Raw genomic sequence first — 72,089 nt, 5'->3', positions numbered from 1 at the left:
ACAAGATTATTGCAAAACTTATTGTCCAAAGATTGAGTGTGGTTTTGGATAAAATCATTAGCCCATGCCAAGCAGCGTTTGTTCCTGGGAGAAGTATCAAGGATAATATTATGTTAGCCCAGGAACTCTTCTCGGGATACAATCAGACACACCTCCCTCCCAGATGTGCGTTGAAAGTGGATATCCAGAAGGTGTATGACACATTTGAATGGGACTTTGTCATGGCGGTATTGGAGTTAAATGGGTTCCAACCCATTTTCATCAGGTGGATTGTGGAATGTGTCTCTACACCATCTTTTTCAATGGGAATGAATGGTAAGCCGCATGGTTTCTTCTCTGGTGCCAGAGGACTTAGACAGGGGGACCCTCTTTTGCCGTATTTATTTGTCCTCATCATGGAAGTGTTGCATTTGCATTTTCTCCAGATGATTGAGCAGGACAGACAATTTGCTTATAATTGGAAATGTGAGGCATCGAGGGTATTCCAGCTTGGGTTCGCCGATAATCTATTTCTACTCTACCGGGCAGATAATGGCTCTTTAGAGGTTTTCAAAAGGGGGCTGGAGCAATTTGCTGAATGGTTGGGATTGAGAATTAACCTGCAGAAAAGTCACTTGATTATCTCTTGGTCAGCACAGGGATTTCGGGAGGATTTGCTGGTCTTGCTGGGATTTCAGGAGGGGCACCTTCCCATGAGGCACCTTGGTCTTCCCTTTTTTTCGTCCCGATTATCCATTACTGATTGCCAGCCACTTTTATTAAAAATTGATCAACGTATAGCTGGTTGGGAGGGGCTTGCAATTTCATATGCGGGTAGGGTCCAGATTATTAAATTTGTGCTTACATCACTTAGTGTCTATTGGGCATCTGCTTTCATTCTGCCTAAGAAGATCATCAAGGAAATCGAGAAAAGATTAAGAACATTCTTCTGGAGAACGGGGACCAGTGGTTACGCAAAGGTGAGCTGGAAGGAGGTGTGTTAGCCGGTTGAGGAGGGGGGGCCAAGGAATCAGAAACATTGCTTTATTAAATCGAGCATTAATGAGTAAGAAACTTTGTGATGTGATCTGTTACAATAGGACATCAATTTGGGTGGATTGGCTGTACTGTGGTCGTTTACATGATACCTCTGTGTGGAAGATTAAAGAGGATAGGGGTTTGTGGAGTTGGAAGAAATTGATACGTTTACGGAATTTCCTTCGACCGGTGGTGGATTACCGTATTGGTGATGGAAGGGGTTTCTATATTTGGCAGGATCTGTAGCACCATCTCGGACCACTTATTGATAGATTCCCACATGCTCCGAACTTGTTGGGACTTGAGTTGCAGACCAAGCTTTGCTCGGTCATATATGGAGGGGAATGGAGATGGCTCTCGAGTGCTTGGAGATCACATATGGATTACCTCTAATCCATGGAGGCGAGGATCGTATTTTTTGGGGACTTGATGGTGGCCGACCTACGACCAAGGCCCTTATTAGGATCTTTGATTCACCAGGGAAGAAAGTAGGATGGACTTCACTACTTTTGGGCTCTTGCAAGATCCCCCGCCATCTTTTCATCCTTTCGATGGCAATACTGGGGAATCTCCCAACGACAGATAAACCATGGCTCTCTCATCTTGGTGCATGTGTCTTGTGTGATGGGACGATGGAGACACATTCCCACCATTTCTTCCAATGTAGATACAGCAGAAGGTGTCATTCTTAGATTCGACGTTTGGTCCGATTCCTTTGGCCCAACCGTGATTGGGCAACTGACATTGACTGGGTAGCACAGAAATGGAGGGGTAAGCATATTATCAATATTGCTTATCGAGCACTGCTTGCTTCATTTGTTTACCATATTTGTCGAGAAAGGAATTTGCGACGATTTGAACATGAAGAGCGATCAACGACTACCTTAGCTTTCTTGATTATTAATGATTTTAAGCAAAGGATAATTAGCATTAATTTGGCATTTTCAATTAGTACATGTGCCTTATATAGACTTTTGCGTATCCCATGGCCTGACAGGGGAGAAACGAACTGATGTAAACTTTGTTGTACTATTTTTTTTTCCTTTATGAAAATTACATTTACTTTAAAAAAAAAATATCCCCCCCCCCCAGCTAGGAAGGAATATGGAAGTCTACATGGACGATATGTTTGTAAAGAGCAAGGAAGCACAAAACCATGTGACTGACCTGGAAGAGATATTCACGGTCTTAAGAAAACACCGACTGAAACTTAAACCTAGCGAATGTGCATTTGGGGTTAAAAGGAAGACGTTTCCTAGGATTTATGGTCACCAAGAGAGGAATCGAAGCTAACCCCCTCAAAATTAAAGCCATCCTAGATATGAAGTACAAAGGTTGGCAGGAAGGATAGCAACACTAAGCCAATTCATCTCTAAATCAGCAGAAAAGAGCTTACCTTTCTTCAAAATGTTCCAGAAGGTGAAAGATTTCAAGTGGTATGATTCCTGCCAATAAGCGTTCGAAAGCCGCAAACAATATCTAGCTAGGCTCCCCCATTCTCCAGGGGATACCCTTTATGTCTACCTATCAACCACCCCTCAAGTAATGAGCTCCGTGCTGCTCCACAAAGAAGGAGGAAAACAAATGTCAATTTATTACGTTAGCAAGGTCCTTAATGGGGTAGAAGGACGATATTCATCCATAGAAAAATTGGCCCTCGCATTGGTCACCACTGCTAGGAGGCTGCGCCCCTATTTTCTTTCATATCCTACCAGTGTGAAAACCAACTTACCTTTAAAGCAAACACTAGCAAACCAGATACTTCAGGGCAATTAGTGAAATGGGCGGTGGAACATAGTGAGTATGACACCTCATACATAACAAGGACCACCATCAATGCACAAGCTATGGCGCATTTTGTCTCTAGGACTAAAAGAGTAATTGAAGAGGATATCTTCCAAGTGGGGAAATGGCTATTGCACGTAGACGGGTCCTCAACCTTCCAGGGTAGTGGCGCAGGCACAGTTCTCACCTCGCCTCAAGGGGAAGACTTGGAGTTTGCTGTCAAATTTGGGTTCAAACCCTCCAACAACGAGGCTGAATATGAAGCACTTGTGACGGGATTCAGGATGGTACGAGACATATGAGCCAAACATGTGATAGCATACTTAGACTCCCAATTGATCTTCAACCAAAAACAAGGCTCTTATGAAGCTAAAGAGGAGAGCATGATCCAGTACCTCCAACAGATAACAGAGCTCAAGAAAGAATTCGACAATTTTCAAATTATTCAAATTCCAAGAGAAGAGAACGTGAAGGCTAACTGCCTCTCCAAGTTAGCCAGTGTTTTAAAGGACTGCCGAACGAGGTGAATCTCCATACAATACCTCCCTAAACCATGAACACGACTTCGCATCCAAACTGTATCCTCCTCGAACAATTGGAGGACCCCCGTCATCTGATGGTTAGAGGAGGGACTCCTTTCTAGCGACAGATGGGAGGCGGCCAGACTCAAAACCCGAGCCTCCTTGTTTCCTCTTGCAAGGAGGGTTCCTTTACAAAAGTCCTTCACACATCCTTTTCTTAGGTGTCTATCTCAACCTGAAGGGATCCATGTCCTGAAAGAAATACATAGTGTCTGCTGCGGAGCACACATGGGCACCTGAATGCTTGTCAACAAAGCACTGCGGGTAGGGTACTTCTGGCCCTCCATAAAGAATGATGCAAAGCAATTGGTGATCAAATGCGAGAAGTGTCAAAAGCATTCTACGCTTATACATCACCCTGCAGAACCCCTTACGACCATGCTGTCACCCTATCCCTTTGCACAATGGGGAATAGAGATTGTGGGACCATTCTTCCTATCACCTGGTCAAATGAAATTCCTGCTAGTTGCCATTGACTACTTCACCAAGTGGGTGGAAGCTGAGCTACTCGTCCGCATCACAAAAAAAGAAGTTATGAAATTCATATGGAGGAACATCATTTGCCGCTTTGGACTCCCCCGGGAGATAATCTTCGATAACGGCCAACAATTCCAAGGTCATAAAATATAGGACTGGTGCAAAGGTCTGCATATCAAGTAGAGATTTACATCAGTAACATATTCCGAAGCCAATGGACAAGTAGGGGTCACCTACCGAATACTTGTTCAAGGGATTAAAAGACGTTTAGAAAGAGTTGGAGGAAAATGGACAAAAGAACTAACCAGTGTCTTCTGGGCATATCGTAGAATCCCTAAAGGATCTACAGGAGAAAACCCCTTCACCATGATGTATAGGACGGAAGCAATCATCCCAGCAGAGTTGGAGATACCCTCCTTCAAAATTCTGCATTTCTCAGAAGAAGACAACACAGCGCTACGGAAAGAAAATTTAGACCTTATTAAAGAGCTGAGGGAAAAAACTTTCTTTCGAACTCAAAGATATAAAAGCACAATGATCAATGCTCATAATAGGAGGGTGAAGATACAAAGTCTTCAAGTAGGAGAGCTTGTGTTACGCAGGGTTGATGCATCAAAACCAGTAGAAAAACTAGATCCCACCTGGGAAGGCCCCTTCAAGATCACAACAGCAATAGGACGAGGGCCTATGAACTCGAAGACCCTAAAGGACGTCCGATATCATGACCATTGAATATTTTCAACCTTAAAAAGTACTACTCATGAAGAAATTATCCCAACCCACACTAGCTATCTCACAACAGATCTTCCTGAAGGACCCCTCTTAAAAAAATCCTCCTGCAGGGCATCCTCTCCTAGGTCCTCCTAAAGGACCCCTCCTAAAAATGTCCTCCTACAGGGCATCATCTCCTAGGTCCTCCTAAAGGATCCCTCTTAAAAATGTTCTCCTGATGGACATCTTCCCATAGGTCCTCTAGAAGGGCCCTTCCGAAATCTGTTCTCCTAATGGATATATCCCTACAAGCCTTCTTGTAAGGGCTCCCTTCTTGAAAAATGTATGAGAAATTTTATTTGTCAAAATGAGGCATAAAGATTACCAAGGAATATGCCCTGCCAAGACTCACTCAGGCTTCCATCACTAAAAGGACCTCCTGAAGCTCTCATCTATATTATACTTCATTATTTCTTATAAATATACGTTTTTCATTATATTGATCAACTACTCACTTATGAAAAAGTTTAAGGGAACATACTGCAAGGAAGGAACATATCCACCGAGAAATTTCAGTGGGGCCCCTTCCACTTTTCTCAAGAAAGCTAGAAGGACCTCCCTACTTGGAGTCCTAAGAAGGCACCCGTCAATAGTAAGAATTAAGAACCATCTAGACCGTGGCATCATGAAGGCCCTGTCCACTAAGAAAGAAGTCACAAGGGGCGCCCTAGACCAAAAGGTTTTAGAGAGCCTCCTCTAGATAACATAAAGGAAGGGCCCGTCATCATGTGAATACCAACATATCGATAACCTCATCCATGGAGATGAACAACTAGTATGAAAAATAGGAACCAAGGAAAATGCATTACTAAACCCCAGGCCTAAAACATGGCTAGGGGTGAATTGAGAATATCCTAAGAAATAGAAAAATAAAATTATTTCATCCCCATTTCAGGTGGGGGTAGCAAACCAAGCAAAGATACAAATTGTTTCCAACCAACATGCATCAATGTTTCTCCCCACATGTGGGGTCTTCCAATTCCTTTTCCGGAGGGTTGTCAGCAGCAGCAGGAGTTTCATCTCTGGCTAGAGGGGGTCCTTCACCATTATCTTCAGGAGCACCCTCTCCTTGGGGATCCCCCGCTGTGGTGTCAACTGCGGCTTCGTAGGGGGTCTCCTTATCTCTGCCTCGGCCTCCCCCAAAATAATATCCAGGTCTCCTTCTGCAAAATATTTACCAAGACCATTGCTAAAATTGAAGGTAATAAGAAAAGAAGACGAAGAAGGATGTTAACCTGAGTCCGGGGGAAGAGCTATATATCCCTGGATCGAACGCCCGACAGAGGGATCGGGTGCATTATCCAAAGCTGTGGCAAGATCAAGAAAGGATGGCTCTTCTCCTATAGGGGGGGTATCTTGAGCCTGGAACTGCTGTTTGCAAGTTGAACAGCCGTATTCAAAGAAAGGCCCTGCTATCTTTGCCACATCCTACTAATTTTAGATGGAGCCCTTGAACTCCTTCAGGCACTCTCCCAGTAAGCCTCCAAGAGGTTTTTTCATTCCTTAGAGTGGGGGAAGTCCATCACTACTTTCTTCAGAGCACTCTCCTGGCTGGCTGCCTCATTCTTCAATTGCCTCACCTCCCTCTCCAATTGCTGACATCATCCTGCCACCTCCTTCTTGGCATCCCTCAGTTTGACATTCTAGTTCCCTAAGCACTCCAACCTGTCCTCTAGCTTACATATCTGGGCATCATTGGAAGGAGAGGTTCCCTGGAACCCGGAAGAAAGTTCTCATAAATTGAGGCAACAAAGAAATAAAACTTGTTAGAAGGTGTATGATTAAAAGTAGTAAATTTTAATTCAAGGGTACCTTAAAAATGATATAGAGGCCCCATCCCTTCTAACTCCTCCTTAGCAAGAGGATAAAGCAGCTGCCTGTCCCTAGGGGAGAGAATCCCCCTCCTCCAATCAACCACTAGGGAGGCCTTCCCTTTGTCTTGATCGAGCAAATGGCGGCTCTAAAGACACACTGAAGGTGTACGGGTAGGCCTCGAAGGAGTATTCGTCTCTTCTCTAGAGGGAGGAGCAGGGGGAGACATGGAAGAGGTGTGAGAAGAAGCTGCCTCCATGCGAGGCTTCTTTGAGGAACTCCCAGCTACAAAGCCCGGAGAGAAGGAGGAGGCAGGGCGCTTACATTTGGAATCACTGGAGGTAGGGGCTCCTTTGGAAGATTTGGGAGAAGGGGTCCCCCACAGAACAACCCCCAAACACCTGGTCTCGCATTAGTTTATTGAATATTATATTCTCTACATAAGAACAGACAAGAAAAACTCAACATCCCGTAAAGACATCAAGAGAAGAAATCGATGAAAAACTAAAGACTTGAAATGAATATCCAGAGAATCCCCAAAGGCTCTATCAAGGGAGCTAGCCTAAAATGCCCCAACAACCTCTCATCTACTAAGGACCGGCAATCATAGGGGGAAACATTCAGTTTTTCTAACAAAGAACATAGGGTTGCAGTCCTCTTCTCTACTTCCATAGAGGGAGGGGCCTCAAAAATCCATTGTCGGGGGAAGGACCAAGCATGGGGAGGAAGGACGAAGAAATAACTAACTTTCTAATGTTTCGGGGCATGACGAAGATGTAAGAAAGAGACTCCGGGATGAGGGGAAAAGTAGAAGAATCCTTTCTTAGCCTTTTTAAGGCGATAACACTTGGCAAAGGCATGGACAGTTACAGGATAACCATGAAAATGAAGAACTATAAAAAAATTGGCTAAAATCTTGAAGGAATTTGGAACCAACTGATTCAGAGGGACTCGAAAAAGAAGGGCAACTTCAGAATAAACAAGGGGGAAAGCGAAGCCTGACCTTAGTTGGGCGGCGAAAAAACATAAATAGTTAGGGAGAAGAAGAAAAGGACGACTCACAGGCGATGGCATATACACTACAAACTCAGAGAGGACATGGCATTCTTGAGTAGCCGATCTATGGTTGAAGTTCGTAAGATGGAGGACCCTAAGTCAGAAGGAAACTCAGGGACCTTCTCCTCCTCTTCCTCCTCCTCCACCGAGGGCATCTCTTTGGAAGGGGATCCAGAAGGCCTCCCCATAGAAGAGGATTCAGGTGACTCTACCCCTTCTGGGAAAGGCCTCACCCTCTTCTGTTCCGGGGAAGAATCTTTCTCTTCGTTTTCTCCCCGCTCTTCTTCTTTGTTAGTATCTTCACCAGTCAGGTGACGAGCGGCAGCGGTGGCCTGCCTCAGGCTCCTCTTCAGGCCTCTTCCAAAACGAAGCAGCGTAGGGCCCGTCCTCTTGGAAGTTGCCTCTGAGGGATCATTGCCCCCATGGATTTCCTGGAAATGTATGTAGTCACTAGAGGAAGACATTTTTCTAAAACAAAAGAACTTTGAGAGAGAATGAGGAAATACTTAAAGAGAAGGATGGAGGCTGTAATGGATGCCCTACAGCTTTGAAAAAGAATGGTGAGAGGAGGGAAGAAGATTACTGAAGAAGGCATTTTTAACCCACGTTCTCAGTAACCTCCCCACTAAGAGGCAGTTACCCAACTCGTGTAGAAGAAGCCTCTAGACGTGCGTGCTGCAGTTACCTCGAGATGCGCTTTTTTCGCCATCAATATAGATGTCAGACCACCTTGCCAAAAGGTGCTGCTCTGTTTTTCAATGAGGATGAGATTGCAGCAACTGAAAAAAAGCGTACATAGGGGGATGCTCCTTTCCTTAAGTACCAGGGTCTTCCATTTGAGAAAGGAGAAGATATCTCCCTCCTTTGCCAGTAAAAATAGGCCCCCCTCCTCAAGAAGCAAGGTTTCCTACTCTAAGGATGAAAGGAGCACCTATCATCCTTAGAGTGGGGGGGATTGAATGATGGGTATGACCAAAAAATAAATTGGCCCAAAATGAAGTACCAAGACCAAGATAAGGCCGTTATCACTTCTAGTCTCATACTTTTCTTGGTCGACACTTATGGTCCCCTAATTTCCAGATTTTAACAGTATTGGTCGTTTAATCAAATTCTTTTGCAATTATTAGATAATCTACCCCTTATGCTCAGAAATAGGCCCAACATGCTTTCGAAATAAATTAAGACTCCATAAATTCATACCTTTCTTTAACCTCTTTGTTTTTGGGTATTCCAAGTCCTCGATTTTATGGACTTCCTCCAATCATATTACCGCAGCAATTGGTTCGCAGGCACTTAGCTTCTTCAGCAACAAACACAACCCTATTTCATTTCCTAACTTAGGGCGTAAATGGGACTCCAATACAGGGACTTAATAGAATTTTGGACAAACAGGTTGAACAGAAACCTTACTTTTATTGACGAAATATAGAGAATATTATATAGATATTATTTCTCCGTTGGAGGAGACAACTATTTAGCCTCTCATATTATAGAGGACTTGACTCGTTGCGAAAAATCCCATAAACTGAAAGAAGATTGAAAAGACTCAGAATTCTAATGCTTTGAAGAGTATGAGAAGATTTTCTAATGATACCTACATGCTTCATTGCATCTTTATTTATAGGCGTCCACAGACTTCAAATTCGGACTCTAATCTTGTTTTCTGATGACGTCATTGCATTCATCATCATCTTGTCTCTTTCGAATGATGCCATTGCGTTCGTCATTGCCACGTCCTTTTCAGTTGTTGGTCATAATGGCTCATCAGCCATGTGATTTCCAATTGGCTTTCCTGCTTTGCCGACTGTCGGCCTTTGTCGTTTTCTACCGCCAGTTTTATCCTTGATCTTTTACATTCTTTAGTTTTTACTTATTTTTGTAAAAGTTTTTCTTTTTCCTTTGTCCTGGTCTGGTTCGGGTTTATTTTGTATGACCCGAATTTTTCTTCTAAACAGGGGCTTCTCTTATTTTTCATAGCAAGGGCATAAATGGTTGTGCCATTGCCCCACATGCAACATGTTGCACGTCTTCATTCTTATTACTTTGGTCGCAGGCAACTTATACTCCCATATTAACATCCTCTTCTTTTCAAATAAGCTCTCTGCGAACTGAGTGCTTTTTCCTGTCATGGAATTTAACAGGAGCGATCCATTCAATTTGTTGGAGAAGATTTTGAATAGATATTTGACTTTGTCCATCTCCATGAGATAGACTCATAATCCCCAAACTCTTCTGGCAGAGATACTGTCTTCACTAATGACTGATACTAGGGGAGCTTCTCCTGACGCAGGCTTGATTTTGTTTAAAGCCACCATATCTGGCCTCTGCAGCTCCATAAAATGGAATGCTAGATGAGACCCCTTTCCTGCAGTTTTTGGAGCAATTGATACAAATTTTATCTCCAGAACATCGCCCCTTCTTCTGAGAAAGTACTAAACTTTCTTTATGGCATGCATCAAAAAATATTTCAAGATATTTAAGATGATCCTTTATATTTTTAGATACAATGTCGTCAATGTAGACAAACATGAATTCAAAGTAATCTTTAAAAAGATTATCAATTTTTTCTTGAAGTACATTCCAGATATATATTGTCCTAGTAGTGTGGAAAATGTAGTAAATTTCTTTGATTCATTCTCCATTTTAATATGATAAAAATTAGATTTGCAATCGAATTTGGGAAACACTTTTGCTCCTTTAATGCAGTCAATTAAGTGTTCTCTACGAGGAATGTAATAACCATGAAACTCTATAATCTTATTAATACCCTGATAGTTAATTACCAACTTGGGTTTACCTGTCTTAATCTCACAATGGTTTCTTACCAAAAATCCAGAGCTACTGTCGGTAGAGACTCAAGGTTCGATGAGCACAAGATTGATATACTCTTTGATAATCATCTGGATATCCTTCTAATCCTCCATGTTCATCTGGATGGATTTGTATCGAACATACTCGTACTTGCATTCTTCTTTGACTTTTAGAGTAGCCTTGATCTTGTTCCTAGGCTAGAGGGTTTTCACTAAAGTTCTTTTTCATAAGTCTCTTGATGTTTTCAAGAGAAAGCTTGCTTTCCTCGCTAATTTTCATTACTTCAAATACGAAATCAGATTGACTTGTGAGTTTTTCAATGTTGAAGATATAAAAAGTATCTTAATTTTATAATAATTTTATTCCCATTCATGTTTAGCTCTTAAACTTGATTATTATCCTTATAATTAAATTAATTAGCAGTTGTGCTCAATGGCCATTACAAGGCTGGCTAATTAACAGTAGTCATGGAAGTTAAATTACTGCTAATAAATCAAAGAAATTGTAACACTAAACTAATTTGCATATTTCTCCTTTTTTGATTCATCGTTTGCTTACTAATTATTTTATTTATGATGATTAGCTATAACTCCACTAATGAATAATGGAAATTTACTTAACGATTTATCACACCTAATGCATAATTTCTTTAGGAAATTTTCCTTTTCAGAATACACATATAAATTTATTGTGCATATTGACAAACAAATACTGTGCACAACTTGAGAAAAAAAAAAAAACTCTTGCTACAAAGAGTATTACATGATAACAGAGTCATAGATCATTACATAGTATTTAAATACTATTATCATAATTTATTGAGTCAACAGGTCATTATGTATTTTTCATGCCTAGCTTTTAGAAAATTTAATTCATTTAAAGCAAACATTAGACGTAACATCCATGCAATTATAATTTTGATTATACAATCAACTCTTGAATTTCATGTGAGGCAAAATTTGCACACCAAACACTTGACTTCAGAGATGAACAACTAGAATTTTAAGGCAATAAATAAAATAGTATATTAAAACAATAGTGCATGCAAATTTGTTAAGGCTCCATAGGATTGATGTACTCTCTTGCAATTCAAACAACCAATCCAAAAAGAGATCATAACAGAACCAATTAAATTTCACTTTCTTATGAAAACATTAAGAAAAAAGACATACCTCTTGCAGCATGATCGAATCATATGGACCTTATTAAATTCTCATACCATTTTGTTGATGAGAGCTCTTTGAAGTATCAAATATGTTCGACTTTCGGAGTAGCTAATGCAACATATATACCTCAATTTTCATTTGAAAATCAAATGCCTCGCATAAGAACAAAACTCCGAATTAGAATTGTAATCATGCACTTTTTTCATCACAAATCATATTCATGGCTTTAGATTGTTGTAAAAATAGTGTGATTTGTGTTTATAATCATATATCCATATAACTTTATATATATATAAATATCATTATATATATTATCACATTTACATATCGTATGGAAATGAATGAAATAAATTTAAAAATTAAAAAAGCTGCACCGATGGAGAGTCCTGACACTTGTCGCTTACCTAAAGCCATGATTGCCTTCCTACTTGCAAGTTTTAACGGTTGACCATGACTCCAGGATAAAACGCCAATAGCTCTCAGTAGTGTCTCATCCCGTGTGCACGACCATGAGGAAACTAGGAACCAGTCCACAATCACGTTGCAAAAGCTCTACAAATACTTATCGGAGTATAAAATATTTCTCAATTCATAAGCTATACAAAATCTTTATCTCTCTCAATGTGCCAAATGAAGAAAGCCCGCATACATCTCCATAACCCGCATGCGTCACATCAGATACCAGATAAGTTCGCACCACAGTGAAATACGGGCGCCCTCTGATCACCATCAGATCCGCCACTAATTTCATTTACTACTCTATTATGTCGGCTTTCGTCTTCCTCACCAGGTCCAACGTATAAGCTAGGGGTTTTCTGGATAACTTTTCGGCACTGGAAATAGCTGCGGGAAACGCAAAGGCATTGTCGTAGTATCCAGCGGGGAGTGGCGGATTGAATCTCTTGCGAGAGTTCACGATGCATAGGAATTTGACCTCTTCATTAGGGTCTGGAGAGATCGTGATAGTGCGGCAGCGCCAGACGCAAGCTGTCAAAAGTTCAAAGCTGGTGCAAGAGCGGATGTGTGATGGGAGGAGTCGTCGGAGGGCAGAGATCTCGGCTGCGCCGAAGAAGAAGGAGCAATGGACCATGTCGTCTAGTGGTATGAGGGTTCCCTTGTTGTCATGTATGTCATCATACTCATGGTGTGTGCCGCACAAGTGAGGCAAATCACGTGCGTTTAGGAGGTCTCTGATGCAGGTCGCACAATTTTGGGATCGGGTCGTTGGACCTGGTACCCCAGATCGGGTTGCTGAATCCCTTCTCAAGCTCCCTACAAGTAGATCTTGAGAACAGAACAAACATGAGACTTGCCAGGTAGACCCCAGTTATGTCCCTCCGATGCTTAAGTTAGAAATGTGAGGTCGAAAGCGATCAAGTAAGGACCAATGAGATCAAGAAAAAGTAATAAATGCACTTGTTGAAATATTCACATGCCATTATATATAATAGTGTGGTACCGCATGGTTGAGTGCCACGTGGCATCATCTGGATGATCTGACGTCAGGTGATACAACGGATAGTAAAGTGGATGGGCCTGACCCGACCCGCATCTTCATACACGGATCCTGCCATAAGTTGTAAATTGCTTTAAAAAATAAGGGCATTTTGGTCCTTTATAAATTACCCTCATCATTGCTCCCCTACTTCTATTAGTGTCATTAATGACACTAAGAGAAGTTGATCAGTCGCCTGTCAGATCGCATGATCTCGATTGTTGTTACTGATGATGTGGCATCATCTTGTTATGCATGAAAAGGCTCGCTGGTTCATTTCTTCCACTATATATAGTCCCTCATTTGAACTTCTTGACCGCCCCTCCTACTTTAGTCGCTTTCGATCTACTCTAGCGATCTTTTCCTCCTCGAGCTTCCTTCTTCCGGTATCATTACTTTAAGTTCTTGTTTTTCACTATGTCTGCTAGTATTAGGTCACATTCGGAGTGTGTTTCCGAGTTAGAGTCCGACTCTAGTTCGAGTTTGATGTCAGGGTCGTCCGTGACCTCCCCAAGGGAGGTCGTAGGAACATCTAATGACCCTGTTTCTCCCATGCCTACATCCTCATCACATCATCGTGCCCCAAATGCCGCGGAAACGGTAGCTTCGGCCGATTCTGATGATGTCCCTATCCAACAGAAATACTTAGAAATGATATGTCAAAAACCTGGGCTAGGGATTTTAAGCACTGTTAAGACTCCTATAGTACAATTATGACGCAAGTATTACATCCCTGATAATTATGAGATAGTTCTTCCTCGTTCCTTTGATCAGATGCATCAACCTCCAGAAGATTTTTGCTCTCTTTCTGTCATACATTTAGAAGCAGGTTTGCGTTTCCCAATACCTCGTGAAGTGAACAATATCCTCACTAGGTTAGATCTCTGTCCAATGCAACATTCTCCCAATTCTATAAGCCACATTCTTTTGTTCATTATAGTTATGAAACATCTAGACCTTCCCCCCTCCTTTGATAATTTCTGGTCCCTTTATTCATTTACGGCCTCGAATAGGTCGGGCGAGAATGGTGGGCTCTATATAACCACCCGTAAAGATTGTCGATATTTGGACGACTTAAAGTCCAATGTTGGCCCTTGGCGTGAGAGGTATTTCTTCATTCGACCTCCTCCCGGATAATCTTGGGATTTTCGCCTCGACTGGCGCGAGTCAAAGCCATTATTTTGGTACATTCCAAAAGCCCTATTGCAAGAAAAAGTGCTGAAGCTCGTGGGCCTCTCCCCTGCTCCTCTGCCTGTTAGAGGTACTTTGGGTGATTATCAACTGTCTTTTTTTTCTTTGTGCTTTTTTATGCGACCTCTTGATCTTTTTACTTTGTGTTTGCAGAATCTGAAATCATGCTCACACGGATCGCCGACAAAGTTAGGGCCCAGAAGAGTACCCTACCCCCTTTTGTGAATCGCGAGTTATCTCGTGCTGCAGCCGCACAAGAAAGTTCCCTAGATGCTTCTGGGTCCGCTACTCCGGCCTCGGATACTCAAGCTGCTCCTGCTTCTCCTCCACCTACCTCTTCCCCCATTCAAATCGACGATCAATCTCCAGAAATCCAAGTGGAGATCGTTGAAGTTCCTGCAAGGACTGGTTTAAAGAGAAAAAGAGGCAAAGGCAAAGAGAAGGTCTCCGAGGCAAGGAAGAGCAAAAGTAAAAGTAGGAGTGATAGTCCTCAATCCTGAAAATCCGATTGCCAAAAGAGGCTTGAGGCATGACTTGCGGCTGATAAAGCGAGCGAACCAGAAAACCGCAAGAAATTGGAAGCCAAGAAGGAAATATGACAATAAACCAGGGAGGCCCAACGATCCCCCAAAAGTAGGGTTGCTGAAATGTCTGGCGAAAAGCTGATCCCCAATTGGGCCATCTCCAAGAACAGCAGCGTATTCCGAACCCGGGCCGACCAAGATTCTTGGGAGGTATACAGGGCCTCTTGCCTTGAGCGCAACCAAGTTATCCTATCCCAGACCTCCCATACGACTGTTGAGTAACATTTTACCGACAGCATCACACAGGTAAGGCACGACATCTTGTACTCCATTGTTTATTTTTTTCCATTAAACCGTTTTCCACTAAGTCCTTTGTTTTGTGATAGTCTATGGCCTTCGCCCACAACCTCTCCTTGTAATGCTCTATGTGGCAACATGACGAAATTGAAGCTGCCAAAATTCTAGAGCTGGAGAAGAAGATAATAGAGCTGAAGGAAATGAATGACTCTTTGCTATCCGACTCGTAGAAGAAATCAGCAGAGCTTACTCCCCAGCTTGAGGAATCCGAGAAGAAACTTGCTGAAGTCATGTCATCAGCTCAGAGGGATCACAGGACTGCTTTTGAATCAGGCAAGGAACAAGGGTTAGAAGAGGGTCGTTCTCTTTTTCTTAAGAGTCCTGAATATCAGGATGCCATTTCCCAGGCTCGCTTGAATGGGCTCGCGACTGCATGAAGACCCGAACCTTCCACGAAGCCATTGAGAACCAAGCTGCAGACTATATGATTGAGGGCTTTGACAAATGTCATGGCCAGATTCGAAAGCTTGGTGGGTTTGCCGAAGGTTTCGACCTGAACTTACTGGATGCTTCCCTTGACAAAAATCTCGAGCTTTATCCTCCTAGCAAGAAGTTCACGGTGACGACCCAGAGTTTGCGTGCTTGATGGAAGAAATAAGCCAAAGATTAAGGTTTCGACTTGAACTTACTGGATGTACTGAATGATCTGACCTCATCAATGTAAATACCTTTCTGTACATGTATTTTAATTCATACATGGACAGTCTTCTTAGTCCATATTTAAATACCAATCGACCTTTTGTGGATCAATCACATTTAACATATCACATAAACCTGAACCTCAAGTTAAAAATCCATCTGCAATCTTATCCAAAGCGCAAGAACTGGAACTTTTCTTAGGTTAGAAAACCTTCTGCAATTTTTTTAGATCGCAAGAACTTGAACCTTTTCTAGGTTAGAAAACCATCTGCAATCTTTTTCAGATTGCAAATACTTGAACCTTTTTCAGGTTAGAAAACCATCTGCAATCTTTTTCAGATAGAAAAAACATGAACCTTTTTCAGGTTAGAAAACCATCTGCAATCCTTTTCAGGTCGCAAAATCCGAACCTTTCTCGGGTTAGAAAACCATCTGAATCTTTTTCAAATTGCAAAATCTGAACCTTTCTCAAGTTAGAAAACTATCTGCAATCTTTTTTAAATCACAAAATCTGAACCTTTCTTAGCTTAAAAATCCAACAACAATCTTTTTTCAGATCTCAAGATCTTGAACATTTCTCAAGTTCGAAATCCAACAGCAATCTCTTTTAGATCGCAAGATCTTGAACTTTTTTCAAGTTAGAAATAAAAAACATTTGAATAATGCATGGAGAGATAGAGAATGACCTTTTCCAGGTTAAACCTTTTTCAGGTTTATATATTCAGTGTCTTTTTTAGACGATTTCAAAATATGCCTTTTTTAGGCTAGACCTTTGTGGGTCCTGTACAACAAAAGATGCATTGACCTTTTTGAGGCCGCTATCTTACATTTAAGTGTAGAACTTCTTTAAGTTGTGCACATTCCAAGGCGTAGGTAAGTCTGTGCCATCCATATCTTGTAATGCATATGTTCCCTTCTTCTTGACTTCTGTAACTTTGTAAGGACCTTCTCATATGGGGTCGAGTTTTCTACATGCTTTGACACCTCCACTTTCTTCAAAACGAGATCTCCCACCTGGAAATTTCTTGGTTTTACTCTTGGATTATAACTCTTTGTCATCATACTTTTATACCGCAGAATCTTGGCGTAAGCACGATCTCTTCCTTCTTCGATCACACTAAGGTTGAATGATCTCCCTTGTGCATTCTTCTGTTGATTATATTGACTCACTCGCGTTGTTTCTTCTTCGATCTCTGCTAGTATGATCGCCTCATTCCCATATACCAAGCAAAAAGGAGTCTCACCTATAGCCATCCTTGGTGTAGTTTTGTATGATCACAGTACTCCAGGAAGTTCTTCGACCTACGATCCCTTTGCTTCTTCAAACCTTATCTTCAAATGCTGCAATAGGGTCCTATTTGTAACCTCGACCTGATAGTGGGCTTGAGGATATCCCACTGCTGTGAAATTCTATTGGATCTTGAGTTCTTTGCACCAAGCTGTGATCTTCTTACCTTGAAATTGTGTCCCATTATCCGACACCAAGATCCTCGGGATCCCAAACCTGCAAATGATATTTTTCCAAATGAAATTAATTACCTCCTTTTCAGAGATCTTTGACAAGGCTTCTGCTTCAACCCACTTGAAAAAATACTCTACTACCACGAGCAGAAACTTCTTTTGTGCGGCAGCTTCAGGGAAGGGGCCAACGATATCAATTCCCCACTGATCGAACGGATAAGCGACCTTGAGGGCTTCCAAAGGGGTCGCTGGTGAATACAGCAAACCTGCAAACTTTTGACAGCTTTCACATTTCTTCACAAATTCCATCATGTCCTCGACTAGTATAATCCAGAAATACCCTTGCCTAAAAATTTTCTGAGCGAGCAATCTCCCCCCCCCCCCCCCCGGAACGATTTACATAACTCCCTTCATGTACCTCTCTCATCACATATTCCGCTCTTTCATCATCCAAACACTTCAGTAATATTCCCTTGGGAGTTCTCTTATACAACTCCTCTCGCAACATCCTAGCTGCAACCGGGTCGCTAGGAAGTTTTCCTTCTTTCAAGTACTGAATAAAGGGAATATTCCAAGAGTTCGCTTCTTCTATTATGTGAATGGTTTTTTCATCGATCACTTGAACCTCTTTAATCATTACAGTGATCTTTCTCTCTTTTATTTCTTCCACCATGGATCTAAACATAGATAAAATATCTACCCTTGCATTCTCGTCTCTCGGAACCTGGTGTATCGCGCATCTACCAAATTTGCCCATCCACTCTTTCACCTCAGCCAAGTACTGTGTCATGGTCCAGTCACGTGTCTCATAAGATCCCTGTACTTGCATCGCCACCAGCTGCGAATCTGTATAGACATGTAATTGTTTTACTGCCCCATCAAATGCCCTTGTATAAGTGCCTCGTACTCTGCTCCATTATTGGTCACAGGAAAGGATAACCTTACTGCGATCTCGATCTCAACACCACTAGGTCCTTGTAAAAATATTCCTGCACCTCCACTTTTATAATTTGATGATCCATCAACATGTAATAGCCACCTTTCTTCCTCTTTCTGTGATTCCCCCGCATACTCGATCAAGAAATCAGTGAATACTTGTGATTTTATGGCGTTTCTTATTTGAAACTCGATGTCAAATTCTCTGAGTTTCACTGCCAATTTGACCATCTTTCCTGAAGTATCTGGTTTCAATATGACCTGCTTCAACGGATGGTAGTCAATACTACAATCGGGTGACACTGAAAATACGGTCGCAATTTTCTGGGCCGTTGTCACCAAGGCTAAGGCCAACATCTCGATCTGGATGTATTTCTTTTCCGCCCATTGCAGCGTCTTGCTGGCATAATATACAGGACTTTGTCTTCTTTCTTCCTCTCGAACTAGAACCGAGCTCACTGCTTCATCTGACACTACTAGATAAACATACAATTTTTTCCCTACCTAAGGATTAGCCAGAAGGGAATGGGTCGCTAAATACTTTTTTTAACCTCTTGAAGAGCTTTTTCACATTCCTCGGTCCACTCAAAATCTTTGACTTTACGTAAAACTTTAAAGAAAGGTAGGTTACAATAAGCTGACCTAGCAATGAACCAGTTCAACGACACGACCTTTCCCTTCATCTTCTGGACATCTTTAATTGAACTCGGCGACCCCAACTGCATGATCGCTTGTATTTTTTATGGGTTTGCCTCGATCCCCCTTTCACTGACCATATACCTAAGAAACTTGCCACCCCAAACTCCAAAAGTGCACTTGGCTAGATTTAACTTCATTCCGTAGGATCGCATAATATTTAAAGCTATATCTAGGTGTGCTAGGTGATTGCTTTCCTTCTTACTTTTCACAAACATGTCATCAATATAAACCTCCATTGTGTTCCCAATTTGGTCCTTAAACATTTTATTGACTAACCTTTGATAGGTCGCTTAAACATTTTATTGACTAACCTTTGATAGGTCGCTTCGGCACTCTTCAAATCAAATGGCATAACGTTATAAGAATACACCCCCTTCTCCATTACAAAAGCTATTTTCTCTGCATCCTTCTGCGCCATGAAGATTTGATGATAGCCTTGATAGGCATCCATCATACTAAATAGAATGCAACCTGTCGTTGAATCGACTAGTAAATCTATTCTAGGCAACAGGTAAGGATCCTTTGGACATGCCTTGTTAAGATCGGTGAAATCTGTGCACATGCACCATTTTCCTACAGCTTTAGGGACGATAACCACATTTGAGAGCCAGGTCAAGCCAGGTCGTGTACTGGGTCTCCCTCACGAACCTGACCTGTAGCAACTTATTCACCTTCTCTTCAATGATCCTGCTTCGTTCCACCCCGAACATTCTTTTCTTCTGCTTCACTGGCTTAATCTGAGGATTTATGTTGAGGTGATGCACTATAACTTCATGATCAATTCCCTTAACATCGGATGGGCTCCTTGTGAACATGTTCTTATTCCTCCTCAAAAAATCTATATTCAGCATCTCCATTTCCTTTGTCTTTTCGACCCTATCCGGGTCGTTTTGTTGAAATCACCTTTGTCTTTGCATTGCACTTCTCCGACCCCATACTTAGTGGGGAATTTCATCTTAAATGATAGGTGGATACCACTACTCTAAACTTGTTAAGCCCGGGTTGCCCTAAAACAACATTGTATGCGAACGGGTTGTTCACCACCAAAAGCTGCACCATGCAAGTCTTCCTTCGAGGCTCTTCTCAAATTGACACAGGTAAATCAATCAACCCTTCCGGCATGACCTCGCTTCCCCCGAACCCGACCAGGGGAGTTTGTACAGGTTTCAATTTTAGTTCCCAGCTCCATCTTCCTGAGCACGCTAGTAAAAATGATATCCACAGAACTACTGTTATCAATTAGTACCTTATGCACCTGGTAATTGGCGATGTCCATTCGAATGACCATCGGGTCGTTCTGGTCCATTGCGCTCGAACTCAAATTCTTGTTACCAAAAATAATATCCTCTTTGGGCTCCACATGTCACACCTGTTCACCGTATCGGTATCTACTCTACCTTGCGTATCTCTTTCTTGCCCTTGAAGAATCCCCACCTGTGGGGCCACCTGAGATTGTGTGGATGACCCCTTTCATGGGTGTGTTGTCCCGAACTCCGCCTTTTCCAGCATCATCCTTGTGACTTCTTTCTCGGCTTTGCGACCTGCTTCGGTTGCCTGTTTCACTTCTCTTTTCGATTAAATGCTTGAAGTAGCCCTGTGCTATCAACCTTTCGCTCTCATCTCTAAGTTGGATGCTTTCCTCTGTATCGTGACCCTTATCCTTATGAAACCTGCAGTACTTATTAGAATTTTTCTTGGCAGGAGTATCACACATCTTACCTGGCCACTGGAGAAGTCCTTCCTTTTCCACTATAAGCATGGCCCTTTCTCTGGTCGTATTCAGAGGGGTATACCTGTGATATCGAGGTTGATAAGGCCCCTTTCTTTCGTGATTTTTTCAGACCAGTGCTTTCCTTCCTTGGATCACTCTCCCTTCGCGCGACCTGGATCTCGAGTCTCGTTATCCTTCATGGTGTTCATTTCTTCTTCGACTATATACTTCTGGGCCAACTCCATCAACTATTCTGTTCCTGTAGGGGGACCGCGAGCCAAGGCTGATGCAAATGGTCCCTTCTTCAACCCATGACTTAATATGCTTACCATCATATCAATTCTCAAGTCCTACACCTCCAACATCTCGTTATTAAATCATCCCATGAAGCTCTTCAACGTTTCAGCATCCCTCTGCCAAATAGTAAAGAGGTATGTAGCTGACCTCTTTGCTTTTCTCTTGCTCGCAAAATGAAAAGAGAATTTATGCACCAACTGCTCATAACAATCAATGGTTCCACTTCCTAAAGCAAGAGGGAGTACCTATTGATTTCTATCCATGGTAGCAACAATCAACATTTTGTGCTTGTACTTTGTGTATAAATGGGTCCCATCTACACTAATAAGTTTGCGATACTGTTGGAACCCTTCAATACACGGCTTGAATGCCAAGAAGACGCATCCTAGCACATATGCACTGGATGATGATTGGAAGGCTTTGTGTTGCCATTCAACAACAGTTCCTCGATTATATTTTTGGAGAGCTCCCATGTATTTAGGTAGCTTTCGAACTGAGCTCTCCCATGTACTGTAAATAATTCCACGTGTCATCTTCAAACTGTACCATGTCTTTTGGTATGGTATATCGTACCCTGTATGGTCTTTCATAGTTTGGATGACATGCTTTATTCCGCATGCGGAGTTGCATTTCACTTATTCTAAAAGTAAAGAAGCAACATAAACCCTATCTAAATTACCATGTTCGAGGGACATATCATTCAATATACATGTATGGTCCTTCCCCTATTTGGTTATTGTTCACCTATCAATTTTTTATTTCAAAATTCCTCCCAGCTCCTATTTACACCATATATCTGAAAATAAAATAAATATGAATCAGTCGACTAATCATGTATGCTTTTATTTATAAATATATATATATATATATTACCTAGGTTGCGCTGCTTACAGACCACTTTCCACTTGACCTTCGAACTCTCAGTTACAAAATACTTGTAACGTGCATGTCATATCGAGTGATCTTTCACCGCCTCGATTAAAGCTTCTTTATTTTTGCAAAGCATTCCCACATCAAGTCTGCCTTCATTCATGTCATACAATTTTGCATACTTTGTGGTTGGTACATCAATGGAATCCACAGGTACCTCCGGGAATGTTTGTTCAAAAAATAGTATAGAGCGGTAAAATATTTGCTGAGTAGTTCGGTGTGCATAGCTGGTTCAGAGGATGATGACATACCTTGTGCAAATGTTTCAGCCACAACATTTATGTCAACATCGTTTGATCTATCCTCGGGTGCAATTTGACATTCCACTTCATCCAATTCAGAAGCACCCTCTGAATTATAAGCAAAAGTGTCTGCAAAAGGATCTTCTGGCTCAGCCTCATCTTGTGAAAAATTTTCGGCAGAGTCGTCTGCCTCAACATCATTTGGTATAAAATTGGAGGTGGCGGGAGTATGTGAGTGGGTGGGCTCTGTGTAATTGATTTCAATATTTATGAGCCCTTGCGTAACAGACAACATATTGGGAGTATAATACTCTGTGTCATAATTAGAGGTGCCTGCGCCAAGATCGGTGTTAGAAGTACCTGTTCCAAAATTAGTGTTATACGTACCTGTCAAATTTTTTATGTTGGAACATGAAGGGAATCCTTGGGTTGAAAAAAGCGCCATCTATTCTTCCCATTGTTGACTCATCTGTGGGTTAGCTTCTCCTTACTGTTGACTCATATTTTGATCAAAAACTCCACACTGTCGGCTCATTTGTGGAGTATCCTCGTGGTCGATTTGTATAGATTCAACGTAAACTTCCATGAGTGGAAATCCACCCGCAGGATCCATAAAAATTGACGTCTCATCATCTTTTATTTGTATGATTGTTTCTTTGATTCGACCGAGGTATTGGCATAAATATTTTGTATGAGTGTTTCTTTGATTTATCAAGGACAATTTTTTGATAAATCTTTGATAGAAATTGAGCGTAGGTGGATGAACGAGGGATCCTCATCGCCGCAATGGGCGTCTGATCATATATAACAGACCATCCATCGCTAGATAATTCACCACCAAAATAACAAAAACTTCAATGCAAGAAGATGAAGTAGACATAGTTAGCAAGAAACAGAAAAATAATGCAATGTTGTATTTGAGATGGCAAATACTAAATGAGTTGCTGCTTCTTTGATTGTTTGAAGCACATATGGGAAACTATTTATACACGACCAACAAATTAACGTTTAAAATCAAACCTATCTGTGTTTAAAATCAAACCTACCCGTCTTTGACCAGCTTCTCTATTTAAAAAAAGACTGATGATGTGTCAGCCTTGTTTAATTAAATAGCTGACACATGAGAAAAAAAGATTGACGATGTGTTAGCCTTGCTCAATTACATGAGAAAAAAATTGATGAAAAAATTATGGATTTTCCACCAAGAAAAAGTTATTTGCCATCGATAATATTTAGCCACACTCAAGATACTACAACCATGCAACAGTCAATAACTATTTGTTATGCCTACTTTATTTTGAACTATGACAATTAGCCATGGTTAAATTTTGTATTTTTGTACTGTAAAAAAATATTATTAGGATATTTTTCTTAATAAATCATACATAATGCTTTATTAATGAGAGCTAAAATTAAAAGTTTTTGTAAATTTTTTGTTGATATTAACTGTTTAGGTCGAACCCTAACAAAAGGGGTACGATTGTAAACAGAAAAATTCTTGGGAGGAGGTGTAATAGTAATTTAAAAAGTTTTTGTTTTCAAAAAATTGTAATTTCTTTTATGAGAGTGTCTGAGTGTAAATAAACTTAAAAGATAATATAATTTGAGATCACTAACAATATAAAATACAATCTTATCATCTAATTCAAATTATCATATTCTCACTGTCACTCAAAACTACAAAATTAAAAATACACAGTTTTTTATTGAAAGTTGAAAATTGAAAATGAGAACACATTAAACGTGGGTTTAAGTAGTACAAATGGATATCTTCCTTATTTTTGGTTTGCTTTTTTTTTTTCTCACCTACTAATTATTACATTTTTCTTATTATCTATAAGTGGTAAAAATTATATTTTTAAATAATTATTTAATTTTAGTAATATTTTTTTTCTATTTCTCCCATTTTCTTTTTTAAAATTATTTATTTTTTTCTGTAATTATTTTTACAGTTAGATCAACAAAATTATTAAATAATACTCAATTAATTTAAATTTTTCATTTACTTACATCGTTTTTCAATGTGTCACATATAATTATTAATTAAAAAACAAAAGTATGAGAAGAGAGATGGGAAGTTTCCTAGGGGTATTGTCAAAAAAAAGAATGAGTTAGAGACAATAATTCAGCATCTCAAAAAGTTTCTGTAGATTTAGACGAATCAAAGGCCGAACTTATCACCTGCAACAAAAAATAGAGAATGTAAAGAAATGTAGATTGCCGTCAAGTTAACTCAAAAGTTTGACATGCCAAAAAATTTCTGTCACATCATCAGTTAGCAATGAATATATCTAAACTTGAAGCCTTCAGATCGCAGGGGTACCTACAACAAAAAATCAAACAAGCCAGTCGGTTAGAAAAGGAGGGCCCTTCCAGTTCATGGTTCGACAATACTGTTGTAAGGGAGTACTACTCCTGATCTATGTTTTATTGTTCATCTATTGTAAGGGAGTAGTACTCCTTATTTTTTATTTTTCAGGTGATAATTAGGAGTTAGTACTTCATGTTATAAATTTGACTATTTTCTATTTTTTAATAATTAGGAGTTAGTACGCCTTGCAGTGGTTTAACTTTAGGAAAAAAAAAAAGAAAAAAAACAGTATTGTCTTACAACATTATGTACTATTTGAAATGCGACGTCAAAATCAACAATAAATGGATGATGCCATCTGTGTTTCCTTCTTAGAACTCTAATTTTGTATTATAACGGCCGTTTGCTGAATTTGCGCAATTTTTTGTACTATTTGATTTAAATTGCTTGATACGAATTAAAAAGAACTGATCTCAAATACTTCTCTTATTTAGTAGAAAAAAAAATAAAAAATGAGAAAAAATAGTTAATTTTTTAAATTTTACTTCTTAAACATTTCTCTTAATTTTATATGAAAAAACAAACAAGCTGACATTATACTAAAATAATTTTAAATTACTAAAAAATTAAAATTAAATACAAGAATTTTATAATAAAAATACTTATTAAATAAGTACAAGAATTTTTTTTAGATAAGTATCTTTTCTTAAAGACTATGTAGGAGTGTTATTGATGATAAAAAGAAAAAAAAAAGGAGGAAAATTTTATGTACGGATAATAGAGTAAATAAAAAAAATTATTTAATTTTTTTGTTTTTTTGGCTTAATATTTGTAGTCTTTCATCTAATTTTGGACCGAAATGAAATGGGGCTCTAGTTAGAAGGAACTTTATACCCAGTTTTACTTTCGTCTATGCAATCTTAGTGAGTTGATTGACTAGGTGTCAAGTGAACTGAACTGACTCACGGGGATCATTATATGGAAGTCTTAGAGGCTTGATCAATATGACTAGAATCCCCGACTTGGATAGTACGGCAGTAGTCCTTAGACTTGACGAATCATGGCAATCATGTGCATATGATAATGTATCTTGGATCTGCGAGAGAGGCCATTGTGTCGCAGAGATGATCATCATAAGCCTTGTCCAGTGCAGTCGGAGTATGTAGCGAGGACGGTAAGTTCCAAAAAGAGGATCTATCCCCTTTCAGTATGTGATAGAGGTATCTCCTATGCAGTTGGAGATGCGTCACGCTCTATAAACCTATGGCCACAGTCATTGATAAAATAGAAAGAAGAGCTTTCTATGTCGAGAAACTTGACGTAACGCGATATCAAGTATTAAGCATAGATGCCTAGTCCAGGATGAGAACTGACACCAAATTTCATGCCCTAGACTAAGGTCTAGAGACAGATAGAAGGACCGTACCCGTAAGAACTCGAGAGTCTAAATGTTCACATGAAATTTCACCTAGTCTCTAGTGCCATGGACTGTTGCTAGACGATCACCCATGGTGACAGGCTTTCTTGATTAAGATTAATCAAGAATTATTAATTAAATTAGATTTAATTAATAATAGTGTTAGACACTAGTCCAAGTCTAGCTGAAAGGTGAATGTAAAGTGTCACACACAAACTACGGGAAAGGAACAAGAAATTAATTTTGAATTAATTCTACAAGTAATTAAATTACTTACAAAAGAGGGATCCATTAGATGGAAAAGACCCAAGAATAAATTAATGGTATTAATTTATATTGGGTTTCTTTATAATTTTATAAGTTGGATCTTATTAATTAATAAAAATAATTTGGGTTTATGTATTTAACTAGATTAAATACAAGTTGCTCTCAATTAAATGGAGTTATATTAAAATTTAATTTTAAAAAAAATTCATTGGGCTTGTATTTTTTTTTGTAAAAATCGACTAAGCCCCTTAATTTTGAGCTCATGGAAAATTTCATAAAAGAAAATAAATGGCTAGCAAATTGCAATTTTAGAAAGTGAAATTTTAGCCTTTGACGGGGATCTCTTTATTTGAAATTGATGGGCATGGCCCAAAAAGAAATTAGCCCAAAACAAAATACCAAGCCCAGGAGATGGTCCATCAACCCATGAAGAAGACAGCCCATGAAGAATCACTATGCCCAGCCCAACAAAGGGACTTCCTACGATCACACCAAGCTTACCGACAAGATCCATCAAGCTCAGCCCAAAGGGCCCCCTCCCTGCACCAAAGCTCAGTCGAAGAAGGAAGCCAACTTTGTCATATTTGGCCTAAGAAGAGCTCAAGTCGGAGGCCCTCAAAGTTAACCATTAAGGAGGAAAGTTCCCTCAAGGGCAGGGACTCTTACTCCTGAAAGACTCCTCACCAGAAAGTAGATTGCACGAAGAAAGAGACGCCCTGCATTTGGAGACTTGATGCCCAAGCTATGGATAAGGAGGATCCTTATCTATAGGTACCAACCTTTCTCACTAAAGCTAACGGATTCCCCTCGACAGGGCTCCTATTGCTAACTCCTCCTCTATAAATAGAGTGGGTACCCTCCAACAAACCACCACCGGCTGAAATATTTAAGAACTTTGTCTCTTACTGCTATTACATCATTCTAAACTCGTGCTCTTGCCTATTAAATTCTCATCTTTATTATAATTTTCTATTGTCATTCATTTTTATTTTTATCTGCTCTTAAATCTGGAGCTGACTTAAGCATCGGAATGCTAACCCTTTGTTTTGCAGGTCCTTCTTCTTAGGAATCTGTATTCTAGTGGCCCAGATCCATCTGAAAGATCCAATGACTCTGAAATCGTGCTAAAATTGCACGCATCAATTGGTTCCGTCTGTGGGAAAACTTGAGTTAAAGGCGTGAATATCATGGAAACTCTCAGCAATCACAGTAACAAGTAGAAGACCAAGAAGGTACCTGGTAATAATCAGCCTCTGCAGGTTGTTGTAGGGGCCTCCCTAGCACCAGTAGGAGGGTTTGGCCCAACTTTCCCGGCTTACTGTTGTCCCCTAAAGTGATCGAGCCATTAGCTGATCGTCCAAGAAGGAGTACCTCCTCTAACACCACATCAAGTGAACTTTCCCCAACCTTGCTGGATGCGATTCATCAAGTTGTTGCATTTGCTTTATGAGAACAGATGGCGATCTTAGCTCCTACCCATTTAGCTCCCGTGCTAGAAGCAGGTACCTTTCAAGATGGAGTAGAAGGAACTCCCTCAAGAGAAGGCGTTGCTATGATAGGAGCCCCCCACTACGGGGTTACAGGGGCTCCCTCCAGCGAATCCACCAGAGGTCCCCCAACAATAATTGGCCGGTTTGGAGTGTCTTCAAAAAGACCTCCAAGATGTGCAGCACGAGATAGCGGGAATTTCAGGAGAAGAGTTGTAGGGTGTCCCCTTCACAGATGTTGTGACGGCGGAAAGGATCCCAGTCAATTGTCGTACCCCTGCTATCGTTTGAATATGATGGGTCGATTGACCCTCACGAACATCTTGCAAGTTTTGAGAACGCAACCTTGTTTGATAGATATATGGACAGAATTAAGTGTCGTCGCTAGGGTCGCGTAACAATTGTTTAACCAACTGCCCCTTGGAGTGATAGGAAGTTTTCAGGAGTTTAGATCCTTGTTCTTACACCAGTTCGCTAGTTGTCGAAAGCTATGGAGGATGGAGCTTAATCCCTTTGCTATGCGACAAAGGAACAACGAGACTTTGAGAGAGTACCTACAGAGATTCAATATTGCAGCCTTGGAGGTACCCTCCGCCACACAAGAAGTAAAGGTCAATACTTTCTCCCAGGGCCTCTTGGATGGGGACTTCTTTCAATCCCTGGCCAAGAACCCTGTTCCCAAGTTCGACTCTCTCTCAGCTTGAGTTGCTAAATACATCAACATGGAAGAGGCTCAGGCGGCCAAAAGAGAGAGTTGAGGGGAAAAGAGGATGGAAGTTAGGGAGGACGCCCCCTTTAAGAAACAATGCACTGATTTCAAAGATAAGAAAACATCCTTCCATAGGCTTCAAGCTGTTTATACCCCTCTCCCAGTTCCTATCACCCAGGCCCTCATGGCGGTTGAAGGAAAAGGCCTGCTCACTTGCTCTCGATCATGGAGGGAAACCTCAGCGTCCAAAATCTGACAAGTTCTATCATTTTCATAATGATTACGGCCACACTACTGAAAAATACCGACATCTAAAGAACGAGATAGAAAGGCTCATCCAAAATGGGTACCTCCTAGAGTACGTCTGCTGGAAAAAAGCCCGGGGAGCCGGACCTTACGTCAAGCAGGAACCAAACAAAGGAAAAGAAGTTAAAGCCTACCTTCCAGAACCTTCGCTCAACGAAGAACGCAAAAACATCCTTGAAGGGAGACATGAAGCCAATGATCCTCCTTGGAAGGGGGTTATAAGGATGATCATACGCGGACCGCTGGGAGGTGACTCAAATCATGCCAGAAAGGTTCAAATAAGAGAGGCGCATAGCATAATTATAAAAAAATTCTGGGATGTTGGCGTCATGGAGGAACACCCTTATCCAGTTTGGGAGGATCAAACGTTTGGGTCCTAAGAGCTTCCATAACGACGTTTCAGTACGAAGTGGGCCGCATCTTCATAGATTCGGGGAGTTCCGTGGATATACTGTTTGGGGAAGTATACGGTCAAATGCAATTAGGGGATACCCCCCTGGAGACAGTGAATACCTCTCTTTATGGGTTTACAGGAGAGGTAGTGCACCCTAGAGGTATGGTCTCCCTCCCTCTGACTTTGGGCAACGGAGATACTCGAAAAACATGCCTATTAAAATTTCTGGTGGTGGATAATCTTTCCGCCTATAATGTCATTCTAGGAAGCCCACCCTCAGTGCCTTCCGAGCCGTGATATCTACCTACCACATGAAGATCAAATTTCCTACATTAGGAGGAGTCGGAGAGGTACAAGGAGATCCCCTTCAATCTCACAGATGTTGTGTGGAAATAGTACGTAAAGGACAAAATAGAAGTAGGGATAAAGACCTCGAGGAGGTACCACCCAACAAGTCGAACAAGGAGGTACCCTCCAACTAATATCGCGAGAAGGCACCTTCCAGCAAACGTAATGAGGAAACACCTCTCTATAACCGCAAAAAAGGCAATACCGAAGACGGTGAGGAGGAGAAGTCGCCCGCCAAGGTCCAACTAATGGAGGAATTAATGAATATTGAGATTGTACTGTGAAATCCTGAGATATTCACACGTATTGATTCTCAACTAGAAGGAACCACATGCGAGGAAATAATAGAATGTTTACACCGTAATGCAGACATCTTCGCATAGACGGTGCAAGATTTAGAAGGAATTGATCCCAATGTCAGAAAACACACCATCTTAACATCGACCCAGGATAAAACCAATGAAGCAAAATAAGAGACATTTCGGACCTGAGAAAGACAAGATTATTCAGGAAGAAGTGGATAAATTGCTAGCAGCTGGCCATGTTGAGGAGATACAATTCCTCAAATAGCTATCGAACGTGGTGTTAGTACCCAAGCCGGGAGGGAAGTGACTAATGTGCATTGGCTTTAGGGACCTTAACAAGACTTGCCCTAAAGACTTTTATCCCCTTCCTCGAATTGTCAGTTGGTGAATCCTACTTCTGGATGTGCACTCCTAAGCATCATGGATGCCTCACAAGGGTACCATCAAATAATGCTGGCCTCTGAAGAGCACAAAAGAGTCAGCTTATTACATCTACCGGAACCTTCTGCTTTATAGCCATGCCATTTGGTTTAAAGAATGCCAGAACCACCTATCAGTGTTGGTGGACAAAATATTCCACCCCCCGTTTGAAAGGAACATGGAAGTCTATGAGGATAATATGTTTGTAAAGAGCAAGGAAACACAAAACCATGTGACGGACCTAGAAGAGATATATACGGTCTTAAGTAAACATCGACTGAAACTTAACCCTGGCAAATGTACATTTAGGGTAAAAGGAGGACGTTTCCTGGGATTTATGGTCACCCAGAGAGGAATCGAAGCTAACCCCCTCAAAATCAAGGCCATCCTAGACATGAAGGCCCCCTCCAACATCAATGAAGTACAAAAGTTGACGGGAAGGATAGCAGCACTGTGCCGGTTCATCTCTAATCAGCATAAAAGAGCTTACCTTTCTTCAAAATGCTCCAGAAGGCGAAACATTTCAAGTGGGATGATTCCTGCCAACAAGCATTTGAAAGCCTCAAACGATATCTAGTCGGGCTCCCCCTACCGGTGAAGCCTTCCCTAGGGGATACCCTTTATGACTACCTATCAACCACCCCTCAAGCAATCAGCTTTGTACTGCTCCACGAAAAAGGAGGAAAACAAATGCCAATTTATTACGTTAGCAAGGTCCTTAAAGGAGCAGAAGGACGATATTCACCCATAAAATATGGCCCTCTTATTGGACATCACTGCTAGGAGGCTGCGCCCCTATTTTCTTTCACATCCTATCAGTGTGAAAACTAACTTACCTTTAAAGCAAACACTAGCAAACCAGATACTTCAGGGCGATTGGTGAAATGAGCGGTCGAACTTAGTGAGTATGATATCTCATACATACCCAAAACCACCATCAAGGCTCAAGCTCCGGCTCATTTTGTCTCTAAGACTAAAAGAGCAGCTGAAGAGGATACCTCCCAAGCGGGGAAATGGCTATTGCACATAGACGGGTCCTCAACCTTCCAAGGTGGTAGCACAGGTATGGTTCTCACCTCGCCTCATGGGGAAGAGTTGGAGTTCGCTGTCGAATTTGGGTTCAAAGCCTCCAACAACGAGGCTGAATATGAAGCATTTGTCAAGGGATTTAGGATGGCACGAGAGTAGGAACCAGGCATGTCATAACCTACTCAGACTCCTAATTGATCGTCAACCAAATACAAGGCTCTTATGAAGCCAAAGAGGAGAGCATGATCAAGTACCTCGAACAGACAACAGAGCTCAAAACAGAATTCGACAATTTTCAAATCATTCAAATTCCAAGAGAAGAGAACGTGAAGGCTGATTGCCTCTCCAGGTTAACCAGTGCTTTAGAGGACTATCGAACGAGGTGAATCACCACACAATACTCCCTAAACCACGAACACGACTTCGCATCCAAACTCTATCCTCCTCGAAAGATTGGAGGACCCCCATCATCCGATGGTTAGAGGAGGGACTCCTTCCCAGCGACAGGTAGGAGGCGGCCAGACTCAAAACCAGAACCTCCTTGTTTCCTCTTGTAGGGAGGGGTCCTCTATAAAAAGCCCTTCACACATCATTTGCTTAGGTGTCTATCTCAACCCGAAGGGATCCATGTTCTAAAGGAAATACAAAGTGGCTACTGCAGAGCACACGTGGGCACCTGGATGCTTGCCAACAAAGCACTACGAGCGGGGTACTTTTGGTCCTCCATGAAGCATGATGCAAAACAATTGGTGATCAAATGCGAGAAGTGTCAGAAGCATTCCTCGCTTATACATCAACCTGCAGAACCCCTTACGTCCATGTTGTCACCTTGTTCCTTTGCACAATGGAGAATAGATATTGTAGGACCATTCCCCCTAGCACCCGGTCAAAGGAAATTCTTGCTAGTAGCCATCGACTAGTTCACCAAGTGGGTGGAAGCTGAGCTACTCGCTCGCATCACATAACAAGAAGTGATGAAATTTATATGGAAGAACATCATTTGCTGCTTTGGACTCCCTCGAGAGATAATCTTCGATAAGAGCCGACAATTCCAAGGTCATAAAATACAGGACTGGTGCAAAGGTCTGCATATCAAGTAGAGATTTACATCAGTAGCACAGTCCCAAGCCAATGGACAAGTAGGAGTCACCAACCGAATACTTGTTCAAGGGATTAAAAGACGTTTAGAATGAGTTGGAGCAAATTGGACAAATGACTAACCAGTATCTTATGGGCATATTGTACAACCCCTAGAGGATCTACAGGAGAAAACCCCTTCACCATGGTGTACAGGACGGAAGCAATCATCCCAGTAGAGTTGGGGATACCCTCCTACAGAATTATGCGTTTTTCAGACGAAAATAATACAACATTACTCAAAGAAAATTTAGAGCTCATTGAAGAGCTAAGGGAAGAAGCTTTCATTCAAACTCAAAGATATAAAAGCACAATGATCAATGGTTATAACAAGAGGGTAAAGGTACAAAGTCTTCAAGTAGGAGACCTTGTGTTACGCAGGGTTGATGCATAAAAAACTAGTGGAAAAACTAGATCCTACCAGAGAAGGCCCCTTCAAGGTCAAAGCAGCAATAGGACAAGCGGAATATGAACTCAAAGATCCTAAAGGACGTCCGATGTCACGACCATGGAATATTTTCAACCTTAAAAGTATTACTCATGAAGAAATTTATCTCCAACCCACACCAGCTGTCCCACAACAGGTCCTCCTAAATGACCCCCCCTAAAAATGTCCTCCTACAGGGCATCCTCTCCTAGGTCCTCCTAAAAGGACCGCTCTTAAAAATGTCCTCCTGATGAACATCTTCCAATAGGTCCTCTACAAGGGCCCCTTTGTAATCTGTTCTCCTAATGGATATATCCCTACAAGCCTCATTCTTCAGTTGCCTCACCTCCCTCTCCAGTTGTTGGTATCGTCCTACCACCTCCTTCTTAGCAACCCTCAGTTTGGCATTCTCGTTCCCCAAGCGCTCCAACCTGTCCTCCAGCTTATGCCTCTTGGCATCTTGGAAGGAAGGCTTCCCTGGAACTTGGAAGAAAGTTCCTCATAAACCGATGCAACCTAATAGAAATAAAACTTGTCAAAAGAGGTGCATAAATACAAGTAGTAAGTTTTAATTGAAGGGTACCTTGAAGAGATACAGAGGCCCCATCCCTTCTAACCCTCCTTAGCAAGAGGAGAAAGTTGTTGCCTATCTCCGGGGGAGAGAACCCCCCTCCCCCAATGAGCCACCAGGGAGGCCTTCCCTTTGTCTTGATCGAGCTAATGGCAGCTAAGAAGACACAATAAAGTCATGTAGATAGGCCTCGAAAAAGTATATGTTTTTACTATAGAGGGAGAAGCAGGGGGGAGTAGAGGTGCGAGAAGAATGTGTGCCTGTCCGAGGCTTCTTTGAGAAACTACCCGCTACAGGGCCTAAAGAGAAGGAGGAGGTAGGGCGTTTACCTTTGGAGTCACTGGAGGCAGGGGCTCCCTTGGTAGATTTGGGAGTGGAGGTCCACCCAAAACAACCCCCCAACACCTGGTTCCATTTCAGTTTACTAAATATTATATTCTCTGCACAAGAACAAAATAAGACAAATCAACATCCCAAAATGACATTAAGAAAAGAAAGCGATGAGAAACCAAAGACTTGAAATGATACCTAGAGAAACCCCCAAATGCTCTGACAAGGGAGCCAACCCAAAATGCCCCAACAACATCTCATCTACTAAGAACCGAAAATCATAGGGAGAAGCATTCAGTTCTTCTAGTAAAGAAGACAGGGTTGCAGGCTTAGACCTACATCCACAGAGGGAGGGACCTCAAAAATCCACTGCCAGTGGAAGGACCAAGCATGGGGAGGATGGATGAAAAATAACTAACTTTCCAGTGATTCGGAGCATGAGAAAGATGCAGAAAAGACACTCCGGGACGAGGGCCAAAGCAGAAGAATCCTTTCTCAGCCTTTTTAAGGCGATAACACTTAGCGAAGGCATGTGCAGTTAGAGGATAACCATGAAAATGAAGAACTATAAAAAAAATTGGTTAAAATCTTGAAGGATTTCGAAACCAACTGATTTAGAGGGACACGGAAAAGAAGGATAACTTCCGAATACAATAAGGGGACAGGGAAGCGAAGGCCTGACCTTAGTTGGGCGGTGAAAAAATATAAACAATTAGGGGGAGGAAGAAAAGGACGACCCACAGGCAATAGCATAGACTCTACAAACTCAGAGGGGACATGACATTCTCAGAGGAGCTGATCTATGGAGGAGGTTCGTAAGATGGAGGGCCCTAAGTCAGAAGGCAACTCAGGGACCTTCTCCTCCTCTTCCTCCTCCTCCTGTACCGAGGGCATCTCTTTGGGGGATCCAGAAGGCCTCTCCGTAGAAGACGATTCAGGTGACTCTACCCCTTCTGGGAAGAGCCTCACCCTCTCCTCTTTCAAGGAAGAAGCTTCCCCTTCCTTTTCTCCCCCCTCTTCTTCTTCGTTAATCAGGCGACGAGCGGCAGCATTAGCCTGCCTCAAGCTCCTCCTCAGGCCTCTTCGAAAACGAAGTAGGGCAGGGCCCGTCGTCTTGGAAGTTGCCTCTGAAGGATCATTACCCCCAAGAATTTCCTTAAGAAAATGTACATAGTCACTAGAGGAAGACATTTTTCTAAAGCAAAGGAACATTGAGAGAGAATGAGGAAATACTTACAGAGAAGGATGGAGGCTGTAATGGATGCCCTGGTGAGAGGAGGAAAGAAGATAATTGAAGAAGGCGTTTTTAACCCACGTTCTTAGTAACCTCCCCACTAAGAGGCAGTTAACTAACGCGTGAAGACAAAGCCTCTAGACACGCGTGCTGCAGTTACCTCGAGGACGCGCCTTTTTCGCCATCATTATAGATGTCAAACCACTCTGCCAAAAGGTGCTACTCCGTTTTCCAATGAGGATGAGATTGCAGCAACTGAAAAGAGGCGTAGACAAGGGGTTCCTCCCTTCCATAAATACTAGGGTCTTCTGTTTGAGAATGGACAAGATATCTCCCTCCATTGCTAGTAAAAACAGGCCCCCCTCCTCAAGAAGCAAGATTTCCTACTCTAAGGATGAAAAGGCACCCATCACCCTTAGAGTGGGGGGGGGGGGATTGAATAATGAGCATGGCCCAAAACGAAGTACCAAGTCCAAGGAAAAGGTCCATCAGCCCATGAAGAAGGTGGTCCGTTCGAATCACTATGCCCAGCCCAAGAAAGAGACTTCCTACAATCCCATCTAGCCCACCGACAAGGTCCATCTAACTCAGCCGGAAGGGCCCCCTCCCTGCATCAAAGCCTAGTCGAAGAAGGAAGCTAACTTTGTCATATTTGGCCTAAAGAAAGAGCCCAATTTAGAAGCCCCCAAAGTTAACCGATAGGGAGGAAGGTGCCCCCAAGGGGAGGAACTCTTCCTCCTGAAAGACTCCTCACCAAATAGTAGAGTGCACGACGAAAGAGACCCCATGCATTCGGAGACTTGATGCCCAAGTTACAGATAAGGAGGATCCTTTTCTATAGGATCCCACCTTTCTCGCTAAAGCTGACGGGTTCGCCTCGACAAGACTCCTATTGCTGGGGAACTCCTCTTCTATAAATAGTGGGGGTACCCTCCAACAAACCACCCCCGACTGACAGATTCAAGAACTTTATCTCTTGTTGTTGTCCTATCATTCTAAAATCATGCTCTTGCTTATTAAATTCTCATCTTTATCATAATTTTGTATTGTCATTCATTTTTATTTTTATCTGCTCTTAATCTAGAATTGACTTAAGCATTGGAGTGTTAACCATTTGTTTTGCAGGTCCTTCTCAGGAATCTTTATTCCAGTGGCCCAAATCCATCTCAAAGATCCAAGGACTCTGGACTCGTGCTAGAATGGCACACATTAGAAATAAAGAGAAATGTACCATGTACATATAAAGAATGTATCTAGACACATTCTTAATTATCAATACAAGATATATATATATATATATGATACATAATTATTTTAAAATATTGATCATCATAATTACACAACCAAAAAAAATCCCCCGTTCCTAGAGGCTCTCGGTCACCCCCTCTCTCTTGCACACTTGATGTGCATTTTCTCTTGTTCTCTTTTAGCAAAGAGAACATTGAGATCCCGACTCTGTTGTGGTGTGAACGAATTAGATAGTTCCTGCATTGGAGCTTTAAGTGAAGAATATTTTAACCGAACGAAGAAAATGAATGTATCGTTTTTATCCTCTTTAATTTTCGGTTCTTATGATTTTTTACATCAGTCTAATGTTCGTTTTATTTCATTATACATCAAACACCCCGGAACTCTAAGGGTACACCCTTTGGATTCGTTATTTTATGTGTTTTAATTTTTGTTATTATACGTTTTTACTAGATGCTTCCACTACTGCGTTCCCGGGCTGTACCATGTTATCCTTTAGCACATGCCACAAATTTTGCAACTCCTCGATCAACGACTCCAGGTAAACATCGATGAGACGTCCGGATCGAAAGGACCGAGGATCACCATCGTCAGGAACATATACTCAGAACTTATGCACATTCAATGGGAGATTGTACAGTGTAACTATAACGGGCCAACATGAGTACGAACGATCGTACAGCCCGTATGGTGCGAACCCATCCGTGCACAAAGCCAGTCTAACATTACGAGGCTTTGCTTCAAAATGGGATATGTTCGGTCAAAATGTCCCTATGCCTCTGCATCACACGAACGGTACATTGATCCCTCCTCCGTTTGATGGTTGGCATGCCATGTCATTTGCTCGACAATCGCTTTTGAAGCATACAACCTCTGCAGGCAAGGGATAATCAGCAGGTACCTAAGAATGGCATATGGAGTCTTCTTGCAGTTAGGATTTTGCTCCCTGGTAGGCTTGTATCCAGCTTCTGCATAAAACTTGCAGTAGTCTAGATTAATATCGTCCTTCCAACACAACATGCAACCATTCTTACATGCATCAATCTCTTAACAGGTAAATCCAAGTTTGTTATAAACTTCTTTGTACTATGGTAATCCACGGAGAGGGTGTGATCGCGGAGCAATATATGATTAGCTTACTGGGATATTCGATCATATATATGCTGAGAAATATGGCCCTCGGCCTTCATATTCACCAACTCAGCAACAGCCCCCAATTGAGATTGGGTGTAACTGTTCTGTAATGGCTCCTCTACAGCATGTACATCGTGATCCAATCTGCCAGCCTAGACACATAATCATAGGAGCCCGCACTGCAATATGAACTAGGCACTACATTAGTAGAACACGACCTTTACCATTATTAGACACACCATCTTGGTTATAATTAAAACACTAGAAAATCGGCTCTACGGCATCAACAACCATCCTCTATGCCTAATCCATCTGCGCCGTATCACCCAAGTGCGTACTCGTACCCTCCACCTCATGAGAAACGGGAGTTTGCTCCTCCTACAAAGGGGCCGTGTTGATGGCCTCAAAATACTCCTGCACCTTGTCCTCGCCATGAGAAGTCCAATTATAATATTCCGGCATAAAATCTTTCATATGCAAGTCAAAATTTACCTCGTTTGTGATTTTGAAAACTTCATTTTTTTACTTCCTACACTGACATTTAATTTTCTCACTATCCATATATACATGTTGAGACTTGACCCATTCTATAAATGTAGCAACAACATTCTCAAACTCCGGAGTAAGGCCCGCCCTACTCGGCAGGTTCTTCACATATATCTATCTCCCCAACTGTCTTAACATGATGATGATTCCTACACACACACACACATCATATGTAATTATATTATTATAATATTAAATTTAATTGATAAAATTACAACAAATATAACATATTGACGAACAAAAGGTTAAACTTGTTACCTGATCAAAATAACTTCATATATCAACGATAATTCAAGAGATATTGACGAACAAGAGTATAAAAATATTAGTGGGATAGTGAGAGATCAAAAAAGTTCGAGAGAGATTGAGAAAATAAGAAAAATGGAAGAAGATAGTGAATTAAATGGATAGAGAGGAACATATATATATAGAAAAGTCTAAAACACATATTTAGCCGTTTAAAAGTAGCAGTTATTTTACAATTTGAAACAGTCATTGGACCGAAATTAAAAATGGTTTTTTGGCCCGTTGAATTATAGCCGTTATATTTTTTTGGAAGGATTTTAGTAATACAATATTAATAAAACAACAAAACGGACGTCATTGTAATATATTCCATCTTAAGTAAAACTCATAATTAGGAACGATTTTTCGCATAATTGCTTAGGTGCGTACTTAAAACTGTTTCAAATTATACCTTATTTTGAAAAATATTTACTAACTATCATCTTTTAGACATCAGTTATTTCACATACGAATGGTCAATACAAGACCGTCCTTAATTTTAATAATGTGTTCAAAATAGAGTTGTAACCATTTATCCTTACTATGTTTGAAAGGGGTTCGAAACGGCTTTTGTAATTATTTATTTGGAATACATTTTAGCACGATTTGGCCGGTTAAAAAATATAATCCATAAAAAAAAACGGGGATCACGACGTCATCTATCAAGTTCGGTTCCTATTGTGTTCCAATACCCGTTTTAATATGCAACGGACTCTGGAACGATCTGTCGATCCGTCCCAAATTCCTCTGATTTTTGTAGTGTAATTGTCAGACAGGAAAAAAAATGTAACATTGTTGGTGCTATTTTGAAAAAAAAGCAAGTGAACTGACTAAAATAAGCCAGGAAGGAGTTTTTAGCTATTTTCAAAACAAAAGAATGTATTGTGCTAACTTTTTAAAATACAACGAGTTTTATTGCATTTTAACCTAAATTTTACCCCCCTAACAACATACTTAGAAAATTTTACAAATAAGTTATAAAGCCCAACTCTTTTTATAAGCACCTCTACATTAACCTTTTTTTTTAACATTATTACTCTCAAGCACTCCCATCTCACAAAACATGCAAAGAATCCCTTGTACATCTATATACGCTGTATCTCTGTCAAGCACAGGACAACACAAAGAGTGATATATAGTAGTTATCAATTTCATAGCTTCGATGACATAAAAATGGAATCTTTCCGAACAGCCCTCTGATCATCATCATCTCTCTTCAGCATCTTCTCAAGCTCTTTTACAAATACTTCCATTGCGTTCGCCGCTAAGCAGATGGGAACCACGATTCCATTCTCACCCTTGTTATTCTTAGAAGCTACGTAAAAACTCACAACGCCGAGAACTGGATCGATGCCGCCTTTCGCCGGCCCGCCATATGCCGCATTGCCCCACCCGAAGTCCACATCTCCAAAGCCCGCATGAATCACATTAGAGACCAGATAAGTTCGCACCACAGTGAAAAATGGGCGCCCTCTGATCACCATCAGATCCGCAACTGATTTCATGTACTCCTCTGTTACGTCGGCTTTCGTCTTCCTCACCAACTCCAACGCATAACCTAGGGGGTTTTTGGATAACTTTTCGGCAGTGGAAATGGCTGCGGGAAACGCAAAGGCATTGCCGTAGTATCCAGCGGGGAGTGGCGGATTAAATCTCTTGCGAGAGTTCACGATGCATAGGAATCTGACCTCTTCATTAGGGTCTGGAGAGATCGCGATTGTGCGGCAGCGCCAGACACAAGCTGCCAAAAGTTCAAAGGTGGTGCAAGAGCGGAGGTGTGATGGGAGGAGTCGTCGGAGGGAAGAGATCTCGGCTACGCCGAAGAAGAAGGAGCGGTGGACCATGTCGTCTAGTGGTATGAGGGTTCCCTTGGTGTCCGGTACGTCATCATACTCATGGTGCGTGCAGCACACGTGAGGCGGATCACGTGCGTTTAGGAGGTCTCTTTGCCAAACTGGTAGAACGGAAGGCATTTCAGCGCCCCGTGCGAGCTCGCCGACGGCGGCCATAAATTGAACAATCCCATCAGCGTCACTCATTGTGTGGTTGAGGCGGAGAGCAAAGATAAACCCACCACATCTTAAACGCGTGACCTGCAGATGAATACCTCCAATTTTTTATATAAAATAAAACTTAACCTTTTTTTGTTTTGCAAATAAAAAAAAAATGGTCTAAACTTTGTATGTGATTGATTATGGCCATTTTAAAAGCTTTTTTTCTATATTAATATCGATATATGAATATGTGTATATATATAATAAACAATGAGTAATTTTTTTAAAATTTTTATTTTAGAATTTATTATAGTTTTTATTTTTATAATATATACATAATATGTTAACAATTTTTTTAAATAAAATAAATAATATAATTTTTAAATATAATATGCATATATTAAATGAATTAAAATATATGATGAACCTTATCTGACCACACAAGGAAATTAAGCTTACTCATGCATTAACCCCACACGAGACTGACATATATACCTGAATAAGCAACAGAGGGCAGTTCACCACTCCGCCGGACCCCGGCACATCGTAAAGCAGTTCCTCCAGGCAGGGGAACGGCGGATGAAGTGCGTCGCCGAACTGCTGCAGCGTCACGTCCGCGTCTGCCTCAATAAACAGAACGCCCTCGCCCGTGCACTCCACCACCAGCTTCCTGCCGGCCGCCTCCCTCAACCGCCCGGCAAACGGGTAGTAGAAAACCAATGCCCTGGCCAGGGCGTCGCGGATAACCATGACGGGATCTTTTCGGTTCATTGCGGGGTTTCTCCGGTAGAACTGGATGAGGGGGATTTGGAAGCGGAGGCCCTCTTGATCGTCGATATCGGAGAGGGGTTTGAGTTCGTGGGGCGTGGGTTTCGCCGGAGGGATCAGCTCTGGGTTCTGCCTTGTGACTTTAAAGGTCAAAGCATTTGCTGATGCCATTTGTGGAAGCGATTACTGTGGAGAGAGAGAGAGAGAGAGATGTAGTGTTATGTGAAGTAGTGCTATGTGAAGTAGTGTTAGGTGTTGATAAGGAAATGGGTGCATACTTATAGAAGTTGAGAGAAGAGCCTCTTGGCTGCTGTAATCAGGATTGGGCTCTGTGGACCAGTATACACAGTAGTATTAATTTAATAGAATAACAAACATAATTATTTATTATAATAAAAATTAAAAATTATAAACAAAATACAAAACAATAATGATTATCAATCGTAATACTTTTAGTTACTGATAAAAATTATCGTAAACATATTGCTACAGTTATGATAAATGTGTTCATGAATTCACTAGAAAAAAATTAATGTAAGAAAGGTAGCGATTTTGTATGAATTGCTCAAAAAATATCACGTTTTACATATTTGCGTTCACGAGCTTCCTAAAAATGTCATGAGTCCCAAGACTGAGAGACAGGTGTCTGGATGACCTTATTTATAAGATCACGTAAGTTTATACATCTTATCAAATATTTTTGAATTTAAGATGTTAGATCTTATTTTTAAAAAAAAATTATTAAAATATTTGGATAAAAAATTGGGACAATTGCACTTAAACTCGATCTAAAAATACGAAATTAAATTTTTTTGCTATTTTTTTAATTACACTTGCATCCCGTGCTAGAATTATCTTAATTTATAACCGTAAAGTAAAATGCTGACATTAGCAAAAATATATATATATATATGAACTTCTAATTTTGTGTTTTGTTCAACATTATATATATTTTATTAATGATATGGTTAGATTTTTTATCATCGGTGGCTACTTTTTATTCGATAATAATAATTAGGGAATAATATTTTAACAATATGTATGTTATATTTACCTCCTTTCAAGTATCATTAGAAAAAAATGACTATTGGCTACAATTTTAATAGCTATGGACTATAATTGTGATAAATAAGTTTTATTGACCATGATTAAATAAAATTGATGCAAAAATATAGATTTTCCAAAAAAAAAAAAAGTTATTTGCCATGGCTAATGTTTTAGTCACCCTCACAGATACCACAACCATGCAACGGTCAATAACTATTTGTTACGCCTCTTTTTATTTTAACTATGACGATTAGTCATGGTTAAACGTTGTATTTTTGTACTGTATAGAAGTATTATTAGGATGTTTTTGTGAATAAACCATACATAATTTTTAATGAGAGGTAAAATTGAAATATTTGTAAGTTTTTTGTTGATATTAATTTTTTTGTCAAACCCTAATAAAACTGGTACGATTGTAAACAGGAATTTAAAAAGGTTTTTTTTCAAAAAATTGCAATTTTTTTTTATGAAAGGGTCAAAGTGTAATTAACCTTAAAAGAGAATGCCATTTAAAATGACTAATAATATAAGATACAATCTTATCATCTAATTCAAATTAGCATATTCTCATTGTCACCCAAAGTGCAAAGTTAAAAATACACAGTTTTTATGTTGAAAGTCGAAAATTGAAAATGAGAACACATCATACGTGGTTTTAATAACGAGCCATACGAGCAGCCACAAGCTCGGGGTCACCAAACAATCCATCAATGAGCCCTTCATTCCATCACTTATATATTGCCATCATCTAAGAGATCCCTAACTCGCAAATCTGTAAAGAATTGGCTTTGCTGGGTAACTGGAAGGAAAGTAGACGGACGAGGCAACCAAGGGTCTTTCCACATGATAGGAGTGAATTACTAAAAGACGAAAATCCTTCATTAAGGATATTATGGGTATTTTTGTTTGTAAGCACTTTATTATGGCAAGAATTCAGCGAATAATAAAATCTTCTGACAAGATATACGGCCAAGATCCAGGAGGATTAGCCGCCGCGCGATCTGAAAGTATCATCAGCGTAGAACCAGCCGATATGCAGCATGAGATCATGACACGAGCACATACCATATATATTATAAGCTATCTTATAAATAAGAGGACTCGATTCATTAAAGAGGTAACGGAATTCTGTACTAAAAAAAAAAAAAAACGCTCTTCACTCTATCCTTAGACCTAACTTGGGCGTCGGAGGGTTATCGTCGGGGACGAACTCGACTAGCCTGATTGTCTTTTGTGATTCTCAGGTTCCATTGATTCGTTTGACAAATATAGGGCAACGAGGTCATCGCTCGTGGTCTTATTTTCTGAGGCGGGTCAGTTGGCGCCGTCTGTGGGAATACATTCTTAAGTATCCTGAGAAACATGAAAGGGGACTTAGGAGGAAATATTCCTGGATTGGAGACGACACTAGGAACAACTGAGTGGACTATTCAGTTTACAAGGATGGAACTACAACAGATGATGGAGGAAGCAGGACGGAATGCGATTGTGGCTTACGAACGTGGAACCACAACACCCATCGAGAAAGAAGCCACCAAAAGAAAATTATTTGGAGAAAAAGAGCAAGAAAAAATGTCAGCAACGAGTAAAAGGAAAGCAGATAGAGGTTGACGCCCACCTTCTGAGGTCGGGTCGAGCAGTCGAGATAAAAGCCATCTTAGAGAACTTGCTATTTCACGAGCAAAAGTGGACAGTGTATCAAAGCAGATCGCTTTGCTGGGAAAACAGATAGATGAGTTCAAGAAAGAAGACCTGGAAAATGAAATGATGGGAGACTAGAGAATGAGGGAGAATGCGCCTGTGAAAGGCATCATACATACTATAGTAGGAGGCTCAGCAGCTGGATACTGCTAGAGATCGAGGAAAAAGTTCGAAAAAAAAAATGGTCGTTCAAAAATAGGCAAATCCTGAACATAACACCGGAGTCAGAAATCACTTTCGGAGCTCATGATGCGAGAGAAAGGGTAGGGGAGGACAACGACCCCATGGTTATCAAAATGGACATTGCCAACTTCACCGTGCAGACCAAGGGGAGGCTAAGAGGTGCTACAACGTGTCCCTAAAAAAGGGAGAGACAATTGAAAAGAAGAGGAAGTTCACTAAATCAAACGAGAATGAATGGGAAAATAGGAGAATTGAGAGAATAGAGCACATCGAGGAACATAAGGAAATTGAGCTAGTACAAGGAGATCTAACAAGAACGACCAAAAGAGGATCAAGGATGGAGAGAGGATTACAAACGATGATGATCGCATTCCTTCACAGCAATATAGACATGTTCGCATGGAATCCTTTGGATTTCAAAGCGATAAACCCAGAAGTGATAGTTCATCGGCTGAATGTCGATCCCACCATACTACCAGTTCAACAAAAGAAAAGGATGTTGGGGGTTGAAAGCATCACATTATTAACGATGAGGTCAGCAAATTGTTGAATGCATGGTACATTTCTGAGGTTCAATATACGGATTGGCTATCAAATGTGGTGGTGGTACCAAAGTCATCCGGGAAATGGAGAATGTGCATCGACTTTACAGACCTAAGTAAAGAGTGCCCCAAAGATCCATATCCGTTACCAAGAATTGATTTATTAGTGGATTCGACAGCAGGGTACGAACTTTTTTCAATGATTGATGCATACTAGGGATATCATTAGATCTTTATAGCGAAGGAAGATCGAAGCAAAACATCCTTTGTAACTGAGCAAGGTATTTTTTACTATAATGTAATGCCTTTCGAACTAAAAAATGCAGGTGTCACACACCAAAGACTCGTGAACAGGATGTTTAAAGACCAGATAGGAAAGACGATGGAGGTGTATGTAGATGACATGCGAGTCAAAAGCCAGCAACCGGAAAACCACTTGTCACACCTAGAAGCGACTTTCGCCATTATGAGAACATATGGGATCAAGCTCAACCCAAGTAAGTGCATTTGGTATGGGAGGTGGCAAATTTTTAGGATACATGGTAAGCAGCCGAGGAATAGAGGCCAACCCGAAAAAAATTGAAGCGATCCTACAACTGAAATCACCGGCCTCAACAAAAGAAGTCTAAAAACTGACTGGTAAGATCACATCACTCAATCGATTTATTTCTAGATCAGCAGATAAAAATTTGCATTTCTTTAAAATTTTGAGAAAAGCAAAAGAATTCAAATAGATGGATGAGTGCGAAAAAGCATTCCAAGAACTCAAAGATTATTTGAGATCACCACCGTTGTTGGCGAACCCGAAGGTAGGAGACACGTTATATCTGTATTTAGCAGTATCAGAAAATGCGGTTCGTTCTGTGTTTGTAAGAGAGGACAAAAAAATCCAAAATCCAGTTTATTACGTCAGTAAGATGCTACAAGGGTCCGAAAAGAGGTACACTGTTATCGAAAAATTTATCTTAGCCCTAGTGGTAATAGCTCAGAGATTACGACCTTATTTCCAATCCCACAAAGTCGTGGTATTAACAAATCAGCCACTCAAAAGCATACTGTGGCACCGACCCGAAGCTTTTGGAAGATTAGTGAAACGGACGATTTAGCTCGGTGAATATGATATTGAATACCAAGCCAGAACAACTGAGAAGGGAAAAATCCTAGCAGATTTCGTAATGGAATTAGCAGGTGAACCAACCCCAGAAATTGATACCTGGATGTTACATTTAGACGGATCATCGAACGCCAACAATGGAGGAGCCGAGATCCTGATCCAAGGGCCAAAAGGAATAGAGATAGAGATCGCTACTAGGCTATCTTTCTCCACGACCAACAATGAGGCAGAGTATAATGCCCTGATCCTGGGACTAGAGTTAGCCTACGAAGCTAAAGCAAAAATATTGGAAGTATTACTAATTCACAACTCGTGGCGATGCAGATTGATGGAACTTACGAAACCAAGGAAAAATCCATGACGATGTATCACAAAAAGGTAAAATCCTTGATGGAACAATTTGATAATTGCTCAATTCAGCAAATCCAAAGATGCGAAAATGATAGGGCTGACTCACTTTTGAAATTTGGAGCTCTCTTATTAGGAATCAAAAATTAAAAAGTTACCGTTATGGTAAAAGATCGACCGACGATCTCAGAAAGTTGGGAAGTCAATACAGTCGAACCATCATGCCCACGAAAAGATGAAGTCATGCACTATCTCAAAGAAGGAGTTCCACCTGACAATCCTGCACAAGCTAGGAGACTAAAATTCAGGTATACCAGATTTACCTTGATTAGATCGGATCTATATAAAAGATCCATAGAAGGACCATTGTTGAAGTGTCTGAACTATGACCAGACAAAATATGTGATGATAGAGATTCACGAAGGAAACTTTGGTAATCGTTCGGGTGCAAGCTCGCTAGCACAAAAGATAGCAAGACAAGTTTGGCCTATTATGAGAAAGAATTAGTTCAAAAGTGTGAGAGCTATCAAAAATATGCTTCACAAACGCACGCACCCACAACCCCAATAAAACCAATTCAGATCGCATGCTCATTCGACCAATAGGGAATCGATATCTTAAGACCTTTCCCTCCAGCTAAAGCTCAGAAGAAGTTCATCGTGGTCGCAATTGACTATTTTTCCAAATGGGTGGAGGCAGAAGCAGTAGCTAGAATATCTAAAAGGGAGATGATCAATTTTATTTGAAAAAATATAACCTGCAAGTTTGGGGTACCAAGGATCCTAATATCAAAGAATGACACACAATTCCAAGGAAAGCAAATTACGACTTGGCTGAAGGAATTAAAAATTCAATAAAACTTCACAGCAGTCGGTCATCCTCAAGCGAACGGACAAACTGAGGTGACAAATAGAACCATTCTCTAACAGTTGAAAGCTAGGGTAAAGTTGAAGGGGTCCTGGGACGAAAAGCTACCAGGAGTATTATGGGCCTATCGAACAACCCCACGGTCTGCTACAAGTGAAACTCCCTTCTGTTTAATTTATGGTTCTGAAGCTGTCATTCATGCAGAAATTGGTGAAGAGACTCAAAGGATAGCGAATTATGACCCGATGACTAACGAGGAGGAAAGGGCTTTCTATCTCAATATGGTGGGAGAAAGAAGGGATGCAGCTTATGCAAAAATACTCCACCCCAAGGATTGATGCTAAAAAATTACAATAGAAGATTACGACCAAGAGAGCTGCAGATAGGCGACCTCGACCTAAAAAGGGTTGAAGTTTGATAACATGTGGGAAAATTGGACCCAGGTTGGGAAGGACGCTTCAAAGTGGTTGAAATAAAGAGAAGAGGAACATATAAACTCCAGAACGCGAATGGACAAGATCTTCCCTGATCATGGAATATCCAAAATCTTAGGAAATTTTATGCATAAATAAGTACTTGAGAAAGGTCGAATAATTTAAGTGATCTGAAAAAGATCAAATTTTAAATTCTGAGCGTTTGAGAAAGGCCAAATAATGTAAGCGATCTGAGAAAGATCAAATTCTAAGTTCTGAGCGCCTGAGAAAGGCCGAATAATTTAAGCGATCTGAGAAAGATCAAATTTTAAATTCTACGCGCCTAAAAAAGGCCAAATAATATAAGCGATCTGGAAAAGATCCTTTCTCTTTAGAAAAAAAGCTTATCTGAGAAAGATTGAAATTTGAGCATGAATCTGAACAAGATCAAGCAGCAAATTTGTAATTTGTTGACAATCGTAGAAGATTCGAACATCGTCAAATATTACAAAATGATCACAAGTTCAAGAATCGAATCCAAAAAGATGGGATAAATCACAAAGCATCATGAAGAAGAATTACGAACTCAGCTTCACTCGCTGGAGGAACCTCTTCGTCAGCAAAAGGCTGCAGCTTGCCATCAAGACCAGGATCTAATCGTGACATGTCAAAATCGGGTTTGAACCCATTCAAAGTAAATACCTGGCTTTTGCATCTATCAAAGCCTTGCATCAAGTAATCTGCAGCCTTAATCTCCAAAGCAGACTCGAATCCAGGTGCTTTCATAAAATCACGAGCACATGGATACGGGCTTCCCGAATGAGGAAATCTTCCAAAGCAGTAAAGTCTTCTGACTTGAGGAAATCTTCTCGACCCTCTATTGCACCTGCGATTTTCCCAGCAGCGAACCCAATTTCTTTTCCCGCTTCCATCGCCCTGGCTATCTCAGAAGCCATCTTCTCCTCCAACTCCTTATTGCGAACTTCCAAAGCTACTTGTTGATTTTCAATATCCTGCTCTCGGGCTGAAGTCTCCAAAATCTTGCTTCGCAGTTCACGGTATCTATGTTCATTAATGATCTGGTTCTTATGGAATCCTGCACACTTCAAAGAGAGACCCCGAATGAAGTTGGCAGCCTAAAGAAAATGATAATCAGATAGAGAACGATAGATCGAATTCGAATAAGTATGATAAGAGACAAACCTGGATCAAGGAGTGAGTGCAGTGTTCTTCGAGACGGGTGAATGAAGTCTGTAGTAGAGCCACCTGGTCACGTGGAAGGCAGCTAGTATTATAGAACTCCCAAGAGTCTTGACCCGATTGGGTACTAAGGACAGTGCTGCATGATGAGACCTTCCAATCTTGAACCAACTTCTCACCCTCAAATTGAGCTGTCAAGTCATGAGGGGCGCGCAAATCTTCACGAGCCTTTCTCCAACACTCTATGACCTCGTTTAAAAGCTCCATATTCCTCCTTTCTTCCGCCCTAGCAGACTCTGATTGTTGATCCGCCCAGTGGAGGTCGAATAAAAATAAACCTTTCTTTCCTGGGGCCAACATTAGATGTAATGGGATCTAAGAACCTACGACCCCTGCGGGCGGACAGGTAAAAGAATCCTTGATCTCCAGATCTTGTGGAAGTGGTAAATGAATACAAAGTCCAAAAGTTGTCGAAATTAGGCTCGAAGTGATGAACCCTCATTATAATTATAAAGAGGATTATGTGACGGATAGAATTTGGAGACAACTTCATGGGGCATAATTTTAGTCGACTAAGGATTTGAGCTTCATAAGGAGCTAAAGGCAATCACAATCCAGCTTCGAAGTGATTATGTGAGAAGGCACAAAAACCTGGAGGTGGGCGATGCATGCGATCAAATGACCTAGGGATGATGACTTCAAAGCTATTGGTAATAAAATATTTCTCCTTTATACAGTGAATTTGTTGTTTTACGGTACTAACTATACCTGCCCAAGGGCTATATTCTAACATAGCTTGAAATTTCACATAAGTAGGAGTATCATCTGAGTTAGACTCTTCTACTCGTCGACCACGACGCGGCTTACGTCGCGACCTAAGCCTAGACGGGCCCACATGGGGAACACGGGATTCAGCTCTATGGGAAAACGTAACAGAAGTAGAATTCGAATCAGAATTAGATTTTGAAGAAGACATAGTACCTTGAACGTCGAGATTGAGATCGAACAGTGGAAATTGAGGTCAACAGAAGAGAAGCAGCGATCGTGGGAGGTAATGAAGTCAGTAAATTTTTTTGAATGAAACCTCTATATATATATAGGACTGGGCAGGCCTGCGTAGAGATAAAGAACCACTCCTGAAGTGACACGTGACTCGCTCGGATCAAGGCAGTTACCTCAAAAGGAAAGGAGACGTTTTGACTTCTGCATGTGTGAAAAATCACGCATACAGAACTGGGGGACTAATGATAAGGGTGAATTACTAAAAGATGAAAATACCCTTCATTAAGGGTATTATGGGTATTTTTGTGTGTAATTACTTTATTATGGCAAGAATCTCGCAGATAATAAAATCTTCCGACAAGATATACGACCAAGATCCAGGACGATTAGCCATGGCGCGATCCAGAAGCATGATCAGCACAGAACCAGCTGATATGTAGCATGAGATCATGACACGAGCACATACCATATATATTATAAGTTATCTTATAAATAAGAGGACTTGATTCATTAAAGAGGTAACGCTATTCTATACTAAAAACATACGCTCTTCACTATATCCTTAGACCTAACTTAGGCGTCGGAGGGTCATCGTCGGGGACGAACCCGACTCGCCTAATTGTCTTTTGTGATTCTCAAGTTCCATTGATCCGTTTGACAAATATAGGGCAATCGACGTCATTGCTCGTGGTCTTATTTTTTGAGGTGGATCGCCACACTCTGATATTCCGTCCATCAAGCAAAGCAAAGTTGAATGCTTGCATCCTCCGAAAGCCAAGCCCTCCCTCTTTCTTGCTATGCCACAACTTCTCCCGGGCCACCCAATGGATCTTCCTATGTTCCGAATCATTCCACAAAATGATAGGGTTAAATTGATACAAAACGCAAAACTAAACACGTAAAAACTTTTAAAACACAAACATAGTGTTTGGATTTGTAATTTGAGTGTTCTATTTTGTGTTTGGAGATAGAGACAGAAAAATAATGATAAGTAAGTGTGTGTTGAAGATAGATGCTATGTTTGAATTTGTATTTTGAGATAATTAAAAATATTTTAGATTACGTGGTGTAGGTTTGATGTTGGGATTATATATATAATATATTATATGTTTATGTTATATTTTTTGGAGACAAAAATCACTGTTTATTGTCAAATAATGTCTCTTTTATATTATATATATAAGTGTGTGTATATATATATTATTATATAAAAAGTTGAAAAATAAAAAAACACACATATAAGGTGTAAAACACAAAAACAAACATTAAATATGTTTTATCTTATCTCGAAGAATGCAAAAACATGAATCCAAAAATATACCTTTGTTTGTCTATCTATCTCTCTTTCTCCCAAAGACAAATAATCAAAACAACTTAAAAATGGAATTAAACAAAGGTTTCGTGATTGAAAATAAATAATAATAGGGTTATGCAATTTACTCTGTGTAAATGTGAGCAAATATCCCCTGTGAAAAATAATTAGCAAATTATTCTCCTGTGTTTTAAGAAATGAAGCAAATTATCCCCTTATCTAAACCATAGATAGGAGAGTAATTTGCTATATTTTTCAAAACACATTGTATAGCTCTTTAATTTTTACAGATAATTCATATCACATGGGATAAATTGCCATTTTTGCCAACAATAGCATATGAAATTTAGGCTGGAGCTGGCAAGAATAGGACCATGTACAACAGTTGCGGAAGTCTTTTTCTTACATAAATAATGCATCACATTCTACTTCCAACCACAAATGATCTATACATATATGACCATAGCAATTAGGCAAGTAGGTTTCACGTAGTCCTTAGCAATTAGGCAAGTAGGTTTCACCTAGTCCATAGCAATTAGGCAAGTAGGTTTCACGTAGTCCATAGCAAAGGATAACATTAATATCTACAAGGGTAAAAATTATATTTTTAAATAATTATTTATTTTGAGAAATATTTTTTTCTATTTCTCCTTTTTTCTTTTTTAAAATTATATATTTTTTATCATAATTATTTTTATACTTACAACAAAAAACTTATTAAATAATATTCAATTAATTTAAAATGTTTATTTATTTACATCGTTTCCAATGTGTCACATATAATTATTAATTAAAAAATATGAAGGAATTCTTGCTGGTTTACTCTGTTTCAGCTCCAGCTGCTTCTGCAACTAGCAAAAGGAAGAAGATGCGCATTAACAAGCCAACACGACATGTTTTCTGCCTTTTAAGTGAAATAACGACTTCTTCCCTTGTAATTAGTTGCTATCTCTCCTTTAGCACTTCTTCAATTAAAATAGCACTTTATTCGTTAGCATTAGTTAGAAGGTAGTTAGCAGATCTGTTAATAGGAGTTAATTTGTTTCTCATCTCCTCTGTAATTTAAAAGGCAGAGATTAAACTGTACAGAATGCGTGAGTCCACTATTAGAAATCAGTCTTGATTCTCTGCAACTATGGATTTTTCTCTTCAATTTTCTGCTTCTATGTTGACTTCGCAACATGGTATCAGAGCCTTCACATGAAGGTCTCTTTATAATTTCTAAGTTTCCTTACTCTAGATTCCGCAAAATTGAGCAATGGCGACAGACCCAGCAGGACGGAGGGAACAAAACCTTCTGCAACTTCATGGAGGAGATCACCCTGGAACCATTTTGGTGAATGCTCCTTTTGATGGAACAGATTTCTTGGCCTGGAAGAGGTCGATTGTGATTGCATTACGTGCGAGAATGAAGCTAGGCTTCATTGATGGTAGCTGAGCGCGCCAGATGTTTCTGTAGATAATTACGACGCTTGGATCAGGGTAGACTCAATTGTAACATCCTGGATCCTCGATGCCATCTCCAAGAAAATTTTGAAAGCTTTTTGTACGCAAAAACATCCAGACAACTATGGTTGGATCTCGAAGAAAGATACGGAGAGATTAATGGACCTATGGTCTATCAATTGCAGCGAGCTATTGCCTCCATTACACAAGGGACAATGAGTGTGGTAGATTACTTCAACAGTCTATCTACGCTTTAGGACGAGCTAGAATGTCTGATGCCTACAAAAACTTGCACTTGTGGACTATGTACATGTGGTTTTACCAAAATTGCAGCATAGGAAAATAACTTGACAATTCTAGTACAATTCCTATATTACTAGATGATAGCTACGATAACATCCGCAACCAGATCCTTGTTATGGATCCTTTTCCAAGTGTGAACAAAGCTTACTTTATGTTGCTAAGGGTTGAGAGACAGAGATTGGTTAATACTCAGACTAACGGCAATTTAAATGGAATGGCATTGTACTCAAAGTGGAACAACCAAAGAGGGAATGTAGCCTCTAGACGGAATACGCTTGTTTTGGAGAAAACTGAGTACAAAGGCAGAGGTTACGTTGACAAAAAACTACAAGTTTGCCTTCACTGTGGTAGACAAGGACACACAAAGGATGCATGCTTTAAACTTCATGGTTTCTACCCTCAAGGAGCAAAAACGAAGGGAAGAAGGGCCACCAATAGGTTTCAATGCGGCTGTTATTGAAGATAAGAAAGATGGAGAGCACACAAGGGACTTGGGTGAAGCTTTGAAGCAAGTTTCAGAGTTACTGGAAATGATTAAGTGGATATTCCAGCTGCGGCAGCTTCAGACCCGTTGCAAGTAAACTTCGCACAGGGAGATGACTTTGCAGGTAATGGCACTCTTATTAATACATATGCTGATGGTTTTGGTTCTTGGATAATTGATACTGGGACCACTAACCACATGTGTGTAGGTTCCTCCCTTTTTAAACGAAAACATTCCATTGTTCCTACTTATCTTGTGCACTTACCAGATGGCTCTACACAGCCTGCTACTCTTGCTGGAGACATTCCCTTGCATAGCAACCTCACGATCACCAATGTTCTATACATTCCCGCTTTTAAACATAACTTACTCTCTATCCAAAAACTCTACAATTCAAACTCTATTCTACTCCTCTCATCCTCTAAGTGTTGGTTATAGGACCTGAAAACTATCATGATCGTTGCCGTGGGTAATGTACTAGGAGGCTTATACATCATCAACAGATCTTCCTTTACTCCTGCTGCTATTGAACAGAGTCTTACTTCCCTTTCTTTCTGTAACATGTCATCTCATTCCAGCATTTCTTGGTTGTGGCATAAACGTTTTGGCCACCCCTCTTTTTCTGTACTTCAGCATACAAAATCAATAAAAGATCCACAATTTTGGGGAATTTGTGATACTTCTTACATTGCTAAACAGCCTCAAACACCATCACTACACATGAAATTCGAGGCAATAACATTTTTGACATCGTTCACATGGATGTGTGGGGACCCTACAAAACTGCTTCACTTTCAAATTGCCATTATTTTTTAACTACTGTGGACGATTACAGTCGTGCTGCGTGGATATTTCTCCTACAAAATAAAGCATAGGTCACCTCTACACTTGTTTCCCTTTTTGCTTCTATCTCGAACTAATTTAGTGTCTCTGTTAAAATTGCCAGGTCTGATAATGGATATGAATTCATTAATGATGGTTGTCAAACTCTTTTTTCTTCTTTAGGCATACTTCATTAGCGGTCTTGCACCCATACACCCCAGCAAAACGGTGTAGCCGAGCGCAAACACAAACACTTACTTAATGTAGCTCGTTCGCTCCTACACCAAGCTTCTCTTCCAAAGAAATTCTAGGGAGAATGCGTCCTCACTACAGCGTACCTTATCAATCATCTTCCTTCTTCCCTCTTAGAGTGGAAATCCCCTTACGAAGTCCTCTATGGTAAACCTCCTATACTCACTCATATCAAAACCTTCAATTGTTTGTGTTTTGCTACCAACAACTCTCCACACAAATACAAATTAGCCCCACGAGCGTCTAAATATTTGTACCTTGGCTACAGCCAATTACATAAAGGGTATAAAGTATATCACCTCGACACTAAAATGGTGTTAGTCTCACTTGATGTTCAATTTTATGAAGACTGTTTTCCCTTTTTTGGTAACCCCCTAGAGAGTCTGTCCTTTCTTCCTATTCCTGCACCTGATTCATTACTCCCAAGTTCAGCCAATACTCCTCCTACTGAACCACTTTCTGCAGGTCACACTCCTTGCATTCCTACGTCTCCTACCTCTCGTAGGTCACAACGAACCATGACTCCGCCTAGTTAGCTTCAGGACTACATCTGCAATCACTCCTCCTCTACCTCGCATCTATGTAACTCACCTATTTTTAGCCCTGCACACATATCGTTTTTGTCGCAGGTTGATGCTGCACAAGAGCCACAGTCATTTTTGGAGGCTAATCAACATGAATGCTGGAGGCTAGCCATGAAAGAAAAACTTGACGCTTTTAACAGAAATCACACCTGGGATCTTACTCCTCTACCGCAAGGAAAAAAAACCATCGGTAGTCGTTGGGTTTACAAAGTTAAGTTGAAGCCTGACGGATCCGTCGACAGATACAAGGCGTGGCTTGTTGCCAACGGATACAACCAGATCGAAGGTGTCGATTACTTCGACAGTTTCTCTCCGGTAGCCAAGACAGTCACAGTGCGTGATACCACCCAATGTAGCACCCCCTACTCGCTACATCTAATTATTACTATTTCATCCTTTCTTTAATCAGAACTCATTCTATAAGTAATTCTCTTTCAACCTGTAAAATAAATTCTAATTTATCAATATAATGTATATATACCACATAAGGAAATAGATACATCCGAATGTTTATATTCACCCTCACTAGATGTCCTCATGTACATAACCTTAAGGAAAATCATACCACAACTTAAAACACAAATCCCGATAAAAGACCAGAATACTTAACAACCCAACAATAAAAAATTTTGGCTTTAGATGTCATGGCTAACCCACCTAATAAAGACGACGGCACCACTCAAAGTCCAATGTGGCTAATCAGTGTGACCTATCTCCTGAAAAATACGTGGCAAGGAATGAGTTGGCTACTCAATAAGTATAGACAATTAATCTATATATATATACAGGCAACAATTCACGTAGAAGCAATCACACCGACTAACAGTCATTCGTTATATAGCAACATCAGATATAAGCAGTAATGTATACTCACAACTGTAAATCAATCAACGACATAAAATTTGACATTATCGTTTATTAGTTAAGGGCCCCACTTACTCTAATTGGAGTACATCAATCAATAGTTTTGCTGGCCATCATCATATCATATACAGGACAGGATACCTGTTGTACGTGATATCCCCACACTCTTTAGGCTTCCCGCCAATCGAACATTGAATTTTGTACTAAGCTGCGGCATTTTAGCTTTGTTCAATCCTCTCATGATCAATGCTTGTTCACCCTCCGCACTGATACAGTTTTTATCGAACTACTTGTCTACATCGATGACGTTCTTCTCACAGGTAATTCTTTAGCAGCTATGACTGACTTAAAATTTACCTTGGTAAACATTTCAACATTAAGGACGTGGGGCATGCTAAGTATTTTCTTGGCTTGGAGCTGACACGTTCTTCCCATGGTACTTACGTCTCCCAACAGAAGTATCTCTTGGACATTGTTTCTGCTTGTTCACTGACTGAAGCTACTCCTCCAGTCACACCTCTTCTACCTGGAATCAAATTTGTGCTTCTTCTAGCGCTTTACTTGCTGCTCTTGATCGTTATAGAAAGTTGATTGGTTGCTTCCTTTATTTGGATTTTTCTCCTCCTGACATTTCTTTTGCAGTGCAGCAATTGAGTCAATTTCTTCAAAATCCTCGTGATCCTCATATGGTTGCTGCTCTTCACCTCGACCGCTATCTTAAGGGGACATCCACTTTAGGCCTTTTCTGTCCCTCTGGAAACACTTTATCTCTGTCTGTCTTCTTAGACTTCGATTGGACTCTTGCGTTGATTCTCGTTGCTCTATCACTAGTTACTGCATCTTCCTTCGTGGTTCCTAGGTCTCCTGGAAAACCAAGAAACAGGCTACTGTGTCGCGTTCGTCTGTCGAAGCCAAGTATCGCAGCATGGGATCGACCGTTTCTGAACTACTTTTGAACAACTACTTTCATCGAGACTTCTCCATCTCTGTTGCAGCTCCCATTCCTATCCACTATGACAACAAAGCCGCAATCCACATCACTGAAAATCCAGTTTTTCACGAGCGCACGAAACACCTCGACATCGACTGTCATCTCATCCACGTTCACTTTAAGTGCGGTTTTATTCGCCCTTAGCATATTCACAGTTCTGATCAAATTGCCGACCTCTTCACAAAGTCTTTGCCTCCTGTTCCCTTCACTCGTCTCTTTTCCAAGTTGGGCCTACTCTCTCATGCGCCAACTTGAGGGGGGGATGAAGGAATTCTTACTGTTTTACTCTGTTTCAGCTCTAGCTGCTTTTGCAACTAGCAAAAGGAAGATGATGCGCATTACCAAGCCAACACGACATCACTTTTATGTTTTCTGCCTTTTAGGTGAAATAACAACTTCTTCCCTTGTAATTAGTTGTTATTCGTTAGCATTAGTTAGAAGGTAGTTAGCAAATCTGTTAATAGGAGTTAATCTGTTTCTCACCTCCTTTGTAATTTAAAAGGCAGAGATTAAGCTGTACAGAATGCGTGAGTTCAATATTAGAAATCAGTCTTGATTCTCTGTAGCTATGGATTCTTCTCTTCAATTTTCGGCTTCTATGTTGACATCGCAACAAAACAGAAACATGAGAAGAGAGACGGGAAGTTTCCTTGGTGTACTGTCAAAAAAGAGAATGAATTGGAGGTAATAATTCAGCATGTCAAAAAGTTCTGTAAATTTACTCGAATCATAGGCCCAGCTTATCACCTGCAAAAACTTCCTCGACAATAAAAAATATAGAATGTAAAAAAAAATATAGATTCACGTCAAGTTAACTCAAAAGTTTGAAGTGCTAAAAAGTTTCTATCACATCGGCAATTAGCAATGAATATATCTCAACTTGAAGCTTTCAGATCGCCTTTTGGGGTACTTGGGATAGAAAATCAAACAAGCCAGTCGGCCAGAAAAAGAGGGCACTTCCGTTTCATGGCTCGACAATACTGTTGTAACTCTATTGCTTCTTCACCCCGAAAATTTGATGTAGTATTTTGATGGAGATGTACATTTTCTCAAAACATTACTCGCAAATCAAGAATTAGTACAACCATGCACTTAATCAACACAAATCACAATCATAATCATGGCTTTAGATTGGTGTAAAATATGGTATGATTTGTGTTTATAATCATATCTCAAATAACTTTATATATTATTATATAAATTATCACAATTTCATATAGTACGGATATGAAAAAAATGAATTTAGAAAATTAGAAAAGCTGCACCGATGGAGAGTTACGGCATTTGTCACCGACCTAAAGCCATGATTGCATCCCTATGTGCAGGTTTTAACTCGTAACGATGACTCTAGGATAAAACCGCATTAGTTTTCAGTAGTGTCTCATCTCATGTGCACGACCACGAGGAGACTAGGAACTAGTCCACAGTTATGTTGGAAAAACTCTACAAATACTTGTAGTATAAAATATTTCTCAACTCATAAGCTATACAAAATTTATATCTCTCTCAATGTGCCAAATGAAGAATGCTAATGGCCCTTTAAATAGTTGTAAAAATTTGATCGTTATAAAATATTAAGTGGCCTAATTAAAACTCATAATATTATAATAAATCCAATTATAAATAGGTCACATAAATATATAAAATATAACGGTCAAATACTTATTAAATCTTATAAAACCACAATTAAATCATTATAATAATGGGGCCATAACCTCAAATAAATATCAAATTAAACTGGCACATTAAAATCAAATAAAGTATTGAAAATAATTTGACAATGTAGAAAATTTTAAAGCTTATTTCCAATATTTGAGAGTAAAATACTGACATTAGCAAAAAATAAATATATAAACTTCTAATTTTGCGTCTTATTCAGTATTATGTATATTTTATTGAAAATATGGTTAGTTTTTATTCTCCGCGGCTACTTTTTATTCAGTAATAATAATTAGGGAATAATATTTTATTGGAATTACACTTTTTAAACAATATGTATATTATATTTACCTCCTTACAAGTATCACTAAAAAAAATGACTATTGGCTACAATTTTAATAGCTATGGACTAAAATCATGGTAAATAACTTTTATTGACCATGATTAAATAAAGTTGATGCAAAAATATAAATTTTATACCAAGAAAATATTATTTACCATGGTTAATATTTTAGACACCCTCACAGATACCACAACCATGATGCAACTGTCAATAACTATTTGTTGCGCCTATTTTGGTTTTAACTATGACAATTACCCATGGTTAAATATTGTATTTTAAACTATATAGAAGTATTATTAGGATATTTTTATTAATAAACCATACATAATGCTTAATAAGAGGTAAAATTAAAAGTTTTTGTAAGTTTTTATTGATATTAACATTTTTTTATAAAACCCTAACGAAATTGGTACGATTGTAAACAGAAAATTCTTGGGAGGAGGTGTAACAGTAATTTTAATTTTTTTTTTCAAAAAATTGTAACTCTTTTTATGAGAGTGTTTAACTTGTTATGTTTTGTGGCCCCATGACTTAATTAAAAGGGCTACTTGGCAGCCCACTTACCCGGTCCACTTGGTCGCCCACTACCCGACCCGATAACCCGACTCGACCTATCTACCTACTTATTTCACAACCCTAACCCTGACTCTCATGTTCTCTCTTGTCTTTCTCCTTACGCCAACTGTTAACTCTCTTCTTCCTTCTCTCTCACATCTCCTCTGTGATTCTCTATTTCCTTAGCTATGGTGATCTTCCTAAACCAACTTAATGGTTTTAGGAAAGCCACCAAAGCTTTCCTTTTCTATCACTATTTTCACCCCTTTAAATAGGGAGTTCTCCCCTTCAGCCGATAGACAGATTAAGTTGTTCATCTTTTTATCATTCACCAAGTTTTTTGTGAAATACATGAGTTGGGGTTTTTGTAACCGTGTGATACTAAGATCTTAGTGATCGGAGTTGAGTTTGGGTTCTTGGTTTGTGGAGTTATCGTGGGTTGGTTTATTGTGGAAGCGGTGCCTTGTGACCGTATTCCTTTATCTTGATATTGGATCTGGCTATTCTGAGCCTGTTCTCTACTACACTGTTAATCTGATTATTTCTTCATTTTCTGTCCATTTTTATTATTATTATTCAAGTTGTATATTGGCCTGTAATAATTTTAAGAATTTTCTTACTCCATGTCTATAATAGTTGGTTAGGTTTTTCTGTGATAAAGAAATACCACGAGTGGCTTCTACACTCTACATAAGTATAATTAACCTTAAAAAGGAATATAATTTGAGATCACTAACAATATAAAATCTAATCTTATCATCTAATTCAAATCAACATATTCTCGTTATCACTCAAAACTACAAAATTAAAAAATTCACAGTTTTTTATTGAAAGTTGAAAATAGAAAATGAGAACACATCTCACGTCCCACTGAGTCCCCTCCTCATGTATCCTCTTCACCTCATCTTCAGACCTCTCATTCTGTAGGCAGTCCTTCCAGTTCACATCCACAACCTATTAGATGTTCCTCTAGAACTACACGTCCTCCTTCCTGGCTAAATGACTTCGTTTGTTCTACTCACGCCCCTTATTTTCTTCATTTTGGCACTCCCTCATATAAGTCCTTTGTAGCCTCATTGTCGATTTTGCAAGAAGCCAGGTCCTTTTTTAGAAGCTGCCTAGCATCCGAAATGGAGAGATGCTATGGACGCTGAGATTGCAGCTTTGGAGCAAAACAGCACTTGGTGCCTCACCTCATTGCCCTTGGGTAAGCGTGCGATTAGATACAAATGGGTGTATAAGACGAAGCTTAAGGCTGATGGGTCGATAGAGAGGTCTAAGGCGTGCTTGATGGCAAAGGGTTAACCAGATTGAGGGTGTGGACTACACGGACAGTTTTTCCCCTATTTGCCAAGAACGTTACTGTTCATGTTTTTCTTGTTGTTGCAGTAGCTCAAGCATGGCCCCTTCACCAGTTGGACATCAATAACGCTTTCCTCCATAGGCGGTTGGAGGAAGATATCCACATGACACCTCACGAAGGTTACAATGTGGCCCCTGATCTTATCTGCAAGTTACAACACTCGCTTTACGGGCTGAAGCAAGCGTCTCACAGGTGGCATGTTGAGTTCACTCTCAAACTTAAGGTTTGTGGATTTCTTTAGTCGGCTCATGACCATTGTCTCTTTATGAAGCAAACTTATGCAAGTCCAATGAGTTTGCTGGTTTATGTCGACGACATTCTGATCACTGGTCCATCTTTGGCGGATATCAAGCAAGTGAAGGCTCATCTCCATGCCTTGTTTCCAATTAAAGAAATTGGGGATGCTCGTTATTTCATTCGGTTGCAGATTACTCGCGGCACAAAGAGTCTTTATGTTGCTGAAACTAAGTACATTATGGACATTCTACAAGATACTGGTTTGTCTGATGCTAAAGCTACCTCCACTCCACTTCCTCCAGGTTTAAAACTTGTCACCTCTTCTGGTGCTTTGCAACCTAATCCAGACGCCTTGTTGGTCGGTTGCTGTATTTGGGTTTTACTCGCCCTGACGTATCCCGTTCGATGCAACAACTTAGCCAGTTTTTGAACCATCCTTGCAAGTCACACTAGGACGCAGCCCTTCATGTCGTGCGCTATCTAAAGGGTTGTCCATCAAGAGGCCTTTTCTTTCCTTCTCACAATTCATTCACTTTGAAGGCTTATTGCGACGTTGATTGGGCGTCTTGCCCTAATTCTCGACGTTCCCTAACCGATTTCTGCGTTTTTCTTGGGGACGCTTTGGTGTCTTGGAAGACAAAACCACAATCTACCGTCTCTCGTTCTACCGCTGAAGCTGAGTACCGTAGCTTGGTTGCCACCGTTTGTAAGCTCCGTTGGCTTTCCTATATTCTTTCAGATTTCTCTTTTCCTATCCGTCTTCCTATTGATCTTTTTTGTGACAACATGGCCGCTTTGCACATTCTCGCAAATCTTGTGTTTCATGAGCGTACAACACATATAGAACTTGATTGCCATCTCGTTAATGATGCCTACAATGAGGGGGTTTATTTCCCCTTCTTTCGTTCCAAGTTCGCTTCAGTTAGCTTATGCCTTCACCAAGATTTTGCCATTGAAATCCTTCTCTCTGCTATTGTCCAAGTTGGGCCTTGCTCTCTTCGATCCCAGTCCCACTTGTGGGGGACTGTTGAGCTACAACAGCTAGACCATGAAGCAGTTGCAGCTCACCAATTACCTGAAGGTTCTGCAGCTATCACCAAGCATGAAGACGATGAAGTGACCCAGTTCCTAGATACATGATGAAGTCGTGTTTTTACATATTACGTTTTGTGTACTCCTTATCAATTTTCGTTGATGTGTAATCTGATTCATTTATTCACATTTCTGTTTGTCCACGTCAACGTCGAGTCGGTTAGTTTGTTAATTAGTTGCCAGACGGTTATATGGCTTGACATTGTATTTAACCACTGATCATCGTCTTCTGCATTAATGAGAAATTACAGAGTGCAATTTTGAGCTCTACATATATGGCTCTTACACTTCGTTCTGTTCATTTCCTTCACTATTGCAATTTTAACAGTGTTATGTGAAGTAGAGTTATGTATTGATAAGGAAATGGCTGCATAATTATAAAAGTTGAGAGAAGAGCCTCTTGGCTACTGTAACCAGGATTGGGCTCTGTGGACCAGTATACACAGTAGTATTAATTTAAGGGTTAAAAGCAAAATACCCCCTTGTGTTATTAATAAAGAGCAAATTACCCCCCTGTGTTAAAAAAATGCAAAATACCCCCCTGTCAATTAAATATTGTAGCACACTGCCTCCTTACATAAAAGAAATGTTGGTGAGAAGGGTAAAAGACGAAATACCCCTCCTTATATTTGAAAATGTTGACTGTTAGTCAAACTTAGGTTTTTATTTTGTTTCTGGAAAGAGAAAAAGAAAGACGACAGAGGCGACTGAGAGAAGACGAAATCCACTCAAATCCACCACCGCCGCCGGCGAAATCTACTCAAACGTTGTTGCCCACGGCTACAACATCGTTTTTTGCTATTTCAAGCTCTGATTTTTGCTATTTGGAGCTCCAATTTCCGCCGGCGAACTGTTTCCCTTTCCCTTTCCCTTTATCCCCCGCCAAAAGCCGTCGCTCGCAACTGCGACACCGAACAAGGTTAGTCTCGATCTTATTTTCGATTTCCGCTTCTTTTGCTCTTAACCCATTATTTTGCTTTTAACCCATTACATAATTATTTTGTTTTATATGTTGCTTTTAACCCATCACATGCTTTATTTGAGATAGATATCCAAAGTATCTTTAGGAAGTTGCATTGATACTAGTAACAGAATGTTTGGAGGAAGTACTCCTGAATTGCTTCTGATAAGCTTCTTAAAGTGAGGTCCTCGAAATATTATCGGCTTATCGCCCATGACTACATTAGCAGAAAATCTAACTTTGTACTAAAAAATTTCACTTGAGTGGTCTGTAAATTAGAACGTTTAACATTCTCTTCTTTCTTTTAATAAATGAAATTCAGTCTTGAAGTACCTATTTTTTACAGTAAACAATCCTGGATGGTTTCACCTTTAGCCCTATTTTGTTCTTTCGTTTACTATGAGAGAACCGGACTTCAGTTGATGAATATGTCAAGACCCATAAACCAGAGGTGCTTTACTTTTCTTGACATTTTCCATTGGCAATGCTTGCACTTGCATATTTGGTATTTATATTTTTGAATTATTTATTATGTTTGTGTAATTTCATTTGGGGAGTGGTGTGGCAACTCCAGCTTAGTAGATCATGTATGTCTGTTGGCTCCTGACAAAAGATTTCTGTTTGTTTCCATGACATGACATAACTAAGGAATTGAAATAGCTGCTAATGGGTTTGTTTACATGAAAATAAAATTATGTACTTTAGTGAGGGCTTTGAACTCCTAGATTTGGCAAACTACGGAATGGGGTAGATATTGAATTTTTAAAAAATGAAGTTGCAAGAGTGACAGCAAAATGTAAAGTGGAGGGTTGTGAATGGAGGATCCATGCCTCACCAATACAAGGTGGACCTACATTTCAAATTAAAACAATGAAGGACAAGCATACATGTGCAAGAACATATGAAAATAGGCTTGCCAATGCATCTTATCTTGAAAAAAGAATTGAAAATGCAATAAGAGATAATCCAACAATTCCTATTCAGCAACTGAAAAATAGAATTCGATCAAAATGCAATGTGGATGTGAGTAGATTTAAGGTGATGAGAGAAAAAAAAGAACCTTTACAGAGAATCAGGGGGGATGATGCAAAGCAATACGAATTGTTGTGGGATTACTGTGAAAGTGTCAGAAATTGTAATCCAGGGTCTAAGCTCATACTTAAAAAATTGGAAAATTCTGATCCCCCAGTTTTTGATAGAATGTATTTCAGTCTGCATGCTTTAAAGAAGGGGTTTATGGGAGGGTGTAGGCCAATCATAGGTCTTGATGGTTGTTTGCTAAAAACTGTTTATGGGTGTCAATTGCTTGTGGCTGTGGGAAGGGATGGAAATGATAATATGTTCCCAATTGCGATGGCTGTAACACAAGTAGAAAATAGGGACACTTGGGGTTGGTTTGTGAGTGAACTTTTGGATGAAATAGGGGGTTTGGGCACCACAAAATACTCTTTTATTTCTGATAGACAAAAAGGTCTTGTTGAGGCCTTAAAGGATTTGGTGCCAGATGCTGAACATAGATTTTGTTTGAGACACATGTATGAAAATTTCAAAGTGAAATTCAAATCTGTTGAACTGAAAGAATACTTTTGGAAGGCAGCCTCAACTGCAAACAGAAGGGAATTTGAGGGTTTTATGAAAAAAATTGAAAAACTTGATCCAAAGATAAAATTTGATGTGGAAACAGCTTCTGAATGGCTAAGAAAGATAAATCCACAACATTGGGCAAGATCACATTTTCCAGTTCATAGCAAATGTGATATTTTAGTGAATAACTTGTGTGAAAGCTTTAATAGTTACATACTTAAGGCAAGGGACAAACCAATTATAAGTATGTTTGAGTGGATTAGAACAAAATTGACGTCTAGGTTGCAATTGAAAAGAGAGGGAATGGAGAAGTATGGAGGATCAATTTGCCCTAATATCCTAAAGAAGATAAACAAGCAACAACATGCTGCAAGAAATTATTTCATTAGGTGGTGTGGTGGGAGAGAGTATGAAATTGACCACTTCTTAAACATGTGGTTGACTTAGCGAAGAAAACATGCAGTTGTGGCATGTTTCAATTGACAGGATACCCATGTTGTCATGCTTGTTCAATAATTGTTTCAAAATGGTCTAGAATAGATGATTATGTGGATGATTTTTATAAGAAGACAGTTTACCTCAAAGTGTATAATGACATGATACATGCTGTCCCTGGAGCACAAGATTACATAAAAACTAAGAAACTGAGGAGAAAAGACCCTAATGAGCTGCAGTCAAACACATCAACGCGAAAAGGATTGACGCATACCTGCAGTAAATGCCTTCAAATAGGCCACAACAAGGGCAGCTGCAAGAATGAAATACATCCAAAGTCGAAGTTTTTCAAGGTTTGCGTCAGTTTTTTAATATATCATATAATAATTTTAATTTGTTTTGTAAAAAAATTAATTTTTTTGCAGGCAAATATTGCTGTTCCAGAAGAAATCCCACATGGATCTCAAGCCCCCCCCCCTTTAAGTCAGGAGCAACCAAGTGAAAAGGTAACATCAAGCATACTCAATGAATTATGCTCTTTCTATTTTATCCCTTCATCTTTTTTTAAACTCATTTTTTATCACAATTTGCAGGCTACATGAAAAGGAAAAAGAAAAAGCAGCAATGTAGTACAACCACCTGCACCTGCACCAGATTTTGCAACCCAGGTATGTTCTTATTTATTAAAATACTTTTAAACCAACCAAGCTGCCGCTGCAAGAATGAAATACATCAAAAGTCGAAGTTTTTCAAGGTTTGTGTAAGTTTTTAATATGTCATATAATTTGTTATGTAACAAAATTAATTTTTTTGCAGGCAAATGTTGCTGTTCCAGAAGAAATCCCACATGGATCTCAAGCCTCCCCCCCCCCCAACTTTAAGTCAGGAGCAACCAACTAAGAAGGTAACATCAAGCATGTTCAATGAATTATGCTCTTTCTGTTTTATCCCTTCATCATTTTTTTTAAACTCATTTCTGATCACAATTTGCAGGCTACATCAAAAGGAAAGAGAAAAAACAGCAATGTAGTACAACCACCTGCACCAGATTTTGCAACCCAGGTATGTTCTTCTTTATTAAAATACTTTTAAACCAACCCAGCTGCAATAAATATTTTCTAAATTCAAATTTAATGCAGCAGCAGGTAGGCTATCAAGGCCCTAGAAATGCATCCTTGTTGGGGAATGATACACCAGCAGCTTCTTCAATACCTGCAACTAGGAGATACAACAAGAGGCCAACTATGTCACAAGTTTTGGACAAGATGAAAGAGAGAAAAAAGAGAAGACAACAAGAGTAGTTTAGACTGCGTCTTCATCTTGTAAATGGCCTTTTCTTTTTTTTGGTAAATGGCCTTTTTTTTGGGTAAATGGCCTCCTTTTGTTAATGTGAAAAAAAACTGTCTATGATATGGCACTCAGTTTCTTTTGTAATGTGGCAATAAAAAAAATATCAAGTTTCAATCCTTTCTAATGGAATTCAATTTTATGTTTTTGTCAATTTTTTTTAGTGTTGGAGTTTATTTTTTCTATACATTTTCAACTTCTATTTCTGCAATTTAAGCATGAGGAATCCAGTCACAAAAATGCCAAAAAAGTTAAAATACGGAATGAGGTAGATGACCTTGACACTTTCTCTGTTTTTAGAGAAAAAACGTGAGAAACAAGTGGAAGAAGGAGAAATTGCAATAACATATGAGCAAGTTGCTGCACTTTTATTTGGTAAAAAATGCAGGGGGAATATTTGCTCGTTACACTAACACATGGGGGTATTTTGCACTTAATCTCTTTCATTTGATGAAAGAGGGGCAAAATTATCAAAAAACAACATAAATACAGCCCCCAGTCGCAATATTGGCGCGTGCGCCACACCTTCCACTCGCAATATTGGCGCGTGCGCCACACCTTCCACTCGCAAAGGTCCAATTGCTCCAATAAAATTTTCACAGGGAGGTAATTTTGTATTTTTTATATCAAAGGGAAGTATCATGCACATTGCCCATATCACAGGGAGGTGCGCTGCATTTTTCCATTAATTTAATAGAATAACAAATATAATTATTTATTATAATTAATTATTATAATAAAAATTTAAAATTATAAAAAAAATATTAAATAATAATTACTATTAGCCATTGTTTCTGCTTAATAAATCTAATAATTTTAGTGACTGATAAAAATTGTCATAAATATATTTGTCATGTATTGCTAAAGTTATGATAAATGTGTTCATGAATTCACTAGAAAAAAGTTAACGTATGAAAGGGACAAGCGACTATGTATGAATTGCTCGGAAAGTAGCACGTTTAAATTTTGTGTTCACAAGCTTCCTGACAACCACATGAGTCCGAAGACTGAGAGAGGGGTGTCTGGATGACCTTATTTATTAGATCCTGTAAGTTTATATATCGTACCAGATATTTTTTAGTTTAAGATGTTAAATTTTATTTTAAAATAAAATTATTAAAGTATTTGGATGAAAAAATTAGGTCAATTGCACTTAAATTCTATTTAAAAGTACAAAATTAAACTTTTTTCCTATTTTTTATAATTACACTTGCATCCCGTGCGAGAATTATCTTTATTTATAATCGTACCCCTTCAGTTGGGAATTTGAGTATAAAATGCTGACATTAGCAATATATATATATATATAAACTTCTAATTTTGCGTCTTATTCAGCATTATGTACATTTTATTGATAATATGATTAGCTTTTACATCATTGGTGGCTACTTTTTATTCAATAATAATAATTAGGGAATAATATTTTCTTGGAATTACACATTTTTAACAATATGTATATTATATTTACCTCCTTACAAGTATCACTAGAAAAAAAATGACTATTGGTTACAATTCTAATAGCTATGTACTAAAATCGTGATAAATAATTTTTATTAATCATGATTAAATAAAATTGATGCAAAAATATAGATTTTCCAGCGAAAAAAAGTTATTTGCGATGGCTAATATTTTAGCCACCCTCACAGATACCACAACCATGATGCAACGGTCAATAACTATTTGTTGTGTCCATTTTGTTTTTAACTATGACAATTAGTCATGGTTAAATATTGTATTTTTGTATTATATAGAAGTATTATTAGGATATTTTTATTAATAAACCATACATAATGCTTAATGAGAGGTAAAATTAAAATTTTTTGTAAGTTTTTTGTTGATATTAATATTTTTTATCAAACCCTAACGAAATTGGTACGACTGTAAACAAGCAATTCCTGGGAGGAGGTGTAACAGTAATTCAAAAAGTTTTTTTTTCTAGAAAATTATAATTTTCTTTATAAGAGTGTTTAAGTGTAATTAACCTTAGAAGAAAATATCATTTGAGATCACTAAAAGTATAAGATACAATCTTATCATCTAATTAAAATTAACATATTCACATTGTCACTCAAAACTACAAAATAAAAATACACAGTTTTTTATTGAAAGTTGAAAATTGAAAATGATAACACATCAAACGTGGGTTTAAGTAATATAAAAGGACATCACCTCTTAGCCTCCTTTATTTTTGATTTGTTTTCCTTTTTTTTTTCTCACCTACTAATTTTCACATTTTTCTTATTATCTACAAATGATAAAAATTATATTTTAAAAAATTATTTATATTTAGTAATATTTTTTCTATTTCTCCCATTTTATTTTTTAAATTATTTTTTTATCATAATTATTTTTATATTTACAACCAAAAAATTACTAAATAATATTCAATTAGTTTAAAATGTTTATTTATTTACATCGTTTCCAATGTGTCACATATAATTATTAATTAAAAAACAAAAGCATGAGAAGAGAGATGGGAAGTTCCTTAGGTGTATTGTCAAAAAAGAGAATAAGTTAGAGGCAATAATTCAGCATGTTAAAAAGTTTTTGTAAATATACTGGAATTGTAGGCCCAACTTATCACCTGCAATAGTTTTCCCAAAAACAAAAAATAGAGAATGTAAAGAATTGTACGAACGACCATACTGCCCGTACGGTGCGAACCCATCCGTGCACAAAGCCAATCAAATATTATGAGGCTTTGCTGCAAAATGGGATATATCCGATCAAAATGTCTCTATGTCTCTGCATCAGACGAATGGCACATGGATCCCTCTTCCTTTTGATGGTTGGCATGCCATGTCATTTGCTCGGCAATCGCTTTTGAAGCATACAACTTCTGCAGGCGAGGGACAATCGGCAAGTCTAGATCAATGTAATCCTTCAATACAACAGGCAACCATTCTTACACTCATCAATCTTCTAAACAGGTAAATCCAAGTTCTTATCAACTTCTTTGTACTATAGTAATCCACGGTGTCAAGGCCGACCGCACACTAGGCCCCCTTGACGCGCACTTCGGCCACTCAACTGTTCTACATGGCCGACCACTCAGCCTTCATCGACAGACGCTGGACAGCCAACAGTCTAGAGTCCTAGGTGTAGGCCTTTTATTGCTTTGTTACTGCTTTGTTATTTGCTTTCTGTTGTTTAGATTGCTCAGGGGGACGTTATGCCTCCTGAGGTGCAAATTTCAGGTTTTCTATTGTTTAGTGTGGGAAATAGGATTTATTTTTTAAAGCCTATTATAGGGGGGGAATGAGTTCAAGAAATGTGTTAGAGTCCCCCTCCAGGTGATCCCCTTGCTTTAGCATCGTTGATCAATTTATACGCAATTTTTAGTTCAATGCAATCTGGTTTTCTGATTCGCGTGTGCAATTTACGGTTTTGTGATTTTTTCCTCCCGACTTTGATATATTTCGGCGCGCTGCGTTAGTGCCGAGTGGAGGTGTGTGCGGAGATTGGCGGACATAGTTAGCGGACTACTAGCCACACGGTGCGCTTTGCGATAGGCGCCTCGTGAGAGGTGGTATCAGAGCCTCGTGTCGAGATGGCGCCGAGGCGTACGACTGCTACTGCTGCAAAGGCGTCGGGGCAAGATCCGGAAAGCCCGCGACACGCAGGTTCATCCAGCGAGAGAGCTGAGAACCCGGACGACGGGCACTCCCGGTTGGCAGAATTGGAGGAGAAGGTCTCTTCCCTAGAATCTGAGATCACGGTGTTGAAATTCAGAGTTGGACGAATGTTGGCACGTGATTTAGGAGATGGCTGGCGTCTTCAGAAACGACAGCATTGCCGATATGCAGCGTGACATGGAGCAGATGTCCATACAGACTGGGTTGCTCCAGCGTGCAGTGGGTAGCACGCCTATGGTTGCTCATGACCCCGGTGCTAGGTTTCGAATCCACGAACCGAAGGCCTATAGCAGTGAGCGTGATGCGAAGGAGGTCGAGAACTTCCTCTTTGACATGGAACAGTACTTCCTTTCGGCAGACTTGCGGGACGAGGCAAGGAAGGTTCCGACTGCAACCATGTACCTGACTGGTGACGCAAAGCTATGGTAGTGTACCAAGTTTGCGGAGATCCACGCCGATCTAGTACAGCTCGATACGTGGGCTCTTCTACAAGAGGCGATCACAGAGTAGTTCTTCCCCGAGAATGTGGAATACAATGCCAGGAGGGCATTGCGAAAGCTTGAACATACAGGTTCCGTGCAGGAATATGTGAAAGCTTTTTCAGCGCTGATGCTGAACATCCGAGACATGTCGGAGGCAGACAAGCAGTTCACTTTCATGGAAGGCTTGAAACAGTAGGCAAGAAATGAGTTGCAGCGGCAACGGGTGATTGATTTGAGTTTGGCTGTTATAGCGGCCGAACGCTTGGCATATTTCAACCTAGAGACTCAGAATGATAGGCAGGCGACGCCTAGTCCTGAGCAGAGTAAGTCGAATGGGATGAGATCGTTCAGAAATAATTTCTACAGAGGTGGGGGAGACCAGAGGCTCCACGCTCAGAATGGCTCACAGGGCGGTTCCGACCGGAACAAGCCCCAGGAGAACAAGCAGGGAGCACCAGAGAGGAGGAGAGGGTGTTTCTTCTGCGATAGTCCGCATGGGTATCGGGATTACCCGAAGAGGCGAGTGTTGAATGCATTGGCAACGACCTTTGCCGACAATGCGTCATCCTCGAAGAGTGTGGAGCCACAAGCAGCGGCAGGTGGCGAGAATGATTCAGAGGAGGAATAGGACAATTTGGGCGCCGTATCCTAATGGTGCAAGACATTCTCTACGATGGCGGCAAAGAGAGTTGTGCCACCCCTTGCGAATAAGACTATCCCTGCTCTTACTGTTGAACAACCGAAAAAGAAAGAAGAAGAAGTTCAACCCCGGATTCCTAGAAAGAAAGGGTTGATGTTTGTTGATGTGAAGATTCATGGCAAGCCGATTCGAGCCATGATTGATACTGGAGCCTCTCACAACTACCTTGCGAGCGCCGAAGTGGCGAGACTCGGGCTCATGCTGGAGAAGGGGGTTGGGCGTGTGAAGGCAATCAACTCGGCTGCACAACCAATTGCCAGTGTAGCCAAGTCTGTGGTGATTAAGGTTGGTGCTTATGAGGGCAAGACCAACCTTTCTGTTGTGGTGATGGACGACTTCAAGCTTATCCTCGGGCTTGAATTTCTATGGGATACACGCACAGCTGTCTTACCTCATTCCGATTCGCTGATGATGATGGGAGCGAAACTGTGTGTCATCCCTACCTTGGTCGGACGTACTGGAGACAAGAATTTGTCGGCCATGCTGTTTGAGAAGGGTCGCAAGCGGAATGAACCGTCCTACTTGTGCACTCTTTGTTTTGATGAATTAGAAGAGGTGTCAGGGCTCATCCCGGGCGGCATCAAGAAACTGTTGATGGAGTTTGAGGACATGATGCCAGAAGAACTGCCTCGGAAGCTACCGCCGAAAAGGGCAGTGGATCACGAGATTGAGTTGGTGCCTGGTACGAGGCCGCCTGCCAGGGCACCGTACAGAATGTCGCAACCTGAGCTTGTGGACCTTAGGAAGCAGTTGAAGGATATGTTAGAGAGCGGAATCATCAAATCCGCGAAGTTGCCGTATGGAGCGCCGGTTTTGTTTCAGAAGAAGGCCGACGGCTCCCTACGCTTGTGTTGTGACTATCGGGCGCTGAATAAGATCACTGTGAAAAACAAGTACCCGATACCGTTGGTGGCTGACTGCTTCGATCGTTTGAGTGGAGCGAACTACTTCACGAAGATAGACTTGAGGTCGGGCTATTGGCAGGTCCGAATCAAGGAGGGAGATGAGGCGAAGACGACAGTTGTCACGAGGTACGGAGCTTTCGAGTTTCTTGTCACGCCTTTCGGCCTGACTAACGCTCCCGCAACCTTCAGCACCTTGATGAACCAAGTACTTCACGGTTTTCTTGACGAGTTTGTGGTGGTGTACCTGAACGATATTGTGATATACAACAGAACCTTGGTCGAGCACGAGGACCATTTGCGGCAGGCTCTGACGAGACTCCACGAGCACGAGCTATACGTGAAGGTGTCGAAGTGCTCGTTTGCTCGGGAGACCATCAGTTTCTTGGGACACATCGTGGAGAGAGTACGCATTCGGATGGACCCCAAGAAAGTACAGGCTATCGAGGAGTGGAGACCGCCGAGCAATATTCATGACTTGAGCTAATTTCTTGGCTTGGCGAATTATTATCGACGTTTCATGAAGGATTACTCCGCGATAGTACGGCCTTTGACAGACTTACTGAAGAAGACAGAGACTTAGAATTGGACACCCCAATGCCAAGTAGCCTTCGATAATTTGAAGAGAGCGATGGTGACAGATCCTGTGTTGGCCTTACCAGATATGTCAAAGCCATTCATGGTGGAGACAGAC

At 40.1% G+C, this 72,089-nt stretch overlaps 2 protein-coding genes and 1 pseudogene across 2 annotated transcripts; 1 reads left to right on the top strand and 2 right to left on the bottom strand.

The window, feature by feature from the left end:
* Positions 1 to 18,010: 18,010 nt before the first annotated feature.
* LOC148787140 (uncharacterized) lies at positions 18,011 to 19,635 on the bottom strand. The gene is made up of 4 exons (XM_088883494.1): positions 19,374 to 19,635; positions 19,090 to 19,330; positions 18,631 to 18,721; positions 18,011 to 18,583 (listed from the first exon to the last, which is right to left on the bottom strand). Exons 1-4 carry the CDS (start codon positions 19,633 to 19,635, stop codon positions 18,011 to 18,013), a joined length of 1,167 nt encoding a protein of 388 aa, XP_088739620.1.
* A 19,201-nt stretch (positions 19,636 to 38,836) lies between these two features.
* On the bottom strand, positions 38,837 to 40,885 carry LOC105167775 (benzyl alcohol O-benzoyltransferase-like). The gene is made up of 2 exons (XM_011087592.3): positions 40,353 to 40,885; positions 38,837 to 39,956 (listed from the first exon to the last, which is right to left on the bottom strand). The coding sequence occupies exons 1-2, from the start codon at positions 40,794 to 40,796 to the stop codon at positions 39,015 to 39,017; spliced, it is 1,386 nt and encodes a 461-aa protein (XP_011085894.2). The 5' UTR covers positions 40,797 to 40,885; the 3' UTR covers positions 38,837 to 39,014.
* Positions 40,886 to 62,064: 21,179 nt separating this feature from the next.
* LOC148787139 (uncharacterized) lies at positions 62,065 to 64,812 on the top strand (annotated as a pseudogene).
* The last annotated feature ends 7,277 nt before the right edge of the window (positions 64,813 to 72,089 follow it).

The sequence above is a fragment of the Sesamum indicum genome, linkage group LG8 (assembly GCF_026168435.1).
Source record: "Sesamum indicum cultivar Baizhima isolate 11 linkage group LG8, ASM2616843v1, whole genome shotgun sequence".
Lineage (NCBI taxonomy): Eukaryota > Viridiplantae > Streptophyta > Magnoliopsida > Lamiales > Pedaliaceae > Sesamum > Sesamum indicum.
The sequence above is the reverse complement of the archived record's forward strand: the minus strand, read 5'-3'. Positions and strand labels throughout refer to the sequence as shown.

Coding starts and splice junctions, on each gene's coding strand:
- LOC148787140 (XM_088883494.1), bottom strand. CDS start 19,635: ATGGAGATGCTGAATATAGATTTTTTGAGGAGGAATAAGAACATGTTC. Junction 19,331..19,373: donor TGACCTGGCTCTCAAATGTG/GTTATCGTCCCT, acceptor GCATGTGCACAG/ATTTCACCGATCTTAACAAG. Junction 18,722..19,089: donor GCCGAAGCGACCTATCAAAG/GTTAGTCAATAA, acceptor GTTCATTGCTAG/GTCAGCTTATTGTAACCTAC.
- LOC105167775 (XM_011087592.3), bottom strand. CDS start 40,796: ATGGCATCAGCAAATGCTTTGACCTTTAAAGTCACAAGGCAGAACCCA. Junction 39,957..40,352: donor GCCCTCTGTTGCTTATTCAG/GTATATATGTCA, acceptor ATTCATCTGCAG/GTCACGCGTTTAAGATGTGG.